Here is a 72089-nt window from a genome sequence, read left to right as displayed (position 1 = left end):
GCCAGGTGTACGCTGTTTCCTCTGACACATTGGTGCTTCCGTGTTAAGTGGGCATTGTGTCAAAAAGCAGTGTGGCACCCTCCCGGGTGGCGCAGTGGTCTAGGGCACTGCATCGCAGCGCTAGCTGTGCCACCAGAGACCCAGTTTGTTTTTAATAATACATCAAAAAGAAATACAAAAAAATTGCATGGGTATTATGACACCTCCAACGTGGGGCTCTATGATTGTTTCACTTCTGATTTATCTGAAGTTATACACAAGAGAGCTGCTGCTTAGGCCTTGGTAGTCTTTTAGGCAACTCATAGTAATCACTATTACTATGAGTAACAGTGATTAGAAAGGCCAAATCTGATTACTATGTAAACACCCTGACTGTAAGCTAAGTTCTGGAAAACGGTCAAATCTCTGAAAGGTGGCACTTCCCTTTCTCTGCCCCAACAAATGTGACCCGTTACAGAAAGCTGTGATGGACTGTCACTACTTCACAGGAGAGGCCAAATGTCTTTTTTTTCTGAAATGCCTTCTTGAACTTTCATGTTCCTTGATAAAAAAAACTTGTTTGCAATCTATAGATATCAATAATATGTGAAAATACAGAATCTTGCCTAGCCAGATATTTGAAAGATCCATTGGATTTACTAATGTTTTGCTAGCTTTGTTAGCTATACAGCTAGCTAGCTAGACAGTTGCATACAGGTACCGTTATAAGCAAAGATTTTTATAACTTAACCAAGAAGACCACAGCCCGTCGTTTATAAAGGGGAACAAATAAGTCATAGTGGGCAGAACAAGCAAGGAGGTGGGCAGAGACAAGATCCTATTGGTGTGTTCTAGTACACGTGCATATTTCCATTAGGGAATGTCTACTCTGTGAATTGAGCATGTGCAATAACTCAATTCGCCTTTGCACTCCTTCTAAAACAACACACTTTTTTAAAACTTTGGCAAAGGGTAAAGTCTACAAAACTTATACCACTATGTTTGTAACATAAAGTGCATTTGGAAAGTATTCAGACCCCTGTACTTTTTCCACATTTTGCTACGTTACAGCCTTGTTCTAAAATGTATTACATCATTTTTTTCCTCATCAATCTACACACTATACACAATGATCACAAATCAAAAACAGGTTTTTAGAAATTAAATATTACATTTACATACAGTGCCTTGCAAAAGTATTCGGCCCCCTTGAACTTTGCGACATTTCAGGCTTCAAACATAAAGATATAAAACTGTATTTATTTGTGATGAATCAACAACAAGTGGGACACAATCATGAAGTGGAACGACATTTATTGGATATTTCAAACTTTTTTAACAAATCAAAAACTGAAAAATTGGGCGTGGAAAATTATTCAGACCCTTTACTTTCAGTGCAGCAAACTCTCCAGAAGTTCAGTGAGGATCTCTGAATGATCCAATGTTGACCTAAATGACTAATGATGATAAATACAATCCACCTGTGTGTAATCAAGTCTCCGTATAAATGCACCTGCACTGTGATAGTCTCAGAGGTCCGTTAAAAGCGCAGAGAGCATCATGAAGAACAAGGAACACACCAGGCAGGTCCGAGATACTGTTGTGAAGAAGTTTAAAGCCGGATTTGGATACAAAAAGATTTCCCAAGCTTTAAACATCCCAAGGAGCACTGTGCAAGTGATAATATTGAAATGGAAGGAGTATCAGACCACTGCAAATCTACCAAGACCTGGCCGTCCCTCTAAACTTTCAGCTCATACAAGGAGAAGACTGATCAGAGATGCAGCCAAGAGGCCCATGATCACTCTGGATGAACTGCAGAGATCTACAGCTGAGGTGGGACACTCTGTCCATAGGACAACAATCAGTCGTATATTGCACAAATCTGGCCTTTATGGAAGAGTGGCAAGAAGAAAGCCATTTCTTAAAGATATCCATAAAAAGTGTCATTTAAAGTTTGCCACAAGCCACCTGGGAGACACACCAAACATGTGGAAGAAGGTGCTCTGGTCAGATGAAACCAAAATTAAACTTTTTGGCAACAATGCAAAACGTTATGTTTGGCGTAAAAGCAACACAGCTCATCACCCTGAACACACCATCCCCACTGTCAAACATGGTGGTGGCAGCATCATGGTTTGTGCCTGCTTTTCTTCAGCAGGGACAGGGAAGATGGTTAAAATTGATGGGAAGATGGATGGAGCCAAATACAGGACCATTCTGGAAGAAAACCTGATGGAGTCTGCAAAAGACCTGAGACTGGGACGGAGATTTGTCTTCCAACAAGACAATGATCCAAAACATAAAGCAAAATCTACAATGGAATGGTTCAAAAATAAACATATCCAGGTGTTAGAATGGCCAAGTCAAAGTCCAGACCTGAATCCTGAAAACTGCTGTTCACAAATGCTCTCCATCCAACCTCACTGAGCTCGAGCTGTTTTGCAAGGAGGAATGGGAAAAAATTTCAGTCTCTCGATGTGCAAAACTGATACACACATACCCCAAGCGACTTACAGCTGTAATCGCAGCAAAAGGTGGCGCTACAAAGTATTAACTTAAGGGGGCTGAATAATTTTGCACGCCCAATTTTTCCGTTTTTGAATTTGTTAAAAAGTTTGAAATATCCAATAAATGTCGTTCCACTTCATGATTGTGTCCCACTTGTTGTTGATTCTTCACAAAAAAATACAGTTTTATATCTTTATGTTTGAAGCCTGAAATGTGGCAAAAGGTCGCAAAGTTCAAGGGGGCCAAATACTTTCGCAAGGCACTGTAAGTATTCATACCGTTTACTCAGTAGTCTTTTGAAGCACCTTTGGCAGCGATTACAGCCTCGAGTCTGACGCTACAAGCTTGGCACACCTGTATTTGGAGAGTTCCTCCCATTCTTCTCTGCAGATTCTCTCAAGCTCTGTCAGGTTGGATGGGGAGCGTTGCTGCACAGCTTTTTTCACGTTCCTCCCAGAGAGATGTTCGATCGGGTTCAAGTCCATGCTCTGATTGGGCAACTCGAGGACATTCAGGGACTTGTCCTCATGCTACTCCGGCCTTGTCTTGGCTGTGTGCTTAGGGTCATTGTCCTGTTGGAAGTTGACCCTTCACCCCAGTCTGAGGTCCTGAGCACCCTGGAGCAGGTTTTAATCAAGTATCTCTCTGTACTTTTCTCCGTTCATCTTTCCCTCGATCCTGACTAGTCTCCCAGTCTCTGCCGCTGCAAAACATCCCCAGAGCATGATGTTGCCACCACCGTGCTTCACCATAGGGATGGTGCCAGGTTTCCTCCAGACGTGACGCTTGACATTCAGGCCAAAGAGTTTCATCAGAGCAGAGAATCTTGTTTCTCATGGTCTGAGACTCTAAGTGGGCTGTCATGTGCTTCCGCCTGGCCACTCTACCATAAAGGCCTAATTGGTGGAATGCTGCAGAGATGGTTGTCCTTCTGGATGGTTCTCTTATCTCTAAAGAGGAACTGGAACTGGCCTTCTCCCCCAATTTCCCAGTTTGGCCGGGGGCCAGCTCTAGGAAGAGTCTTGGTGGTTCCACACTTAGTTCGTTTAAAAATGATGTTCTTTGGGACCTTCAATGCTGCAGATCTGTGCCTCGACACAATCCTGTCTTGGACCTCTACGTACAATTCCTTCGTCCAAATGGTTTGGTTTTTGCTCTGATATGCAAAGACTTGTAGATGGCCTGGAGCCAGTGGGTTTGGTGACGAGTATTTTTATTTTACCTTTATTTAATTTGGCAAGTCAGTTAATAACAAATTCTTATTTTCAATGACTGCCTAGGAACAGTGGGTTAACTGCCTTGTTCAGGGGCAGAACGGTCGCAGTGGTGGGTAGTATATGGGGCTTTGGTGACAAAACGGATGGCACTGTGATAGACTGCATCCAGTTTGTTGAGTAGAGTTAGAGGCTATTTTGTAAATGACATCGCCGAAATCGAGGATCGGTAGGATGGTCAGTTTTACGAGGGTATGTTTGGCAGCATGAATGATGGATGCTTTTTTTGCGAAATAGGAAGCTGATTCAAGATTTAATTTTGGATTGGAGATGCTTAATGTGAGTCTGGATGAGAGTTTACAGTCTTGCCAGACACCTAGGTATTTGTAGTTTTCCACGTATTCTAAGTCAGAACCGTCCAGAGTCATGATGCTGGACGGGCGGCAGGTGCGGGCAGCAATCGGTTGAAGAGCATGCATTTAGTTTTACTTGCATTTAAGAGCAGTTGGAGGCCACGGAAGGAGAGTTGTATGGCATTGAAGCTCGTCTGGAGGTTAGTTAACACAACTTTTAGATCGCAAAAACATCTATCATACATGTACGATTTCAACAGTGGTGTAAAGTACCTAAGTAAAAAATACTTGAAAGTACTACTTAAGGAGTCACTTGAGTCATTTTCTATTATGTTATCTTTATTTTTACTCAAGTATGACAATTGAGTGCTTTTTCCACCATTGGATTTCATTACTGGCCAATGTCATAACTCAGGAGAATGTCTTCTCGCGAATCACAACTTCTCAATAGGATTAAGGTCTGTGGAGTTTCATGGCCATAGTCCCAAAATATCGAGGTTTTGTTCATGGCAAGGTGCTCCATCATGCTGGAAAAGGCAGTTGTTTGTCACCAAACTGTTCCTGGATGGTTGGGAGAAGTTGCTCTTGGAGGATGTGTTGGTACCATTCTTTATTCATAGGCAAAATTGTGAGTGAGCTCACTCCCTTGGCTGAGAAGCAACCCCACACATGAATGGTCTCAGGATGCTTTACTGTTGGCATGACACAGGACTGATGGTAGCGCTCACCTTGTCTTCTCCGGACAAGCTTTTTTCCGGATGCCCCAAACAATCGGAAAGGGGATTCATCAGAGAAAATGACTTTACTCCAGTCCTCAGCAGTCCAATCCCTGTACCTTTTGCAGAATATCAGTCTGTCTCTGATGTTTTTCCTGGAGAGAAGTGGCTTCTTTGCTGCCCTTATTGATACCAGGCCATCCTCCAAAAGTCTTTGCCTCACTGTGCGTGCAGATGCACTCACACCTGCCTGCTGCCATTCCTGAGCAAGCTCTGTACTGGTGGTACCCCGATCCCACAGCTCAATCAACTTTAGGAGATGGTCCTGGCGCTTGCTGGACTTTCTTGGGCACCCCAAAGCCTTCTTCACAACAATTGAACCGCTCTCCTTGAAGTTCTTGATGATCAGAGAAATGGTTGATTTAGGTGCAATCTTAATGGCAGCAATATTCTTGCCTGTGAAGCCCTTTTTGTGCAAGGCAATGATGAGGGCACGTGTTTCCTTGCAGGTAACCATGGCTGACAGAGGAATAACAATGATTCCAAGCACCACCCTCCTTTTGAAGCTTCCAGTCTGTTATTCAAACTCAATCAGCATGACAGAGTGATCTCCAGCCTTCTCCTCGTCAACACTCACACCTGTGTTAACGAGAGAATCACTGACATGATGTCAGCTGGTCCTTTTGTGGCAGGGCTGAAATGCAGTGGAAATGTTTTTTGGGGATTCAGTTCATTTGCATGGCAAAGAGGGACTTTGCAATTAATTGCAATTCATCTGATCACTCTTCATAACATTCTGGAGTATATGCAAATTGCCATCATACAAATTCAGGCAGCAGACTTTGTGAAAGTTAATATTTGTGTCATTCTCAAAAATGTTGACGGTGACAGTGTCGTGATTTACTTAGAATTCAAGGCACACTTAACCAGCATGGCTACGACAGCATTTTGCAGCGATACACCATCCCATCTGTTTTGCACTTAGTGGGACTATCATTTGTTTTTCAACAGGACAATGTCCCAAAACACACCTCCAGGCTGTGTAAGGGCTATTTGACCAAGGAGAGTGATGGAGTGCTGCATCAGATGACCTGGCCTCCACAATCACCCGACTTCAATCCAATTGAGATGGTTGATGATGAGTTGGACCAAAGAGTGAAGGAAAAGCAACCAACAAGTGCTCAGCATATGTGGGAACTCCTTCAAGACTGTTGGAAAGGCATTCCTCATGAAGCTTGTTGAGAGAATGCCAAGAGTGTGCAAAGCTTTCATCAAGTCAAAGTGAGGCTACTTTGAGGAATCTAAAATCTAAAATATATTTTTGGGTTACTACATGATTCCATATGTGTTATTTCATAGTTTTGATGTCTTCACTATTATTCTACAATGTAGAAAATAGTCAAAATAAAGAAAATCCCTGGAATGAGTTGGTGTGTCCAAACTTTTGACTGGTCCTGTACATATATTTAAAAACAGGCTAGTAATTTCAAGGTCACTGGAAAATAGCATGTATTTTGTTTTGTTTGCATTAACTATTAATTTAAGATCCAAGAGTGACTGATAGATGAAAACACACACACACGATCAAAACAATAAAATACAGTACAAGAGCACAAGATTGGATAGTGCTAGAGGTATTCCAAGGGTGGCTTCTGATTTAGGGAGAGACGCTTTTAGTTTTTATGCTCCAAAGACGTGGAATATGTTGCAAAGGAGGCTCAGGCTTGAAGGCCTGGTACCCTTTAGGGAATTTGGAGCATTAGTGGTGGAAGATTGTGAAGATTGTGCTAGTTTTTTATGATCAAGTCTTGTTATTTAGTATTGTTATTGTGTTTTGTATTGAGCTGTGTGTTTTTATTGTGCAGGGCTCATTTGAAAAATAGACTTTGGGATCAATTTTCAGCTGGCATTAAGGCGGCGTTTGTGTCAAACACATGTTACTTTGCAATTTCGTCACACTCGGCCGACATCACGTGGCCCGAGTCTGGGCCCCCTTCCGCAGTATTACTTATGTCTAGGATGCGGGTATTGAGCCCGGGACGATTCTGGTATGAGTTTTTTGGCCCAAATGTATTACTTGGGGCTCGGGCCGATTGGGGCTACTCTCTGGCAGATAATTACAGGGGCTGCTTTATATAATTTACATTTCATTATTTATTTATTTTTTCCTCATTGTTTCTGTGATCAAATAATACAATTAACATTTAAATTAAATTCTTTAAGAGTCCTGTGTATTATTTTAGTATTTTGATACTTTGTGCAGGGCAATTGATAAGCATTAAAAACTTTGTGGACGGAACCTCCCGAGTGGCGCAGTGGTCTAAGACACTACAGATGCTGGTTCAAGACCCGTGCCGGCCGCGACCGGGAGACCCATGAGGCAACGCACAATTGTCCCAGCGTCATCTAAGTTAGGGCAGGGTTTGGCCGGCTGAGATGTCCTTGTCCTAACGCGCAGTAGGGACTCCTGTGGCGGGCTAGGCGTATGCACACTGACACAGTCACTAGGTGTATGGTGTTTCCTCTGACACAAAGTGCTTGCTGAGCAAAGGTAGGTCTACATTTAACATATTTATCAAAGATAGATCTACATTTTGTTATTTTGTTGCTGTAATCCATTTAACAAAGTATGGCGGACTAACACTGGAATTGCAGTTGATTCCAAGGCAAGACATAAAATAAATACACAACTTGAGCAACCAAATATTTCGCCATGGAGCTTAATCTGATTGGCCAGTGAGTACGTTCTGACACACCCCTGAACCTATAGCGCTACCACCTGCACTTAGATTTACCATTACGATAGCTTTGTTAAAATAGAGCCCTTGGTCTCAATATGACACACAGTTATTAAAATAAGGTATTTTGCGATAGACAATGAATGACCTTTGGTTCCTTCTGAAAGGTGTGCCACTGTTTTATAGTACAGTGTATTGATTATGGTCAGTTGCTCCAGGTGGTGTGAAGTCTCATCCACCCATATAAGCTTGATGTGGTTGTTGGCCTTTTCTATCATGGACTGTATTGATTGTGATGAGTAAAATGAAACTACTTGATGGAACATAAACCTCTTGACAGATAAGTTAATCAGACAAATGATTGTGAACCATTATGTCATCAAGTCTAAGATTGGTCCGTATTTGTCAAAGCTGACAACATGAAAGGCTTGAAACTGTACGCTTTTGCGAAGACAAGAAAACAAGAAGAAAGTCTTCTGAGAACAGACACAATATTCAAATGAAATGCTTTAATTTCTTTTGACAGTTTTGCTACACGTCTCTCGTTGTCTAATTCTTAATTCAAGGGTTCGGACACAGTATAATGAAGTAAGATTTGGATGTTCAAATGTGTTAATTAGAGTGGAATGCAAATCCTTGGGGTTTCTGATGATAACAGGCAAAGAACTTCCAAAGTCTTGAGAAGATTTTGAAAGTTCCCCTCCATTTATCTTAAAAGTGTGTCTGAGTGTAGTCGAGTGCTGTTGCTACATCCTAGGCACTGGTCTTTAAAAATACTTTAAAAAGGCATCAGTTCTTCTAATCAAAATACGCAATGTTCCCCAGATTAAACAGGGATCACTGATAGCGTATTCATGGCAATTTTGACATTTGAAGTATTCCTTTCCAAGAGATTAACAAAGGTGTATACACTGCAATATGTGACCGACCGCCTTGATTTGGTTTTATGTAGACATATTTTAAATTGTGTTTTTTACATTGGATTAAAGCCTTTGAGTGTTTTGGTACCTACTGGAGAGCTCTTCTTTGTCTACACTCATTCAGCATCGTTCACACCCTCTTAAGCTTTAGCTGCAACCATCTCTTTAAGGGTTGATCCAAGCTAATGTTGGCTAGCTTGCTAGCTACTTCCAGACACAAATGAGAGAACAGCTCACTGACCATTTTACTCACCCTAGCAGAGCTGGGTAGGCTGTTTTGATCTTATCCAGAGCTTTGGTGACTGAAACTGTGCTGCTGGCAACAATTTACGTTTTTTTGCCAACGTTTACTGACACCGGCCATATTCAACAGGTGTTGAGCATTCGTAAATGTGTCAGTTATTCTGCCCTCTGGCACACTCAGATGAGAGTGCTCTGAAATCGGAGTAGATAACCAGAGCAAATTTACCAGCTACATCTATCAACAGTTGTCCCAGTGACATCATTAACATTCTATTGAAATGGTTACTTGCATAGTGGAGTCTTTTGTTAAGACATGGAGTTAGCTAGCTCAGTAAACAATGAACCATAATCCCAACTCATGATGTTACTACCCTGCATGAATCTGCAGGTAGCTAACCAACCAGGTTCAATGTTAGCTAGCTAACATTAGGCTATAATTAGCAAAGCAAATTGCTCTGAGATAAGAATAATAAGATTATACACATAACGTAAGCTAGCGAGACAACCAGCTAACGTTAGCTAGCTAACTAACAGTACACTTGAACTTGAAATGAAAATGACTTTGTCAAAATTAGAAACGTGTAATATCTGAAAATGTAGCTAGCTAGACAGATGTTTTCTCCATCTCCATCTAATTCCTCTAATTCCTCTGATTTCAAAACTTGTTCCCCGAGAAAGTAGAGAGCAACACTTACGGAGATCTACTACGCAAAATATATTTTTTAAAGACGCTTTAGACAGGATTACCTACACATACTGACCAGCTCAAATAGCCAGAAGCATGCTATCTGGCAGACCAATCCGAACTCATCTCTCGGCATGTTCAGCTCACTCAATATCTCAGCCAATCATGGCTAGTGGGAAGGTTGCTCACTTTTTCTGTGGCTAAACCAACTAGGCTTGTAATTTAACCATTTTATTTGTATTTACAGATGGCATACAATTTTGTTATTAAGGCACATGAAAGTTCACATGTTCCAGAAGGCATTTTGGCCCCAAAACTAATTTTGATTAAAACAATTGTTGACGTTCAAATGTCTCTCCTGTGAAGTAGTGACCCGCGACTTACGCCTAGTTTCCTGAAACAAGTCACATATTTCAGCATTTCTGCCAAAGTGTCCACATATTAAGTAAAGTAAGTAGGCCTTGGCAAGTAAGCCTTGTCCGAGCCAGAACGGCCCATGGGGGCATGAGCCTGTTTCTCTAGCGTGAGGCAGGTTGATGTACAAGTGAAACCCCTGGACAGGACGCTAGTCTGACGCAGGGCTTTAGCCCCAATCCATCTCCTTCAAGTCTTTGGAATTACGAACAAATCATTGACTTGAATGGGGACTCCTTTTTTATTCATTTTATTTCTATGCATTTAATCCTATCCGATAAGCGAAATCCATATAGATTACTGGGCCCAGGAGATAGGAAGGAGTATAGAGGGAAAGAGAGACAGAGAGATATAACGGGGGAGAGAAAATAGATATGGCAAGATGGAGATGGCAGTGTGTGCCATTATCAATAAAGAGATCTCATTGGGGCTAGTTGGCGTCAGGGTTGGTGGTGGGTGGTTTGAGGGAGGGAGGATCTCGGCAGCTGTGGCCTGACCACCCCGCTCCTTCGGCGCTTGTTGACTAGGAGTCAGGATGTATCATTAAGCTGTTATATCAAGCGGCAAGGCAAAATGGCCCTGGCTTTCAGATGCATTTCACAGTCATTACACCCTCCGCATCAGGAGGGCCATCACATTAACATGCAACATACTATTTATATCAAGAGTTCTGCGCTTCTCTGTGGAGGCCCCACATCCATGTTTGGCATCAGATCTTGCGGGTCTCCATGTCAACCACGTTATTAAAGAAGCATCTTAGAGACAAAGACAGTGTGAAACTGTGTCTGATCAAACCGCCACCCTTCTGAAATGTAGTTTATTTTAGTCAGACATTTTGTTTGTGTTTTTACTTGTATTTGTCTGTTTTGGGTCATCCTGGACATGTTTTTTTCTGCTTTTTTTCTGCTTAGACAACCCTGATGAGGATGTTAATTCAGTAAGAAGAAAATGCTAATCCTATGGGAACAAATGGGTTTTGTTAACTCAAACTCCAAGATTGTGATTTTATCTCACAAAGACCTAAGCAATAACAGTATGCTATTGGATCAAGTATCAGACTGGATTGTAATGAATTATAAAATTTGGGAAAATCAATAATTGTTTGTTCACCCAGCACAAAATATACCTCTTGATGGGCCTGTTAGAGAACAGCTTTGTCACAAAGTGTTTGCACCTGTGCCATTTGCACCTGTTATTTCAGCAGGGAATAAAAACCAGAAAAAATGTATTTCTCTACTTACTGAACCTTGATATTGTCTTCTTACGTTGTTAACTTTCTAAAATCTTAACTTTACCTTTTGTTTTACATTTTATGTCTGATTCCCTCTGGTGATAGCACTTATAAAATAAGACCCTTCACATATTGAAAGGATATTCTCCCTATCTTGTTGAAAGTCATCATGACATACTTACATTATTAGGGTGTAGGATTGAAAACACATGCATTTTCCATTCAACTAAGGATACTGTTGTAGTTGTGAAAAATGACTCCACAAGTTACAAGTTAACATTGACAATTGAGGATATATGCTTCACTGAGTAGTGAGGGGGAGTCACTATTATGTATCTCTGCTTAAAAAAATCTACTGACCAAAGCAATCCTTGCTCTTCCTTTATTTTGTAGTTGGCACATGGTGGCAGGGCTTGACTTACATGGCTGCCCGCTGGCCTGGGGAGGTTTTCGAATCCCTCTGGGCCAGGCAATCATCCTCGTCAGTGGCCCACTAGGCTATTTTATTTAACTGCCCACAATTGAGGTCAGGGCTTTGTGATGGCCACTCCAATACCTTGACTCTGTTGTCCTTAAGCCATTTTGCCCCAACTTTGGAAGTATGATTGGGGTCATTGTCCATTTGGAAGACCCATTTGCAACCAAGCTTTAACTTAGTGACTGATGTCTTGAGATGTTGCTTCAATATATCCACAAAGTTTTCCTCCTTATGATGCCATCTATATTGTGAAGTACACCAGTCCGTCCTGCAGCAAAGAACAACGATAAGTTGGATGAATTTTGGCCCATTCCTCCTGACAGAGCTGGTGTAACTGAGTCAGGTTTGTAGGCCTCCTTGCTCGCACACTCATTTTTCAGTTCTGTCCACAAATGTTCTATGGGATTGAGGTCAAGGGCTTTGTGATGGCCACTCCAATACCTTGACTTTGTTGTCCTTAAACCATTTTGACCCAACTTTGGAAGTATGCTTGGGGCATTGTCCATTTGGAAGACCCATTTGCGACCAAGCTTTAACTTAGTGACTGATGTCTTGAGATGTTGCTTCAATATATCCACATACATTTCTTACTCACGATGCCATCTATTTTGTGAAGTGGATCAGTCCCTCCTGCAGCAAAGCACCCCCACAACATGATGCTGCCACCCCCGTGCTTCACGGTTGGGATGGTGTTCTTCGGCTTGCAAGCCTCCCCATTTTCCTCCAAACATAACGATGGTCAACAGTATCTTGTATCAGATCAGAGGACATTTCTCCAAAAAGTATGATCTGTGTCCCCATGTGCAGTTGCAAACCATAGTCTGGCTTTTTTATGGCGGTTTTGGAGCAATGGCTTCTTTCTTGCTGAGCGGCCATTCAGGTTATGTCGATATAGGACTCGTTTTACTGTGGATATAGATACTTTTGTACCTGTTTCATCCAGCATCTTCACATGGTCTTTTGCTGTTGTTCTGGGATTGATTTGCACTTTTCGCACCAAAATATGTTAATCTCTAGAAGACAGAACGCAACTCCTTTCTGAGCGGTATGATGGCTGCGTGGTCCCATGATGTTTGTACTTGAGTACTATTGTTTGTACAGATGAACGTGGTAGCTTCAGGCGTTCGAAAATTGCTTCCAAGGATGACCAGACTTGTGGAGGTCTACAATTTTCTTTCTGAGGTTTTGGCTGATTTCTTTTGATTTTCCCATGATGTCAAGCAAGGAGGCACTGAGTTTGAAAGTAGGCCTTGAAATACATCCACAGGTACACCTCCAATTGACTCAAATGATGTCAATTAGCCTATCAGAAGCTTCTAAAGCCATTACATCGTTTACTGGAATTTTTTCCAAGCTGTTTAAAGGCACAGTCAACTTAGTGTATGTAAACTTCTGACCCACTGGAAATGTGATACAGTGAAATAGTCTGTCTGTAAACAATTGTTGGGAAAATGACTTGTGTCATGCACAAAGTAGATGTCCTTACCAACTTGCCAAAACTATAGTTTGTTAACAAGAAATTTGTGGAGTAGTTGTAAAATTTGTTTAAATGACTCCAACCTATGTGTATGTAAACTTCCGACTTCAACTGTATAGCCTATAAATAATATTTCGGCAGAGAGTGAGCAGCTCTCAAATAGCTGATTGTCGCTTGGAGCAGTTTACTGAAGACCTACAGCGTTAAGAGTAGGAAAGATGTTCCAAATTAAGGATATCTACCAGTAAATGATTGTATATATATTTTTTATTTCACCTTTATTTAACCAGGTATGCCAGTTGAGAACAAGTTCTCATTTACAACTGTGAGCTGGCCAAGATAAAGCAAAGCAGTGTGACACAAACAACACAGAGTTACACATGGGATAAACAAACGTACAGTCAATAACACAAAAGAAAAATCTACATACAGTGTGTGCAAATGTAGTAAGATTAGGGAGTTAAGGCAATAAATAGGCCATAGTGGCGAAATAATTACAATTTAGAAATTAAACACTGAAGTGATAGATGTGCAGAAGATGAATGTGCAAGTAAAGATACTGGGGTGCAAAGAAGAAAAAAAATATGGGGATGAGGTAGTTGGGTGGGCTATTTACATGGGCTGTGTACAGCTGCAATGATCGGTAAGCTGCCCTGACAGCTGATGCTTAAAGCTAGTGAGGGAAATATAAGACTCCAGCTTCAGTGATTTTTGCAATTTGTTCCAGTCAGTGGCAGCACTGGAAAAAAAGGCGGCCAAAGGAGGAGTTGGCTTTGGGGATGAACAGTGAAATTGACTTTAGCAAGGCAGGGTAGGATAGATAAAGCTCTGTAACAGTTTGGGTCTAGAATGTCTCCCACTTTGAAGAGGGGGATGACCGCGGCAGCTTTCCGATCTTTAGGGATCTCAGACAATACGAAAGAGAGGTTGAACAGGCTAGTAATAGGGGTTGCAACAATTGCGACAGATTATTTTAGAAAGAGAGGGTCAAGATTGTCTAGCCCAGCTGATTTGTAGGGGTCCAGATTGTGCAGATCTTTCAAAACATCAGCTATCTGGATTTGGGTGAAGAAGAAATGGGGGAGGCTTGGGCAAGTTGCTGTGGGGGGGTGCAAAGCTGTTAACCGGGGTAGGGGTAGCCAGGTGGAAAACATGGCCAGCTGTAGAAAAATGCTTGTTGAAATTCTCGATTACCATAGATTTATCGGTGGTGACAGTGTTTCCTAGCCTCAGTGCAGTGGGCAGCTGGGAGGAGGTGCTCTTAATCTCCATGGATTTTACAGTGTCCCAGAACTTTTTTGAGTTTGTGCGACAGGATGCAAATTTCTGTTTGGAAAAGCTAGCCTTTGCTTTCCTAACTGCCTGTGTATATTGGTTCATAACTTCCCTGAAAAGTTGCACATTGCGGGGGCTATTCGATGCTAATGCAGTATGCCACAGGATGTTTTTGCGCTGGTCAAGGGCAGTCAAGTCCGGAGTGAACCAAGGGCTATATCTGTTTTTAGTTCTACATTTTTTGAATGGGGCATGCTTAATGAAGATGGTGAGAAAAGCACTTTTAAAGAACAACCAGGCATCCCCTACTGACGGAATAAGGTCAATATCCTTCCAGGATACCCGGGCCAGGTCGATTAGAAAGGCCTGCTCGCTGAAGTGTTTTAGGGAGCGTTTGACAGTGATGAGGGGTGGTTGTTTGACCGTGGACCCATTATGGACGCAGTCACTGAGGCAGTGATCGCTGAGATCCTGGTTGAAGACAGCAGAGGTGTATTTAGAAGCAGGTTGGTCAGGATGATATATATGAGGGTGCCCGTGTTTACGGATTAAGGGTTGTACCTGGTAGATTCCCTGATAATTTGTGTAAGATTGAGGGCATCTAGCTTAGATTGTATGACTGCGGGGGTGTTAAGCATATCCCAGAATAGGTCACCTGACAGAACGAACTCTGACGATAAAAGGGGTCAAATTAATTCACATAGTGTCCAGGGCACAGCTGGGGGCTGAGGGGGTCTATAACAAGCGGCAACAGTGAGAGACTTATTTCTGGAAAGATGGATTTTAAAAGAAGAAGCTCGAACTGTTTGGGCACAGACCTGGATAGCATGACAGAACTCTCTGCAGTAGACTGCAACTCCACCCCCTTTGGCAGTTCTATCTTGGCGGAAAATGTTGTAGGTCGGGATGGAAATTTCAGAATTTTGGTGGCCTTCCTAAGCCAAGATTCAGAGACGGCTAGGAAATCAGGGTTGGCTGAGTCTGCTAAAGCAGTGACTAACACAAACTTAGGGAGGAGGCTTCTGATGTTAACATGCATGAAGCCAAGGCTTTTACGGTTACAGAAGTCAACTAATGATAGCACCTCTACATCACCAGAGGAACAGAGGAGTAGGATAAGGGTATGGCTAAAGGCTATAAGAACTGGTTTTCTAGTGCAGTGGGGACAGAGAATAAAAGGAGTAGATTTCTGGGTGTGGTAGAATAGATTCAGGGCATAATGTACAGACAATGGTATGGTAGGATGTGAGTACAGTGGAGGTAAACCTAAGCGTTGAGTGACGATGAGAGAGGTTTCGTATCTGGAGGCACCAGTTATGCCTCCACCATGTGTGTAGGGTGGGACAAAAGAGCCATCTAAGGCATTTTGAGCGGGACTGAGGGTTCTACAGTGAAATAAACAATAAGAACCAGCCAGGACAGCAGTAGACAAGGCATGTTGACATTAGAGAGAGGCATAAAGCAATCACAGGTGTTGATCAGGACAGCTAAAACAACAACGGGTAAATGGCGATGAATGGGCAGAGGGGGTCAGTTAGGTACATATAGGACCTGAGTTCGAGGCTGGGGGAGATGGGTAACCAAAAATGAGGTACCATGTTATTGAAACAGTCCGGGGGCATCAGCTGTGTAGCCGAGTGATCGTAGGGTCAAAAGAGCAGAAATAGGTGAGTCAGGGTGCCGTTCGGTAGTCACTACTACGCTAGGCGAGCAGGGGACACAGTGTTCAGAAAAGCTAGCGGGCCGGTTCTTCGGCGATATCGTAACAGAATAGCCTGTTGAGATCACGTCGGCAGTCCAGTCGTGATGGATCGGCGGGGCTCCATGTCGACAATAAAGGGTCCAGGCCAATTGGCAATGGAGGTATTGTAGCCCTAGAATGAGCTGGTATATGGGCCTAGCTCGAGGCTAGCTCAAGGCTAGCTGGTGCTTGCTTCGGGACAGAGGCAGGAATCCATTGATGTGGTAAGAGAAGCAGTCCGATATGCTCTGGGTTGATATCGCGCTGTGCAGACTGGCAGGTGTTGTCCGAGTTAAGGCTGGCTGGTGACTGAGAAAAAGGTGAAAACCGCTAGCCATGGCTAACAAAGACTGGTAGCTAGTTAGCTGGCTATCTCCTGATGGAAGTTTCAGTTATAAGGAATAAAAATAGCAGAACCGTACCACAATATTTAGTTCGTAGATAGAAAGTGAGATTAAGATACAAATGAAAAAGACCGGCTATTTACACGGGATACAACACTGGATAAGACAAAGACAAACACACACGTCCTACTGCTACGCTATCTTGGATCATCAAGGCAAGTCAAGGCAAAGGCAAGTATGGGTATGACTTGCCAATGTCTGTATGAATCCTGCATAGGTTACTTGCTCAGCCTGCAAAATGAGATATTATCACCTGCTATTTAAACTATGAATGTGTAATTCGCTTTCCAGTTAGATCTTGACCTGGGCCAGTATTGTTTTCATTCGGGACAGTAGCTTTCAATTGCCACTGGCCTGGTGTGCCACTTGCAAATTTACCTGATTGTCGAGCACGAAGTAGTCTTCGATATTTCTATTAATTCCAAGGTTGTTCTCTGTATTTGTATCAGAATCAAGAAGCCTCCCACATTCACATGGAAATGCACATGTTGCACATGTCGAATAGGGGGCATCTTATTTCCCAAGCAACGTTGACATTATTCAACAAGAATTAGGGGAAAATAAAAATGTGTTTGGAAATCAGGGAAACGGCAAGAAGGCAATAACAGAAAAGCCTACACAATTGTGTGTGGCAGGTGTCACATTTACCGCCCGTGACACAAATAACTCAAACTGGTACAACCATTGAACATTGTTACTTTCATAGTTCACTGACTGTATTGCAGGAAAGATAGTGAGGACGCCAGTTATAGATAAATGGAATAAAAAGGCCTGCCTTTGTTTGCAGACAGTTTTCTGTTCTTCCATAATAGACTCTGGCCGTATCCAAATACCCATACTAGCATACTATTTACTCATCATCGCGTTCTATTTAGAAAGTTCTGTTTAGTAAAAAGTATGCAGTATGCTCACAACTCTGTAGCAGCTCCATACTGGCTGAGTGTGTGGCGCGGGGAAGAGTGCGGGTTGACTTTTCCAAATTCACCAGACAAACATTGCATTAAACAAGCCTGATAATAGCTCATTTCCAGTTTGATTAATTTCTCTATACTCTGAATAGAATAGGAATGGAGTTATAGGCCTACTCAGGCTGGTTATAGACAGACTATCACATTCGACCTGTATCGTAGTAGGCCATATAGCCCATCTAGCCTGTTAAAAAGGTCTGAAGACAGGAACAGATAATTTGTTGCCCTTACAACATATTTATAAATGAAAGCAAAGTGCTGTAACATATACATTAAATCAAATAGCCTGGTACACACACCGACACTTTTCAAATGTTGAAATTGCATAGAACAACGTAAACAGTCAGGTGCATCGCAAATTCAGAACTGCTGGAAGGCAACACAATAATCAACACAATAATCTAAACCACTGATCAGAATGACTGTTAAGGTTTGATCTATAAATTAAATAACGAAATAGGTAGCCTAGCCTACAAAACTTAAACAATCCATGTACTCAACAAATTGGATGCAGCCTATCACAGTGCCATCCGTTTTGTCACCAAAGCCCCATATACTACCCACCACTGCGACCTGTACGCTCTCGTTGGATGGCCTTCACTTCATACTCGTCGCCAAACACACTGGCTCCAGGTCAACTACAAGTCTCTGCTAGGGTGACACTCTAGACCCAAACTGTTACAGACCTATATCCACCCTGCCCTGCCTTTCTAAAGTCTTCGAAAGCCAAGTTAACAAACAGATAACTGACCATTCCAAATCCCACCGTACCTTCTCTGCTGTGCAATCGGGTTTCCGAGCTGGTCACAGGTGCACCTCAGCCACGCTCAAGGTACTAAACGATATCATAACCGCCATTGATAAAAGACAGTACTGTGCAGCCGTCTTCATCTACCTGGCCAAGGCTTTCGACTCTGTCAATCACCATATTCTTATCGGCAGACTCAACAGCCTTGGTTTCTCAAATGACTGCCTCGACTTGTTCACCAACTACTTCTCAGATAGATTTCAGTGTGTCAAATCGGATGGCCTGTTGTCCGGACCTCTGCCAGTCTCTATGGGGGTACAACAGGGTTCAATTATCGGGCCGACTCTCTTTTCTTTGTATATATCAATGATGTCACTCTTGCTGCGGGTGATTCTTTGACCCACCTCTACGCAGACGACAAAATTCTGTATACATCTGGCCCTCCTTTGGACACTGTGTTATCAAACATCCAAACGAGCTTCTAAACCATACAATACTCATTCCGTGGCCTCCAACTGCTCTTAAATGATAGTAAAAGTAAATGCATGCTCTTCAACCGATCGCTGCCCACACCAGCCCACCTAACTAGCATCACTACTCCGGAAGGTTTTTTGACGTAGAATGTGTGGACAACTACAAATACTGGCTAGACTGTAAACCCTCCTTCCAGATTCATATTAAGCATCTCCAATCTAAAATTAAATCTAGAATCGGCTTCCTATTTCGCAAACAAAGCCCCCTTCACTCATGCTGTAAAACGGACTATCCTACCGATCCTCGACTTCGGCGATGTCATTTACAAAATAGCCTCCAACACTCTACTCAGCCAACTGGATGCAGTCTATCACAGTGCCATCCGTTTTGTCACCAAAGCCCCATATACCACCCACCACTGCGACCTGTACGCTCTCGTCAGCTGGCCCTAGCTACAGTGCCTCGCGAAAGTATTCAGCCCCCTTGAACTTTGCGACCTTTTGCCACATTTCAGGCTTCAAACATAAAGATATAAAACTGTATTTTTTTGTGAAGAATCAACAACAAGTGGGACACAATCATGAAGTGGAACGGCATTTATTGGATATTTCAAACTTTAACAAATCAAAAACTGAAAAATTGGGCGTGCAAAATTATTCAGCCCCTTTACTTTCAGTGCAGCATACATATTCGTCGCCAAACACACTGGCTCCAGGTCATCTATAAGTCTTTGCTAGGTAAAGCTCCGCCTTATCTCAGTTCACTGGTCACCATAGCAACACCCACCTGTAGCACGCGCTCCAACAGGTATATCTCACTGGTCATCCCCAAAGCCAACTCCTCGTTTGGCCTCCTTTCCTTCCAGTTCTCTGCAGCCAATGACTGGAACAAATTGCAAAAATCGCTGAAGTTGGAAACATATCTCCCTCACTAACTTTAAGCATCAGCTATCTGAGCAGCTTACCGATCGCTGCAGCTGTACACAGTCCATCTGTAAATAGCCCATCCAACTACCTACCTCATCCCCATATTGTTTTTATTTACTTTTTTTGCTCTTTTGCACACAAGTATTTCTACTTGCACATCATCATCTGCACATCTATCACTCCATTGTTAATTTGCTATTGTAATTGTAATCACTTCGCTACTATGGCCTATTTATTGCCTTAACTCCTTTCTCCATTTGCACACACTGTATATAGATTTTTCTATTGTGTTATTGACTGTACTTTTGTTTACCCATGTTTAACTCTGTGATGTTGTTTTTTGTTGCACTGCGTTGCTTTATCTTGGCCAGGTCGCAGTTGTAAATGAGAACTTGTTCTCAACTGGCCTACGTGGTTAAATAAAGGTGAAATCAAAAATAAATAAAACTATAAGAGTTGTTCATTTCCATTTAGAAGTGAGTATTGAGATTCATATTTTGTTCTATATAATTAAATTTCCCTTCCCTCTCTTTTTCCCCCTTGAAAGTGAACCTTTTGCACTGTAAAAACAACTTTTAAACCAACTTAAACAGAAACTTGAGTAAAACAGATTAAATATTCAGAGAGCAAAAACTAACTCGGAGAGACGGAGAGCAGAGAGCAGCAGCAGAAGGTTGTGAATCAATAAGTCAGGTCCGATTTATCAGTTCATTGCAATTAACCTTTCCGTGACTGGCACACCGCTGTGCAGTCACTGTGATCTTCTAATGAAGGAGGGCATGTAAGTAAATGGACAATTGGCATTAAACAGTATCTCATTAACTTGTAATTGTGGAGTGGATGTGTGGAGAAATGTAAGGGGGCCACATGTTCGGTATAGATGACAGACACATCTTTGGCAGCGAAGGGTAACAGAGAAAGACAGTGTTTGTGAATTTGCTTTTGACGATGACCCATAGGATGCAATATGTGGGGAATAGGGTGTCATTTGGGACACAGCCCTGGTGTGTATTGCATTGGATTCTAGGGTGGCCCAATCACAAAATGATGAATTCATCCCAACCAACCAATGAAAATGAAATATGCCACAGTCACACTGCTCACAATGCAAATACATGGCATAGAGCGCGGCATTCCCGTGGGACCTGCGGGCACCGTCGCGGTCTGCATTCTCCATGCTGTGGGCGGGAGTGGTCAGTCAGATAGGTTTGTTACAATACAGCGTTTAGTCTAACGGAATTGTATCTAAACGCAGGCGGTAGCACTATAGGTTCAGGGGTGTGTAAGAAATATTTTAACTATTTTCGCTTTACAATTATCGGCGCACTTGTTGGCATTGGTGCGAAAGAGCTAGGTTTTGATGGATAAACAAGTAGTAGGTGTGTCGAGGCTTGGCCCCTCACTGACCAATCAGAACGTGCTCCATGGCGAAATACAGTGTCTTCGGAAAGTATTCAGACCCCTTGACCTTTTTCCCCCATTTCTCAGTTTGGCCGGGCAGCCAGCTCTAGAAAGGGTCTTGGTGGTTCCATACTTCTTCCATTTAAGAACGATGGAGGCCAATGTGTTCTTCAGGACCTTCAATGCTGTAGAAATGTTTTGGTACCCTTCCCCAGATCTGTGCCTCGACACAAACCTGTCTCGGACAATTCATTTGACCTCATGGATTGGTTTTTGCTCTGGCATGCATTGTCAACTGTGGGACCTTATATATACAGGTGTATGCCTTTTCAAATCATGTTCAATCAATTAAATATACCACAGGTAGACTCCAATCGAGATGTTTCTACAACTGAAGGATAATCAATGGAAAAAGGATGCACCTGACCGCAAAGCAAAGGGTGTGATTACTTATGTAAATAAGATATTTCTGTGTTTTATTTGTAATAAAACAATAATTTGCTAACATTTCTAAAAAGCCGTTTTGGCTTTGTCATTTTGGGGTATTGTGTGTAGATTGCTGAAATAATGTGTTTTAATACATTTTTTAATAATGCTGTAACGTAACAAAATGTGGAAAAGTTAAGGGGTCTGAATACTTTCTGAAAGCACTGTTGTGTTTACTTCAAGTTGCGTGTTTACAGTATTTCATGTATTGCCTTCGAATCAACTCCAATTCCAATGTTAGTCCTTTATAGTGTGTTAAATGGCTTACAGAAACAAAATAATATGGTAAATATGTTAACTTGAACCCATTTGCAGTCCACATTGTTCTAAGTAATTGCATGGCTTCAATAGCATTAACACTGATATAGATGCTAAGCCTACTGTAAATTGCATTATGGCAAACATTGTCAATAAACAAGATGAAATTCATTATTGATAAGGTATAAAAAAATATATATATATATATAAAAAAAACGTGTTTTTAAATAGGCTATGTTACACTTACAGGCACCATCATTTCTCCCCGTGGGCATATAATATTAAAACAACGCAGACTATGGAGGGTTGTATGCAAATCCAAACTTTTCACAGTAGCTGGACAAAGATTCAGTATAAATAGAAAGAGAGAATGTCCACTCACCGTTAGGCCTATTTGGGAGCAGTGTATGTTTTATGAAGATAATCAGAACCATCTTACAGATCTGTACACAATGTACACATACATGTTATTCAATCATTGCACCCACACTGCTCACACACGCCAACAAGCATCTGCGTTGCCAGGCACTAAAATAGAAGTTGCTTCTATCTGTAATGCAGAATGCAATGCAAGTCCTGCCTCTTCCACCTCCTCATTGGCTTTTAGAAGCATATACCCACATGCCATCTCCTCATTGGTTATACCTACATGGGTGATTGAAAGATGAACTGAGGTCAGTTTTGGTAATACACCTTATTATGAAAGTTAGTTAGTAGTTAGTTGCCAATCGCCATGTATAAAGTCCAAGGAAGAAAATGCCTAGAAGGAGGAGATGACTAGAAAGGATTCTGTTGACCGTTTAATGTGTGGATTAATTGTTGGAGTAGAGGACCTTGTGCATTTCAGGTAAAATAACAACTCAATGTTTATATCCCAGGACAAATGATCTAGCAACAGCAAGTTAGCTAGCTAAATAGGACAAATTAGCTAGCAACTGCAAGCTAGCTAGCTAAATTGCATAAATGTTTATAATGCTTTTCGACCTATCCCCAAAGTAATACAATTGGTTCAGAGTTCGTTTTGATATTTCAACCTGCGTGTGGTGATCGCGTTTGTTGTGGCGGAACAAAATCTATTTGTGCACGATGGCACACGCGGACGCGCGGTTTGGGCATGGTGTAAGAAGATTGGTTGTAATAAAATTAAACGAAAAACAAGCAATATGTTTGTTTTTTAAACAATTACAAATGTAAAATGTAACGATATCATAAAATCGCCAGTCTAAAAAAGACACGGATTTCTTTTGAACCAGCCTTCGTTATAGTAGGCCTAAGGAAGGGCTTGGGTTTTGAACTTTTGAAACAGAAAAGAAGCCATTTTTACAGATAACTTCTAAATACGAGGTTCACCAGTATTCACGGAGGTTCTCATGTCACATTTCATGATGGGCATGGACACGTAGCCTAAATAACAGCGAGGGTTTTACGCATGTCCATAATGGGACCTGCATGTATAAAATAATGTGGGCGTGCCTACAATGCATAGATAAAAAGGGAACGTCAGCTCACTGTTTTAGTCCTCTCAAATGTTATATTTTAATAAAGCTTTGGTGATTAAGACTTATTTCCAGGCAGTCTCAAGAGCCAAACCCTTTATTGAGAGTATTGACTACTTTGCGATTGCATTGGGCATGACAAAAAAAGCCTTAATTGAGAGGAGGGGAGGCTATGCTTGGTTTTTAACCAAATAAAACAAAATGGAAAAAAACATAACTTTTTTTATGTTTTTAAATACAATTTATACAGGCAAAAAAAGCACCTTAGGCTACTCTGGTTTAATGCGCATATGGGCACTGTGCGTCTCGTCTGGATAGGCTGGGTTTTAGCTGTCAAAATTCATGACATAAACAACTGCGTTTGAAAATAAAAGAGAGCCGCACACTCTAGGAGCTCAGATGCAAAAATGTAATACCAACGTTTCGATAGCCAAGCTGTCTTCATCAGGGTATAAACAACTGCATTACCACTAAAAACAGTTTTTGGTTGGTCTTAATAATCCCTAACAGCGCTGCCTGAAATTAGTGTGCTGATGTTAGACAGGTAAATTGCCAAACCTGGCGTTGGGGCTGCAAAATGCCAGTGCGCCAGTTTTTACATGACGAAATTGCAAACAAACATACTTTTGAAACTAGTGCTGCCTTTAACGCCAGCCGAAAATAGAGCCCTTAATCTTAATGACCCACAGATTATTTCGAAAACAGACTCATTGCAGGGACCACACAACTAATTGCTTCAGTAGAATAAACAAATGTACATATGAGTTGTATAAACAGTAACACACATTATTTGCATACTAACCACAAGTTTGGAGAAATGGACTTGGGAGGAGATCCTAGATGGGAAAGGACCCTGGGCAGAGCCAGGGGAATATTGCCGCCCCAAAGCCGAGCTGGAGGCAGCGAAAGCAGAGAGGCGGCATTATGAGGAGCTAGCATGGCAGAACGGCTGGAAGCCCGAGAGGCAGCCCCAAAAATGTATTGGGGGGGGGCACAGGGAGAGTGTGGCAGAGTCAGGAGCCAGACCTGAGCCAACTCCCCCTGTTTTACCGTAAGGAGCCATGGATGTTATCGGAGCTATCGGCGAAGCTGAGGGCTGAGTCTGAGAGGGTCGAGGAGTTATTGGACAGAATGGAGGAGAGTGAACGGATGGGAGATGAGGAGACACTCGAGGAGGTGTTAGTAGAATTGGGGGAGTGTGAAGAGAGAGAGCAGTTGATTTGGCATAGTATGCAAGGCATTCGCACTGAGGTGTGTGTCCCCAGTACCCGGTACCACCAGTGCCGGCACCCCGCACCAGGCTGTCTCTCCATCCCATCAACACAGGTGCTCCCGCCTGTCCGGTGCTACCAGAGTTTCCGCCCCTCAGTCCAGAGGCACCAGAGCCCCTCAGTCCAGAGGCGCCAGAGCCCCTCAGTCCAGCGCCGCCTGAGCTGGCCGTCTGCCCAGCGCCGCCTGAGCTGGCCGTCTGCCCAGCGCCGCCAGAGCCTTCCTCCTGTCCGCCGCTGCCGGAGTCTCCCGCCTGTCCGCCGCTGCCGCAGTCTCCCGCCTGTCCGCCGCTGCCAGAGCCCCTCAGCCCAGAGGCGCCAGAGCTTCTGCCCCTCTGTCCCGAGCTACCCCTCAGTCCAGCGGGTTCATTTAGAAGGGTCGCCGTGGTTAACCTCTTGCCTCTACTTGGGACGCTTGCGTCCCAACTAGAGCTCTGGAAATGCAAATGCGCTACGCTAAATGCTAATAGTATTAGTTAAAACTCAAAAGTTCATTAAAATACACATGCAGGGTATCAAATTAAAGCTACACTCGTTGTGAATCCAGGCAACAAGTCAGATTTTTTAAATGCTTTTCGGCGACAGCATGAGAAGCTATTATCTGATAGCATGCACCAATACACTTCAACACAAAAGCACAGCAGGGGACGTAAACAAAATAATTAGCATTTCGGCGTTACACAAACCGCACAATAAAATAGAAAACAGTCATTACCTTTCACCATCTTCTTTGTTGGCACTCCTAGATGTCCCATAAACACTATTGGGTCTTTATTTCGATTAAATCGGGCCATATAAAGCCAAGATATCGTTATATGTAGACTGTGTGATAAACGAAAAAACAGCGATTTCACAACGTAACGTCATTTTTTTAAATTCAAAAAGTAGACGATAAACTTTCACAAAACACTTCGAAATACGTTTGTAATGCTACTTTAGGTATTAGTAAACGTTAATAAGCGATAAAAATCATCCATAGGCGATGTCAAAATCATTAGCTGTCGTCTTGGAAAAAATTTCACGAGAGAGCTCTTCCGGAATGATCTGGGCGGAGACCAGAGGTAAGTGGTGCCCCTGTTTCGGTTCAACCAAGAATCAAAGAGGATTCAATTCACAAGACTCTAGACAACATGGGGATGCTGTGGGAGTTGAATGCTCGGTCTTATCTAATTCGGCTCACTGTTAACAATTGCTGGAAGTGGCGCAAGGATATTTATTTCCATTTTCTGTGATCAGGTTTTCCTGCGCTTTCCGATGTAACGCACGTTATGTAATAGCCACAGTCGTGATTTAACCAGTTTTAAAAACGTCCAAGGGTTTCCTATCCACACATTCTAACCATATGAACGTACTATATTCCTGGCATGAGTAGCAGGGCGCTGAAATGTTGCGCGATTTTTAACAAAATGTTCAAAAAAGTAGAGGGTAGGAGCAACAGGTTAAGAGGCCACGGAAGCGGACAATGGGGCGGACTAAGACTATGGTGAAGTGGGGGCCACGTCCAGCACCAGATCCGCCACTGCGGACAGATGCCCACCCAGACCCTCCCCAATAGGTTCAGGTTTTGCGGCCGGAATCCGCACCTTGGGGGGGGGGGGGCACTGTCGCACCCTGACCATAGTTTGCTTTGTATGTTCTATGTTTTGTTTGGTCAGGGTGTGATCTGAGTGGGCATTCTATGTTGGATATGTCTTGTTTGTCTGTTTCTGTGTTTGGGCCTGATATGGTCCTCAACCAGAGGCAGGTGTTAGTCATTGTCTCTGATTGGGAGCCATATTTAGGTAGCCTGTTTTGTGTTGGGTTTTGTTGGTGACTGTTCCTGTCTTAACACCTGCCACCAAAGTGGGGGGAGCCTCAAGCGGAGCGGTGACTGCGTCCAGCACCGGAGCCCCGACCGAGAGTAGATGCCCACCCGGACCCTCCCCTATAGGTTCAGGTTTGTGGCCGGAGTCCGCACCTTTGGAGGGGGTACTGTCACGCCCTGACGTTAGAGATTCTTTCTATTCTCTATGTTTGGTTAGGTCAGGGTGTGAGTCGGGTGGGAAAGTCTGTTTTCTATCTCTTTGTTTTTGGCCTTGTGTTGTTCCCAATCAGAGGCAGCTGTGATTGGGGATCACATATAAGTTGTCATTTTCCTTTTGGGTTTTGTGGGATCTTGTTTTCTGTTTAGTGTTTTTTGCCTGACAGAACTGTTGGCTTTCGTTTTAACGTTTGTTATTTTGTTTGAGTGTTTTTTGAATATTAAAATCATGAACACTTTCCACGCTGCATCTTGGTCCACTCTTCATTCAACAAACGAGAGCGGTTACACAGAGTGAGCTGATCACTCATTTGTGTCTGGAAATAGCTAGCAAGCTAGCCAACGTTAGCCAGTGAGCTTGGGTGCTTGACTGCTATTGTTAGGTCAGAATGCTTGTATCAACTGTCCAGTGTGCACTCTGAAAGCTCCGAGAGTGAAACACTCTGAATTTACGAACGGACGACCTGACAACGCTCTTCAGTTTACGAACACCCAGAGCGCACTCTGGCACTCCAGATTGAATTTACGAACACACCCGTAGAATAACCCAGCCATTAGTCTTGAAATCTTTGGTTGTTTAGAACATGGCCTCGCATGTGAGTCCCTCAAGAGATGGGTGGGGCTAAGACTTAAGAGGGTGTGAACTATGCTGAATGGGTGTAGACAAAGAAGAACTCTCCAGTAGGTTTACCAAAACATTCAAGGGCCATTTTCTCAAAAGTGAGGTTACAAGTTTATCAATTTTCAAAGCAGAATTACTTTCCCCTTGTTCCTCAACTGTAGTGTATTATATAACATTTTCAAACTCTGGGTCTTTGATTCCAATGTAAAAAAATGTATATTTATTGAGATGCTTGCTCTCAAAGTCCTGCTTGAATGTCTTCGGTCCTGCTTCTATAAAGGTCAAGTACATAATAAAGGAAGTTAATCTGTGGCTTAGACTGAATTCAAAGTTGACACAAATGTAAACTAAGCAATAAGAAGCAACAAACTACTACACATGTGAAAGACTATCACACGGGCCAATACAATAGCCTACACATTGAGAGGAACCTAAAGGCACATACAGTACCAACCAATATTACTAACCTGACAGACAGGGCAGGTATGGTCCAGCGCTGCCTTGGCTGCTGTCTTCTGGTCTGCAGCTGCACAGTCAACAATTCAACTTAAACTTGAGAGTGGAGCATGCGCTCAAGTTATATCCATAGTATAGAATAATAACTAAAAGGGTGGGCAGCTCCAGATCTGTCAGGAGTGTGTGTAAGCGTTTGCTCCAGCCCAGTTCATACCTGATTACAAATCATAGCCCATCGCTGGGATTTGTTATATTGATTATTAAAGTTAGGTGTAATAGCTGGCTGTTTGTTCCAGCCCAGTTCAGTCCTGATTACAAATCATAGCCCATCGCTGGGATTTGTTATATTGATTATTAAAGTTAGGTGTAATAGCTGGGCTGTGACAAAACCTTTCACACACTCCTGCTATTCAGGACTTCCTGCAATGACACACAGACCAAAGCAGGAGAATAGTGTTCCAGGTTGAAACAGCTTAGTGATAAGACTCAGGCACACCCATTGGCCTGAAATAGAGAAGGTGCAAATAAGGTTTGCAATTTGGCATCAATAATATGATAGTAATTCTACCTCAACGACAAACTTGTGTGAATACCAATTAATTTAAAACCCACCATAGCAGATAGGACTAAATAATGTTACATAATGTAACCTTGCCTACTAGCTATACTAATGATCTGCTGTCCAAGGGGTAACAGCAAACAGATCAATATCTTCCTGCAGTAAAGTAAGCACACTATTGACTCAAGAGAGGATGCTAATCAGTCCATCTTTGAAACCGTTCAAAAAGCCAGAAGAAAAATACAGCTAGCTAGTGTAGCTTCAAGTAGTACTTGAAGAAGGCTACCCACACCTCACCCACAGGCACAAACATTATCAAGAATGACTAGCCCTAGCTTCACCATTTAAGTTAGCTAGCTAGTTAAATTCAAAAGCCAAAGAACGCTAAGCTAGTTTTTATGAATTTTTCATGCATTTAAATGGCTAGACAAATAGATGGCTAATGTAGTCATTTAGCCAGACTAATTTTGCCTAACATTATAGATAGTTAATCCAGATATTCTTACCTTTGCCTCAATTTGGCAGTCGTCCAGATCATCATGGCCCTGCTGAGTGATGTGAAGCTTGAGACGGGCATTTGTAGTTATGTATGATAGCCACATCAGCAGCTAATTATCATTTACATTTGTGGGGGTAAATACAGGAGAATATATTGATAAAAGTCACCTTGTCCGAGAGAGTTATCAAAGCATCATGACAGGGTAAGCCTACACAAAACACAGTCCGTATTTTAAGTGTTTCTAAAATCCCCTATGGGAAAAATGAATGGTGGAAAAACAATTGGAACAATTTCTGTGCTTGACAGCTAGGTTTTATGGGTATTATGATTCACAATGTAGTACTCTACACAGCTCACCTCTTTATGCTCTTCGCATAAACCTATACTTGAACCCACTATCTGCGTACCAAATGGCACCCTATATCCCCTACATCGTGCAGTACATTTGACCAGGGCCCATAGTGCTCTGGTCAAAAGTAGTGCACTATGTAGGGAATAGAGTGCCATTTGGGAGGCAGACCCTCTCTTTGAAGCAGAAGCTCCAAAAAGCAAGCCTTAGAGAAAAAAGTTGATGTTTATAACTACGGCACAGAGCGTGCGTCAAAAGGTGGCCGGTTCCAAGAGCTTCTTTGACAATAACAGTATGTACCGCTCCTGTTTTTGTAATCCAGAGCATTGGTGACAGTAACTGTGCTGCTGGCAACAATGTAATTATGCTTTTTTGCCGACATTTACTGACCCTGGCCATATTCAACAGGTGTTAACCGTTCGTAAAGTCGTCAGTTATTCTGACGTGGAAACAATGTTGATTCAACCAGTGTGTGCCCAGTTGGAATTGTGTGGCTGTCTGTTAAAATCTTGCGGTGATCCCATATTAAAAACATATGCATTCGCTGTTTTTGGATAAAAGCATCAGCTAAGTATTACATTACATTCAACACAAAGTGTTGAGTTACCAACACATCAAGTATCCTAATAAATATTGCATCACAGACCGTGTACATGTATCATGCATGCTCCATCAACACGGGGGCCCCTCAGGGTTGCATGCTTAGTCCACTCCTGTACTCCCTGTTCACCCATGACTGTGTGGCATCACATGACTCCAACCGCATCATCACGTTTGCTGACGACACCACTGGGATAGGACTGAACACCAACAACGATGAGGCAGACTATAGGGAGGAGGTCAGAGACCTGGCAGTGTGGTACCAGGACAACAACCTCTACCTCAGTGTCAACAAGACAAAGGAGCTCATCGTGGACTACAGGAAATGAACTGGCGAGCACGCCCCCATTTAAGTACCTCGGTGTCCACATCACTAAGGAATTAACATGGTCTACACACACCCAAACAGTTGTGAAGATGGCACAACAGTGCCTCTTCCCCCTAAGGAGGCTGAAAATATTTGGCATGAGCCGGCACATCCTCAGCTGCACCATTGAGAGTATCTTGACTGGCTGCATCACCACTTCGTACGGCAACTGCAAGGCACCCGACCGCAAGGCGCTACAGAGGGTGTTGAGTACAGCCCAGTACATCACCAGCTGGTGATACCAGGTGGTGTCAAAGGAATCATGCACCAGTCTGGACCCAAAAGGACACTGAACAGCATCTACCCCCAATGCCATAAAACTGCTAAACAAGACTAAATGAACAAGACTGCTAAATAACTACCCGGACTACCTGCATTGACCATTTTTTGCACTAACTCTCTTGCACTGACTCAATGCACACACACTGGACTCTACCCACACACTCACAAATACTTACACTGACACCCCAACACACACTACATAAGCCCACACACACACATAACAATCGCATACATGCATACTGACGCACGTGTACATCAACACACACGCTCACACTCACCACATACACTGCTGCTACTGTCTATTGTCTATCCTGTTGCCTAGTCACTTTACCGCTGACTATATGTAGAGTTGAAGTAGGAAGTTTACATACACCTTAGCCAACTACATTTAAACTAGAGTTTTTTCACAATTCCTGATTCCCTATGTCAGTTAGGATCACCACTTTATTGTAAGAATGTGAAATGTCAGAATAATAGTAGAGAGAATGATTTATTGCAGCTTTTATTTCTTCCATCACATTCCCAGTTGGTCAGAAGTTTACATACACTCAATTAGTATTTGGTAGCATTGCTTTTAAATTGTTTAACTTGGGTCAAACTTGGGTCAAACAGGTATTCTTCCACAAGCTTCCCACAAGAGGTTGGGTGAATTTTGGCCACTCCAACACCTTAACTTTGTTGACCTTAAGCCATTTTGACACAACTTTGGAATTATGCTTGGGGTCATTGTCCATTTGGAAGACCCATTTGCGACCAAGCTTTAACTTCCTGACTGAAGTCTTGAGATGTTGCTTTAAAATATCCACAAACTTTTCCTTTCTCATGTTGCCATCTATTTTGTGAAGTGCACCAGTCTCTGGCAGCAAAGCACCCCTACAACATGATGCTGCCACCCCAGTGCTTCACTGTTGGGATGGTGTTCTTCAGCTTACAAGCCGCCCCTGTCACGCCCTGGCCATAGAGAGGCTTTTATTCTCTATTTTGGTTAGGCCAGGGTGTGACTAGGGTGGGCATTCTATGTTCATTTTCTGTGTTTTGTATTTCTTTGTTGTTTGGCCGGTGTGGTTCTCAATCAGAGGCAGCTGTCTATCGTTGTCTCTGATTGAGAACCATACTTAGGTAGCTTTTTCAGTCTCCTTCCTGAGAGGTATGACAGCTGCGTGGTCCCATGGTGTTTATACTTGCGTATTTCTTTTGATATTCCCATGATGTCAAGCAAAGAGGCACTGAGTTTGAAGGTAGGTCTTGAAATACATCCACAGGTACACCTCCAATTGACTCAAATGATGTCTGTCTGTAAACAATTGTTGGAAGAATTACTTGTGTCACGCACAAAGTAGAAGTCATAACCGACTTGCCAAAAGTATTCACACCGCTTGACTTTCTCCACATTTTGTTACGTTACAGAAACGTAAAGAGAGATCCGTGATGAAACCTGCTCCAGGGCGTCAGACTGGGGCAAAGGTTCACCTTCCAACAGGACAACGACACTAAGCACACAGCCAAGACAATGTAGCAGTGGCTTCGGGACAAGTCTCTGAATGTAGCTGTGCAGTAACGCTCCCCATCCAACCTGACAGAGCTTGAGAGGATCTACAGAGAAGAATGGGAGAAACTCCCCAAATACAGGTGTTCCAAGCTTGTAGTGTCATACCCAAGAAGACTTGGGGCTGTTATCGCTGTCAAAGGTGCTTCAACAAAATGCAGAAAATGTGATATCAGTTTTTTATGTTTTATAAATTTGCCAAAATTATCCAAAAAATATTTTTGCTTTGTCATCATGGGGTATTGTGTGTAGATTGATGAGGGGAAAAAAATATGTAATCCATTTTAAAATAAGGTTGTAACAAAATGTGGAAAAAGGTCGAGGTTACGTTACAGCCTTATTCTAAAATGGGTTAAATCGTTTTTTCCTTCATCAATCTACACACAATACACCATAATGACAAAGCAAAACTTTTTTTTGACGGAAATATCACATTTTTCATTAGTATTCAGACCCTTTACTCAGTACTTTGTTGAAGCACCTTTGGCAGTGATTACAAACTTGAGTCTTGAGTCTTGAGTATTGCGCTACAATCTAAGTACACCTGTATTTGGGGAGTTTCTCCCATTCTTCTCTGGAGTGTTGCTGCACAGCTATTTTCAGGTCCCTCCAGAGATGTTCGATTGGGTTCAAGTCCAGGCTCTGGCTGGCCCTCTCCGGGACATTCAGTGAATTGTCCCCAAGCCACTCCTGCGTTGTCTTGGCTGTGTGATTAGGGTTGTTGTTCTGGAGCAGGTTTTCATCAAGAATCTCTCTGTACATTCCCTGGATCCTGACTAGTCTCCCAGACCCTGCCGCTGAAAAACATCCACAGAGCATGATGCTGCCACCACCATACCTCACCTTAGGGATGGTGCCAGGTTTCCTCCAGACGTGATGCTTCGCATTCAGGCCGAAGACTTCTTGGTTTCACCATACCAGAGAATCTTGTTTCTTCTCATGGTCAGAGTCCTTTAGGTGCCTTTTGGAAAATTCCAGGTGGACTGTCATGTGCATTTTACTGAGGAGTGGCTTCCGTCTGGACATTGTACCATAAAGGCCTGGATTGTATATAAATTGTATATAAATATACCCAGTCACTAAAAAGATACAGGCGTCCTTCCTAACTCAGTTGCCGGAGAGGAAAGAAACTGCTCAGGGATTACACCATGAGGCCAATGGTGACATTAAAACAGTTCTAGAGTTTAATGGCTGTGATAGGAGAAAACTGAGGATGGATCAACTAAATTGTAGTTACTCCACAATACTAACCTAAATTAAAGATTGAAAAGAAGGAAGCCTGAACAGAGTTAAAATATTCCAAAACATGGATCCAACAATTGGCAGATAAATGTTCTTCAATAAAGGTTCAAATAAAAAATGTTTTACTGAATACAAAGTGTTATGTTTGGGTCAAATCCAACACAACACATCACTGAGTACCAGTCTTCATATTTTCAAGCAAGGTGGTGGCTGCATCATGTTGCTTGTCATATGCTTGTCATCGGCAAGGACTATGGAGTTTTTTGGGATAAAAAGGACCTAAAAAGGACCGGAATAGAGCTAAGCACAGGCAAAATCATAGAGGAAAATTGGTTCAATCTGCTTTCCAACAGACACATTTACCTTTCAGCAGAACAATAACCTAAAACACCATTCCAAATATAGATTGGAGTTGCTTACCAAGAAGACATTGAATGTTCCTGAGTTGCCTAGTTACAGTTTTGACTTAAATCGGCTTAAAAATCTATGGCAAGACTTGAAAATGGCTGTCTAGCAATGATCAACAACAAACTAGACAGCACTTGAATTTGTCTTAAAATAATAATGTGCAAATATTGTACAATTCAGGTGTGCAAAGCTCAGAGATTTACCCAGAAAAACTAACAGCTGTAATCGCTGCCAAAGGTAATTCTAACATGTATTGACTCAGGGTGTTGAATACTCATGTAATCAAGATGTATTCGATTATTTACAAAAAAAAGTACATTTACATACTTTTTATCCCACCTTGTAACACAACAAAATATGGAAAAAGCCAAGGGGTGTGAATAATTTCTTAAGGCACTGTAGCTACCTGCATAATCCACTTGGTACTGGTACTCGCAGTATCTAGCCATTTTATTTTTACTCGTTATTGTTATTTACGGTACTGTGTGTTTATTAATTGTCTCACTATTGTATTTTCGATCTTTATTTTTATCTCTGCATTGTTGGAAAAGGACCTGTAAGTAAGCGTTTTACTGTTAGTCTACACCTGTTGATTATGAAGCATGTGCCAAATAGGATTTGATTTGAGATTAATAATATAAATCTCCCTCCTCACGGACAAACAACTGCCATGCTTTACGATGATGGATGTGGCTGGAGGCGGGGTGTCAGTTCTCTTCCAGCGGCAGTGGGCCTGTCACGGGCCTGATGTCTGCTTTGATCAGACCTCCTGTGTACACCAAACACCTCCATCACAGGATAAAGGATAAATCTCACATGGCCTTTCTCTTTATATTCCTTTTATAGTGCACTACTTTTGACCAGAATAGGGTGCCCCTTGGGACGCAGTCAGAGAGAGCTGAGGAGGAACAGTTGGAGCAGCGGAGCAGGGATAGACCGCTTCATGTCCTGCCAACAACCAACATAACACAAACGGGAGCAGAAACACACGAGCACAGACAACGCAAGATGCATACATTATCGCATGTTCAGATGCACACACACGCTCAATGCAGAGATACTGGATAGCTGAGAAAGAAAAAACACTTGCACATATACGAACGCACAGACACACTCTCACACACACACCGACCAGACAAACACACAGAGGTGAGAGCAGGAACTGTACTCTACTATCAGAGCATACCAAAAGCTTCAGACATACTTTGTTTCGCAACCTTTTTTTTTTTACTTCACCTCTCTAGCTAATTTAAATGCTAATGTATCCTAACCTTTTCGCTGCTCTGCAAAGCTAACAATTGCTAACAATCTGCTGGGTCCCCTTTTAAAATTGAGCTTTGAGGCAATTAGCTCAGCTAGCGTCGGGAAGCAGCGTGAGGAATGAATGAACAGAGGGACGATTGAGAGAAATTGAATTTTAGCAGTTCACTGGAAAATGGAATATTTAGCCTTTAAGGACATGGGACTGAATAGGGGAGGGCAGTGGGAGATTAGAGGTGTGTGAGGAGTAGCAGACGAAAGTTGGAGAGGGAAAATGAGGCCAAAATAAGCTAGAGAACAGAAAATAGAGCAATTAAGAAGAAGATGATAGCATGATGACAGACAGAAGGACAGGGATCAGATAGTGTGAATTGATTTAGGTCTGCCTGACAATTGATGGACTGGCTGAGATTTGACTGAGAATGACAGCATCAGAAACACAGAATAACCATGACATAGTGCTAAACGTTTAACCAAATGCTTTTTAAATAACTAATTGACTGACTACGACCTCTTTCTTTTTTTTCTCTCCTGTCCGCTCAACCACCGTTTCTACAGTTTCTCTAGAGAGATTCCTCTATGGAACATGTTGTCCAACTCATCTTAACCAAACTGACATGTACTGTACACTATACACTATATATACAAAAGTATTTGGACACCCTTTCAAATGAGTGGATTTGGCTATTGACAAGTGTATAAAATCGAGCAAACTGCCATGCAATCTCCATAGACAAACACTGGCAGTAGATTGACCTTACTGAAGAGCTTAGTGACTTTCAACGTGGCTCAGTAATAGTATGCCACCTTTCCAACAAGTCAGTTGGAAAGGTCAAATTTCTGCCCTGCTGGCGCTGCCCTGTTCCACTTTAAGTGCTGTTATTTTGAAGCGGACATTTCCTGGAGCAACAACGGCTCAGGTGCGAAGTGGTAGGCCACACAAACTCACATAATGGGGCCGAGTGCTGAATGGGGCCGAGTGCTGAAGCGCAGAGCACGTAAAAATCATCTATCCTCGGTTGCAACACTCACTAACAAGTTCCCAACTGCCTCTGGAAGCAAGGTCAGCACAAGAACTGTTCGTCGGGAGCTTCATGAAATGGGTTTACATGGCCGACAAGCCTAAGATCACCATTTGCAATGCCAAGCGTCGGCTGGAGTGGTGTAAAGCTCACCGCCATTGGACTCTGGAGCAGTGGAAATATGTTCTCTGGAGTGATGAATCACGCTTCACCATCACCAGTCTGACGGACTAATCTGTGTTTGGCGGCTAGAAAGCTACCTGCTCCAATGCATAGTGCCAACTGTAAAGTTTGGTAGAGGAGGAATAATGGTCTGGGGCTGTTTTTCATGGTTCAGGCCCCTTAGTCCCAGTGAAGGGAAATATTAACGCTAACGCAAACAATGACATTCTAAATGATTCTGTGCTTTCAACTTTGGAGACAGTTTGGGGAAGGACCTTTTCTGTTTCTGTTTTAGCATGCCAATTTTTTTAATTGGTGTATTTTTTGGTTTGTTTAACTTTTTATATAACTAGGCAAATCAGTTAAGAACAAATTCTTATTTACAATGACGGCCTACCCCAGCCAAACCTGGATGACGCTGGGCCAATTGTGCTCCGCCCTATGGGACACCAAATCATGGCCAGATGTGATACAGCCTGGATTCAAACCAGGGGCTGTAGTGATGCCTCTTACACTGAGATGCAGTGCCTTAGACCGCTGTGCCACTCGGGAGCCCCCGTGCACAAAGCAAAGTCCATACAGAATTAGCTTGTCCAGATCGGTGTGGAAGAATTTGACTGGCCTGCACAGAGCCCTGACCTCAGCCCCATCGAACACCTTTGGGATGAATTGGAACGCAGACTGCGAGCCAGGCCTAATCGCCCAACATCAGTACCCGACCTCACTAATGCTCTTGTGTTTGAATGGAAGCAAGTCCCCCCAGCAATATTCCAACATCTAGTGTAAAGCCTTTCCAGAAGAGTGGCGGCTGTTATAGCAGAAAAGTGGGGACCAACTACATAGTAATGCCCATGAGAAGTTTGACGAGCAGGTGTCCACATACATTTGGTCATGGACTGTAATTACCTCAATCACCCCAACTACCTCGTATCCCAGTACACTGACTCCGTACCTGCACTCCTTGCATATAGCCTCATTATTGTAATTGTATTGTTATTTTATTGTGTTATTTTATTGTGTTACTGTTTTCTTTTTATCTACAGTATTTGTTAATTTTCTTACTTTTTAATGGCATTGTTGGGAAAGGGCTCGTAAGTAAGCATATGATGGTAAAGTCTACACTTGTTGTATTCGGCGCATTAATAGTTGTTGTAGTTGATGTCATTTAGCAGTCTTACAAGTATGACTTCTCTACTTTGACGAACTACTGAAATTGTGATTTCGTCAGACGGTAGGCAGCTAGGCTAGTCTCTTAGCCTGAACTTAGGATGACTCTTTGGGGAGCACAGAGATATATACTGGATGGAGCAGAGATGAGATGGTTGTGAGGTTCTGTATTTATTTTCTTGGTCAACCTTGTGTTCTGTTTCGTTATGTTCTTGAGCGTAACCCTGTTTCTTTGTGTTCTTGAACATAGCCCTGTCTTTCATTTTTGTTCATTGAATTCACCTGTGTTAGTTACTCACCTGGTCTCATCAGCTCCTTATTTAGTTTGCTCATTCTGTTTGTGCCTTTGAGGTAATGTTTGTCTTTGACTCTACTAAGCCTTCTCCTAGCTCGGTTGTGAGAACCAGTTATAGCCTTCAGTCCTTGTTTTGGTGTCCTTACCTGTGTATGACCACTGCCTGCCTGCGACCACGATTCCTGGTGAAAGGTGAAATAAACACCTGACACTCTCACGTTCTGACCTTAGTTCTTTTATGTCTTTGTTTCAGTATGGTCAAGGCGTAAGTTGGGTGGGCTGTCCTTTTTTTTTCTATAATTTGGGATTTTCTGTGTTCGTCCTGGTATGGTTCTCAATCAGAAGCAGCTGTCAATCGTTGTCCCTGATTGAGAATCATACTTAGGTAGCCTGTTTCACTTCTGAGTTGTGGGTGTTTATTTCCTGTTTAGTGTTTTTTCATTCCCCTTACGGGACTGTTCGCTTGTTGTTTTGTTCAGTGTTCAGTTATTTTATTAAAAACATGAACCCTTACCACGCTGCACTTTGGTCCTCACCTTCTTCCACCACAGACAATCGTTACAGATGCGCTCTGTGTGTGAATCTACACCTTTTTCTCCCTGAGTATCATTACAATGATGACTTGGAATAAAATACGTCATCAAACAACAAAAATATAATATACACAACTGAAATATGTGAATAAAGAATGGCTTATTAATAGAGGATATGTAATGGGCAGTCACTACCATTATGGGGGTTTTATACATGAAACAAAGTCATACTAAAAACAATATGTGAAATACACAACTAAAATATTTTAAGTAGTCATGTAAATAAATGGTTAGAGCCTAATTAGCAACGGCTGTCACTACCATCAACTGTTTTATTCTGTGTTACAGCACTGAACCCACAATGCATTTTTTTTGTAACATAAGAGACAACCTTAAAAGCACTTATTGCTCAGCACTACCATGACGTAACACTCCACCCTAGGTTCACAGGTAATATCATGAATTAGGCCTGAATTACATGGATGGACGTAAAGTTATAAACAAAACGCATCCCAACTACAATCTTTGTTCACTTAAACCACAGCACACACAACATAAATCCGATGTAGATCAGACACCTATACCACTGGTGTCCACTTTGAAAAAAAAAATGAAAAAAGACCTGTACCAGAGACATCCGTTCATGTAACCTGCAGTCTTTCTAACTATCCCTTTACGAGAAAACAGAGAGGAAGGAATCTCACATGGCTTGACCCTAAGGCCCACAACATGCCCCCCCCCAACCCTCATATACATACAAAACAGGTTGAATAAAGAGAATGTGTCTCTCTGCTAATGTGCTCCGCCTCTACCCCCCACTGTGGCACCGCTGCTGTTCAAACCAACAAGAACAGGAGGTATCTTTAGAACATTGGCATCCTGTGCAGTCAGTGCCGCCAGATACTTGCCCTGGCTTTAGTAATCCTGCATTGTTTTCAGGCTCTGTTATCTATTTTTATTGCAGACTCCAATTAAGACTGTCATTCTCCCGTGGACAGTGGAAATTACAGCAGATGGAGCTTCATCTGTCTTTCACTATGTAAAGAGTGTTGCTCAGGAAGCGCTGTCTTAGAAATAGCCAATGAGTTGGAAAGAAAAATGAAGACAGACAGAAAGATTGCCAATAGACAGAGAGACCGATGAAAGATGCACACTTAAAATATATAGAAATGTAGATAGAGTTTCTTGGATAAATGCAAATGCTGATACTGTAGCATACAGCGATACGTGGTTAGATTTAGCTCCAGTCCTCTAAACTTTGGAGGATGCAGCAGTAGGAGCTACACACAATCTCAGACAGGGTTCCCCCACAAGCAGCAGTGGTTTTATGTGCCCCCCCCAAGTTTTCTGAGCAATTACATTTTTTAAAATGTTTTATTGTTGGACATAAAGGACTGTAAAAAATCTGACCGCGGCTGAATCTAGTTGATGATCCCTGCTCTAAGACCTCTGGAGTGCATACAGTTCACTCGCACACCCTCTGGGCAAACCCCTGGAACACACACACTACACAGAGGCAAATCCCTGTTGGCAGCAAGCAGGTCCAGAGAGCGGGGAGCTGCTGCGGTGGGAGCCAAGGTCATCTGTCACCACCTTTTGTTTCCTTGCCGTGCCCGTTGGGCTCGCAGTCATTAAGAGGCTTTATTCATTAATTAATTAATTTAAGTGCTTGGCCGCATTGCCCAGGCGAGACGGGGACCTTGTCTTATGGCGCAGGGGCCCTGCGGGTGCCAGGCAGAAAAATCAAAGATGGCCTCCCAAGCGGGGCTGGGCGTAATGAGAACAAATAGGTTTGGAATGCAAATAGCGCCTCACTCCCCATCTCTCTCGCTCACTCTCTCGCTTTTTCTCACTCTCTCTTTTGCGCTCTCTTTCTCCATCGAGAAATGCTTCCTTTGAAATCAAAGATATCTGCTGTACTTCCTGTGTTGCGCTCGCGTTGCGTCACGTCCAATAACAAGCTAAAGAATTACAGAGCTTAAATTCTCGATGGCCGACCCATGTGTTCATTCTATCTTGTGAATTGAAATATTAAGAAATAAAGTTGATTTTGGTTGCATATAGCCTTGACTATACACCACTGGTTATTGTACTAAGATTTATGAAGTCAAGAACCTACTAGCTAGAAGAAACTCTAGCTAGCTAGCTACATTGACTTTGTTCACAATGTAAACAATATATTCACAATGTCAACAACAACAACTAAAGCAACTTGTGTAATTAGAGGATCATTCAGTACAACCACTAGTAACAGCTCTGTTTTAATAATGGGGAATAAGTAACAACAACAACTGCCTCTGCGTAGTAATGAGCTAAACAACATTCATACGGCAGAAATAAAGCATTGGGAGCCGGAGCCCTGTGACATTCACAAAGCAATTAGTGTCTTTCAGCATTCTAGCAGCACAGCCTGATGTGTGATGTATTACCTGTGCTCCTTTTCTCCCCTCAGCTCACTCGTACAGACACAGAGCGGACAGTGTGCCCGCACACAAACTGAGCTGATTTGAACAGCATCCGTTTTTCTTAGAAGAGGAAAAAATACAACTGGCACAGACAGATGCTTTCACATCACGCACGCACACACACACACACACAGAGGCCTCAACATTGAAAGCGGAGGGGGAGCAGATGACCTTGTATAAACCAACTCAGCCACCCTGGCTACAGCCCCACTACAGATCTGAACCAAACACCTCAGGAGTCAAATGTCCAATACATTTATCACAAACACACCACTGTCCTTGAAACGCTCCTCATCAGCCACTATCTCCCAAACAATGCTTCCAACAACATAAACTATTGTTTATAACACAGGTACTCTACTTGGAGCTAGTCTAGTCTGGTGTGGTGGGTGGATAACAGAGAGAGACATTTTTGCCCCTGTAGAGAAGCAGGCGGGCAGTGCCAAGGGTCTCGAGCTTAATGACGAATTTGGAGGGTACTATGGTGTTAAATGCTGATCTGTAATCGATGAACAGCATTCTTACATAGGTATTCCTCTTGTCCAGATGGGTTAGGGCAGTGTGCAGTGTGGTTGCGATTACGTCGTCTGTGGACCTATTGGGGCGGTTAGCAAATTGGAGTGGGTCTAGTGGTGTCAGGTAGGGTGGAGGTGATATGGTCCTTAACTATTCTCTCAAAACCCTTCATGATGACGGAAGTGAGTGCTACGGGGCCGTAGTCAGCTCAGTTACCTTAGCTTTCTTGGGAACAGGAACAATGGTGGCCCTCTTGAAGCATGTGGGAACAGCAGACTGGGAGAAGGATTGATTGAATATGCCCATAAACACACCAACCAGCTGGTCTGCGCATGCTCTGAGGACGCGGCTGGGGATGCCAAGGCCTGCAGCCTTGCGAGGGTTAACACATTTAAATGTTTTACTCACGTTGGCTGCAGTGAAGGAGATCCTGCAGGTTTTGGTAGTGGGCTGTGTCAGTGGCACTGTATTGTCCTCAAAGCGAGCAAAGAAGTTGTTTAGTTTGCCTGGGAGCAAGACATCGTGGTCCGCGAAGGGGCTGGTTTTTCTTTTGTAGTCCGTGATTGACTGTCGACCCTGCCACATACCTCTCATGTCTGAGCCGTTGAATTGCGACTCTACTTTGTCTCTATACTGACGCTTAGCTTGTTTGAATGCCTTGCGGAGGGAATAGCTACACTGTTTGTATTCAGTCATGTTTCCGGTCACCCTGCCCTGATTAAAAGCAGTGGTTCACGCTTTCAGTTTTGTGCGAATGCTGCCATCAATCCACGGTGTCTGGTTGCGGAATGTTTTAATGGAAGCTGTGGGTAGGACATCACCGATCCACTTGCTAATAACTCGCTCCCCGAATCAGTGTATTCATCAATGTTGTTGTTCGACGCTATGCGGAACATATCCCAGTCCACAAGATCGAAGCAATCTTAAAGTGTTGTTTAAGTTTCTGTCTATAGGCTGGGAGCAACAAAATGGAGTCGTGGTCAGATTTTCCGAAAGGAGGGCGGGGGAGGGCTTTATATGCATCTAGGAAGTTAGAATAACTATGATCAATCGATATGCTGATAAAATTTAGGGAGCCTTGTTTTCAGATTAGCCTTGTTTAAATCCCCAGCTACACTAAATGCAGCCTCAGGATATGTGGTTTCCAGTCTACATAGAGTCAAATGAAGTTCGTTCAGGGCCGTCGATGTGTCTGCTTGGGGGGAAATATACACGACTGTGATTATGATCGAAGAGAATTCTCTTGGTAGATAATGCCGTCGGCATTTGATTGTGAGGAATTCTAAGTCAGGTGAACAAAAGGACTTGAGTTCCTGTATGTTGTTATGATCACACCACGTCTCGTTTATCATAAGGCATACAACCCCGCCCTTCTTCTTACCAGAGAAGCGAAGCGAGGCGGCCATCTCTGTCGGCGCCGGATGTTACTATTCATTGTATTGTGGTTTGTAGGCTAGTCTAGGTAGGGTAATTGTATTACTGCCCCTAAACAAGATCCCTAAACATAATCACTTAACAAGATCAATAGGGGAACTTTTCATGTCTTGACTGTTCTTTCCTGCACAATGACAAACCTAGCCTCTCCTCTTTCTATCAGATATTCGTCTTTGTTATGTGGATTTATATAGAAAATTTGTGCTTTGAATTATTTTATGTGTGGTATGAATGCTAGTTAGCCTATTGCAGATCTTGACAAACAATCCACTTACTACTATTGTCACTATGAATGATGGATAGAGGGCAGGATAGGCACTTAGACTGGTAGTCTATATTGACCTGTGGTATAGTAATAGTTAGTGCATGGAAATGCATAGTGCATAAGGAACGTACCATAACACCTTGATATAGAGGAGGCACATGCAAGCAGATGCGGAAATTTGGCAAGGTGACTATAAAAGGCAAGGGTAAAAATGCAGTACCCTGTAACGCTCAATGAGTGAATGGGTGTGGAGTCAGGCGCAGAGAGCAAAGGATGCGGAAAAAACACGCTTTAATGTCCAAAATCAAAAAGAACAAAATAGTTATACCCACACAGGCGTAACTATTACTACAATAAGTACCCTTAGGTAAAAATACCAGGACAGCGAGAAAACCCAACAAAACACTAACATCTCTCACAAATACAGAAGAACAAGCCCGTACAAACAGAAGCGGGCTAAACAAACTTAAATAACACCACCCTAACAACCAAACAATGAACAGGTGAAAACAATTAGACAAAACCAAACGAACACGGAACAAAGGATCGGTGCCAGCTAGTAGACCGGCGGCGACGACGACCGCCGAGCCCCACCCGAACAAGAAGGGGAGCCACCTTGGGTAATATTCGTGACAGACCCTCCCCTATGCCCAATAAAAAAAACATACACAACCCTCCCCAAAGCAAAAAATAAACAATCATCCACTATATTGGTCCATCCAATTCATTCAGTAAGTGGCATTTTGTTCTGAAGCCCCCTGTCTGTTCAGAGATTCACTTTAGCACGTTAGCTATCTAAGGTCTCTGTTGTCGGGCTAATGTCTGTTTGGGAGTCGCTAAAAGAGTGATTAGTTTAGCAACACACACAGCAAGGGAAATGACAGACAGGGTATCGTAGCAGATAAACTGGGGCAATTATGTGCATGTAAGGCGAGAAATTGGCTGGTAAGAGCAACGCTGGGGGGCTGTGAAGTTAAGGGAGGCAGTTGACAATGTGGCAACAATGTGAAGAGAGGTGGGGGTAAAAATGAATGACTCACATGTTATCTGTTACAACAGATGCCTGAAAGTAGGCTGTATAAACATACAGTATACCAGCGACATGTTTGATACAAATGTTTTTCTCTATACCTAATGGAAGTAGTTGTAAATTGTTCTAAGTGTTCCAAGCAATACTGAATCCTTTGAATGATTTACTTTTAATCTGTAATGTGCAATCAACTGATGGTAGGCTATTCAGATACCAAAGTCAAGTGTTTGTGACTGTGTCTTAATTACACTATTACATTCATACTCAAACTCTTCTGACTATGACACCATGGGTTGTTTTTAGTCTGCACCAAACAAAATAAAATGTACTGAAACGGGGAGGGGCTACCTGGACAATAAGAAACGCTCATTTGCATGTTCCATTGCAAGACGTTTCAAAACGTTTTCCCTTACTTGCCCTAATGAACACAACCTAGCTCCGGTCCTACAAGGCCTCAGCTGTCAGACAACAAACATTATCAGCTTTCAGATGACAAACATTAACACAGTCAGACATTGTTTACCTGCCAGGGGAAGTGAAAAGGAGAGGATGGGATTGGCTTTTGAAAACAAAGTTCATATTCCACGGCTGCGCAAGAGGAGCAGCTGTAGCTTGTGCTTGTTGTACTCAATAGGCAACAACATCTCCTCCCCGCTGATCCTCAACACGGGGGCCCCACAAGGGTGCGTTCTGAGCCCTCTCCTGTACTCCCTGTTCACCCACGACTGCGTGGCCATGCACGCCTCCAACTCAATCATCAAGTTTGCGGACGACACAACAGTGGTAGGCTTGATTACCAACAACGACGAGACGGCCTACAGGGAGGAGGTGAGGGCCCTCGGAGTGTGGTGTCAGGAAAATAACCTCACACTCAACGTCAACAAAACTAAGGAGATGATTGTGGACTTCAGGAAACAGCAGAGGGAACACCCCCTATCCACATCGATGGATCAGTAGTGGAGAGGGTAGCAAGTTTTAAGTTCCTCGGCATACACATCACAGACAAACTGAATTGGTCCACTCACACTGACAGCGTCGTGAAGAAGGCGCAGCAGCGCCTCTTCAACCTCAGGAGGCTGAAGAAATTCGGCTTGTCACCAAAAGCACTCACAAACTTCTACAGATGCACAATCGAGAGCATCCTGGCGGGCTGTATCACCGCCTGGTACGGCAACTGCTCCGCCCTCAACCGTAAGGCTCTCCAGAGGGTAGTGAGGTCTGCACAACGCATCACCGGGGCAAACTACCTGCCCTCCAGGACACCTACACCACCCGATGTTACAGGAAGGCCATAAAGATCATCAAGGACATCAACCACCGAACCTCTGCCTGTTCACCCCGCTATCATCCAGAAGGCGAGGTCAGTACAGGTGCATCAAAGCTGGGACCGAGAGACTGAAAAACAGCTTCTATCTCAAGGCCATCAGACTGTTAAACAGCCACCACTAACATTGAGTGGCTGCTGCCAACACACTGTCATTGACACTGACCCAACTCCAGCCACTTTAATAATGGGAATTGATGGGAAATGATGTAAATATATCACTAGCCACTTTAAACAATGCTACCCTATATAATGTTACTTACCCTACATTATTCATCTCATATGCATATGTATATACTGTACTCTAGATCATCGACTGCATTCTTATGTCACTAGCCACTTTAACTATGCCACTTTGTTTACTTTGTCTACATACTCATCTCATATGTATATACTGTACTCGATACCATCTACTGTATGCTGCTCTGTACCATCACTCATTCATATATCCTTATGTACATATTCCTTATCCCCTTACACTGTGTATAAGACAGTAGTTTTGGAATTGTTAGTTAGATTACTTGTTGGTTATCACTGCATTGTCGGAACTAGAAGCACAAGCATTTCGCTACACTCGCATTAACATCTGCTAACCATGTGTATGTGACAAATAAAATTTGATTTGATTTGATTTTAATTCAACATTCTAAATATTTGATTTAGCACGGTGCTACTTTGTCAGGCTAGCATGTTTGTAATAGAAGAAGTGTTGATTAATCACCTGTCAGATTGATGCAGAGAACGTCATGAATGGGTGTCGAACAAACACTCAAAAGTCTTTCAACTCTGATCAGGGGGGAAATATATGCTCGGTCTGTTACACAAGAAGTTGATTGCTATGCGTGGTGTTCTTTGCCCTAATATCTGATGCGATCCTTCTCTATAGAAGCTGAGTGAATGGGTCTAGCTAGAGTAAATGATCTATTACATTATTTAGTCTTTCAACAGGCTGTTTTGATTTTGGACTATTCTTCCTGATTGTGGGCTGACCATACACAGCTGTTACTTATACACCCAGCCTGGCCTCAGAGCCATGCGAAACATACTTAACGTATTTCTGAGCACCACTAAGACGTATGATACCTACAGTACTAATGGTCTAGTTACTTTAGACAGAAACAAAAGTAGGGAGGATGGGTAAGTGTTATCCACGACCGTCTAGCAATTCAAAAAGGTATGTGTTCGAATCACGTCGGGGTCAACTGTAGCGTTTTAGCTAACCCTTATTCTAAACTTAACCCAGTTCACCTAACTTGCTATGTAAATTTGATGTTAGTTAGTTGTTAGTTCACCTAACCACCAACATAAATTGTCAGCATAATTCTCTTTTGTTGTTATGATGCAACAAGCAACCTGGTCTCAGAGAAGACATATAATACTATACGTCCTCCAAGATGTATGCTAAATTACTTAATTCAAGTCGTATGCTAATGTTCGACCAGGTAAAACGTATGACACCATACGTCCTCTAATTCGTATGATATCGTATGACTATTCCATTCATACGGTAACGAAACATATCATACTAAATGGAGTGCCACAGATTTGTGTACACAATAATACGAATTGCCTTGAGACCACGTTGATCCACTATGCAAATGCATCCCATTTCAAACTGACAGACTCAGTGCCTTGAGGCGGGGTAGTGGGGTTTAGATTAGGTGAGGTGACAGTGGAGGGCTGGGATGCTCTCTCGCTCTCTCTCTCTCAGTGGGCGGTGTGGTGATGACTGATTGGCAGGAGGGTTATGGTGATGATCATGGTGATGAGGCTGATGATGATGATGATATCTGTCAGGGCCATGCTGCATTGGCGTCACTCTGCACTGGGCCGAAGCTCATTCATACCCTATTAGGCTTAGCCGAGGAGAGGTGGCAGCCACTTTGAAGGCTGAGCTGATAAGTAGGAGATGAGAATAGAGGGAGAGAGAGGGTGTGGAGACTGACTGCATGGGCTGTGTGTGTATGCGTTTTTGTGTGCATGCGCATGTGTGTTCATGTGAGTGTGTGATGGCCTACATGCGAATGTGCATGCATGTGTGTGCGCGCATTTGCCTGCATATGTGTGTATGTGCTTGCCGGAGTTTGTCTGTGCTGGGTATTTCTCTAAAGCACAGAGAGGAGCTACATATGGCCAACCCCACCAACACAGGTGGATGGAGTGAAGCCTATCAGAAGCACTCCAACCCTCCCCTTTATTGTCCGGAAATTCGTCCCATTCTCCTTTATTATTCAGTTTTACTTTCAGCCACCAGTGCATAAAACATGGGCATACATATTGAGTTATTGTTTTATTTCACGCTATCACAAAGTCAGGGTATTCTGTACCCCATGCCCAACACTCACACAACGCCTATATCTGCCAAATCACACATGTCAGCACCACACATCTGTTCAACCGGAATCCCCTTGCGAGTCATGCAAAACCAGAAATGGTTGGCTTGGTCAATGTGTCTTCAGAATTAGTCTCCTTGACAGATATGTGACGCACTTCAACAGCATTACAGAGCCATTAGAGGATGGAGACGAATGGCGGAAATCATGATAGTTCATGCTAGAAATGCTACTTTAAAATAAGAGGTGCTGTGTTAACGGATGAGGTAATGGTATTGTACCATTAGAACCCACCTCACATCCAGACGGCCCCTGTTGTTCTCTCTTTCTTCACCCAGATAAAGCTATGTTTATGGCAGGTAGAGTTAGGGTGCTCATTATGGGAGGGTCTGGCAGGGCTATATAACACAACGAGTTCCATCAAATAAATTGTTTGTTGGGAAAGGCAATAATGGCAGCTGTATTGAGCCGGGTCTTGGGAGACCAACCACCAGCCGAACATAAATATTTATAGAATAAAAAAAGAAAACCTTTAAAAGCAGATTAGGAGTTCTTAAGGGGAAACAAATTAGTACTGTTCGAACAGGTCTGATTGGTTTGATTATCATAATGGTGTTTTCATCAGCTTCCACGTCTGTGGCGGTTTAAAATTGCATAGTGTTCAGTATTAGCACAGGATTTTTATTTTATTTAATTAACTAGGCAAGTCAGTTAAGAACAAATTCTTATTTACAATGACGGCCTAGTTGCAAAGCCCCCCGGCCAAACCCTCCACTAACCCAGACCATGCTGGGCCAATTGTGTGCCGCCCTAATTGTGTGCCGCCCTATGGGACTCCCGATCACGGCCAGTTGTAATACAGACCGGGATCAAACCTGGGTCTGTAGTGACGTCTCTAGCACTGCGATGCAGTGCCTTAGACCGCTGTGCCACTCGGGCGGATATGATCTAGCCTTTGATATCCTGTCCTGATGTCGACAGGTAGGTTTTATAGCGTAAGGCTACAAGACAACAGAATACAACAAAGGCCAAGACCCTAAGGCCTTTGGTCTTCCACTGGATCTCCAGCTGGATAGCTTTAAGGAGCTTGTCCAAATCAGCTTTCAAGTCAGATCTCACTTCTGACATCTGTGTGACTACAACAGATGAGGCCATCATTGGCACTAAACGCACAATGACATTCAGGGGTTCCTTCTCCCGTTTTTGTTCTCACACTGACTACGTAGCCTGTCAGATCTTCACGTCCTCAAACTTGTTTAATGTAGCCGTGTGCTCCGTGGAATCCGTGTCAAACTAAAGTCGACAAGATGCTTTGTTCTGGATGTATGATGGCAGCCCCTGCCAGTCAGAAACGCACGCAGCCCAGAGACACACCAGCGGCCAACGTTTTTGCCATGCAAAAGAGAAGGGATTTAGGAGAGACAATTCCCCCAAACATCATTAATCAAAGAGGATCCTTGTTCTGATGGGGAGATAATGAGCCCGACATCTCCATCTACTTTCTTGTCTGCAGGTGCACCTCCAAACCACCATTAGACTCGGGGAAAATACAGTGGAAAGTTTTGACATACTCTTGTGTAGGGAATGAGAGTAATATAGGAACATAGCAGCACCATGATATGGCCACAAACTTTAACCCCCTCAAGTCAAAGTTCCTCAGTCAGTTTTTAGACCTCAAAAGGGGTCTTGAGTTTATTCTATGGGATGAAGTGCGCTTGACAGTATAATATACTGGGCAGCTTGCTCGACGCTTAATTCAAAGCAATGAAAATAAACTGATAACAATAGGTAACAGGAAGGGGGCACATTTGCTCATGTTAGAAAACACTTCACAGCTATTGTGACAATTAACTTTATTTGTGACTCTAGCTGCCACTCTGAGACAGATGCTGCTACTAAATGAGGCATGGGTATGAGTTCTTACTTTCGAGCATTAGCGTATGACTGACAATGGAATTAATGGATTTACTTCATTAGAAATGCACACAAAAACCCAACCTCAAAGTGCTAATTGACCATTTTCAAGCAAAATAAGTTTTACCTGCGTGACTTAAAATGACAGTGCTCCTGCAGCACTTTGATTTTGTATAATTAATAGCCATCAGTCTCGTATGAAAAGTCATGGACAATGAAAAGGAGGTGAAAACAGTCCAATTGAAGCTGTCACTCATCTCAGTAGGATCAAAAGCTCTCTTCTGAGTGGCAGAGGTAGACTTTTCTCAACGTAAATGTACACTTTGAAGTAGTATATCAAGCATGGCAAGACCTGTCTTCATTAGAATGTGAAATAACCGGAAACATTAGCATGTATATAAACCTGCCCGGTTTCATATGCAAACCGTTATTCACATATATTTTTTTAAATGCATAAAATATACAATAGCATTAGGTATCTGTCATTTTTATAAATACTTAAGTGTTGTTATGATACCAGAATTTTGACTTCGATACCGATACCAGGTTAATAGGGAAGTGCATCTCTCTTTTCATAAACAATTCGATACGCATCTAGATACATTGGCTCCGATATGATAGGAACGATACATTTTAGTTTGAAACTAATCTGTGCAATTCAGTTTGATTAGGGGAATGAATTGGTTCAGTCTGATTTGATGCACGTTTTTTTGTTGGCAGGAACACATACATTTGAACATTTTAATTAATATCTCCTGCTGATGGGAGCTCAGGAGCTGGGCCTCTCTGAGCTGGATCTAAGGTGACTTTTATAATCTGAGAGGCCTTATGTTAGTGTGTGTGTGTGTGTGTCAATGGTGTGTGTAGCCACCTGAGCTGAGCTATAGAGCAGACTGTATCTACCACACCACTATCAGATTGTAATTGTAACTATCAGATTGTAATTTTTGCAGATTAAACGTATTTTGAGAAAGTACTATTTAAACAACTTAAATCAGCATGGCATTTAGCAAATTCATTTAGTGTAGCTTGGATTTTACACCCTTCTTAAAACAGATGGTTTAGACCGTTTGGATTTTACCAAGAGCTTTACCAAGAGCTTCTCTTCTTGCTGTACTTTATGAAATGAACCTGTTCATGCTAAAATGACCAAATTACAGTGCATTCGGAAAGTGTTCAGACCCCTTGACTTTTTCCACATTTTGTTACGTTACAGCCTTATTCTAAAATGGATAAAAAAATATTTTCTCATTAATATATCCCATAATGACAAAGCGAAAACTGTTTTTTAGAAATGTTTGAAAATTTGTTGCAAATAAGAAACACAAATATCTTATTTAAATACGTATTTAGACCCTTTGCTATGAGAGCTCAGGTGCATCCTGTTTCCATTTATCATCCTTAAGATGTTTCTACAACAAATTGGAGTCTACCTGTGGTAAATTAAATTGATTGAACATGATTTGGAAATGCACACACCTGTCAATATAAGGTCCCACAGTGCATGTCAGAACAAAAACAAAGCCATGAGGTCAAAGGAATTGTCCGTAGAGCTCCGAGACAGGATTGTGTCAAGGCACAGATCTGGGGAATTTCTGCAGCATTTCTGCAGCAAAAGGTCCCCAAGAACATAGTGGCCTCCATCATTCTTAAATGGAAGAAGTTTGGCTCGACCAAGACTCATCCTAGAGCTGGCCGCCCGCCCAAACTGAGCAATCGGGGGAGAAGGGCCTTGGTCAGGAAGGTGACCAAGAAACTGATGGTCACTCTGACAGAGCTCCAGAGTTCCTCTGTGGAGATGGGAGAACCTTCCAGAAGGACAACCATCTCTATGAACTGTAACTCTATGAACTGTAAAATCTTAAAAAATGTTGCGTTTATATTTTTGTTCAGTGTAAATAACAACATAATGGAAATAATTTCTTTGAATGGTAAATCTCTATTGATAAACTGGGTAAATCAAGTAGCCTAGGCCTATATCACAATACAGGTGAATGCATATTCAATAGCAGCGTGTGCATGATGTGCAGTTATTGAGCTTGTTTTAGATGATTTCATGGGGCTACAGATGAAAAATAATCTGTTTCCCTTCCATTTGGGAATTCCTTTATTGTACTGATCAACAGAATGTGCATTGAAGAAGCAATATCTTATTTTATGATACTGTGCGCTGTCTCTTCACAGCCCCCCCTTGGTGTTTTTCCTATTTTGTTGCATTGCAATCTGTAATTGAAATATATTTCTATGTGGATTTCATGTAATGGACATACACAAAATCCTAATTGGTGAAGTAAAATGAGAAAAAAAAATGTTAAAAAAAATTCTAAACGGAAAAGTGGTGCATGCATATGTATTCATCCCCTTTACTATGAAGCCCCTAAATAAAGATCTGGTGCAACCAATTACCTTCAGAAGTCACATAATTAGTGATATAAAGTCCACCTGTGTGCAATATAAGTGTCACATGATCTCAGTATATCTACACCTGTTCTGAAAGGCCCCAGAGTCTGCAACACCACTAAGCAAAGGGCACCACCAAGAAAGCAGCACCATGAAGACCAAGGAGCTCTCTAAACAGGTCAGGGACAAAGTTGTGGAGAAGTACAGATCAGGGTTGGGTTATAAAAAAATATCAGAAACTTTCAACATCCCACAGAGCACCATTAATAAATTCATTATTAAAAAATGTAAAGAATATGGCACCACAACAAACCTGCCAAGAGAGGACCACCCATCAAAACTCACGGACTAGGCAAGGAGGGCATTAATCAGAGCGGCAACAAAGAGACCAAAGAGCTGCAAAGCTCCAAGGCGGAGATTGGAGTATCTGTCCATAGGATCACCTTATGCCGTATACTCCACAGAGCTTAAAGAAAAAAATTGGTGTTCACCAAAAGGAATGAGGGACACTTCCCAAACATATGGAAGAAGGTACTCTGGTCAGATGAAACTCAAATTGAACTTTTTGTCCATCAAGGAAAAAGCTATGACTGGTGCAAACCCAACACCTCTCATCACCCCGAAAACACAATCCCCACATTGAAGAATGGTGGTGGCAGCATCATGCTGTGGGGATGTTTTTCATCGGCTGGGAATGGGAAACTGGTCAGAATTGAAGGAATGATGGATAGAGCTAAATACAGGGACATTTTTGAGGGAAACCTGTTTCAGTCTTTCAGAGATTTGAGACTGGGACGGAAGGTTCACCTTCCAGCAGGACGATGACCCTAAGCATACTGCTAAAGCAACACTCGAGTGGTTAAAGGGGAAACATTTAAATGTCTTGGAATGGCCTAGTCAAAGCCCTGAACTCAATCCAATTGAGAATCTGTGGTAAGACTTAAAGATTGCTGTACACCAGCGGAACCCATCCAACTGAAAGAGCTGGAACAGTTTTGCCTTGAAGAATGGGCAAAAATCCCAGTCGCTAGATGTGCTAAGCTTATAGAGACATACCCCAAAAGACTTGCAGCTGTAATTGCTGCAAAAGGTGGCTCTACAAACTACCAAGGGGGATGAATAGTTATGCACGCTCAAGTTTAGTTTTTTTGTCTTACTTCTTGTTTGTTTCATAATAAAACATATTTTGCATCTTCAAAGTGGTAGGCATGTTGTGTAAATCAAATTATACAAAACCCCCAAAAATCTATTTTAATTACAGGTTGTAAGGCAACAAAATAGGAAAAATGTCAAGGGGGTGAAACATTTCGCAAGACACTGTAAGAGCTAATGTGACGTATTTTATACAAACACACACACACAGTGAAAGAGACATGAGAGACATGAAGTGAGGGAGACGAAGTTAATTAATATTGTTTTTGGTTTTTGGTGACAATCAGCTTTGAAATCAGCATATTTTGCATTATGGTTTGCGTATTATCACAAACCAAGCACGAGAGTAGTGAATTCATGTTAGCTTAAGCTATAAACTAGCAAGCAAAGTTAGCCGACAAAGCTGGAAGCTACCGGTATCTTCTTGAATTGTAAAGTTTTCTAGCCTGTAATGGACATTGTTTTGCAAACAGTAACAGTTGCGACATTTATACAAGCCGTGTTGCATTATCCAAGTGTGTTAACATCTGTGCAGCATGAGTGGGTAGGTTGACATGATGCAGCCCAGACTCCCAGTAAGTGCAGTGGTTACTCAGGACAGGCGACTAGCAATGAGTAAGGGACTGTACCTTATTTATGAGGGACTGTACCTTATTTATGAGGGACACCTGGAGAAAATTGGACCTGGATGGCCCTCCCTTTAGTAAAATATATTTTTTACTTAACCCCCCCCCCCCCTGAATGCTTAGGGGGGAAAAAACTCCCCTATATTTCATAATAATAATTCAAACATAGTGGATAGCAGAGAACATGCCTATCGTTTAACCTCACTCCTAGGTCAGACCACAGAGCCTTAGATATGCAGTTTTAGAAGCATTCGTTTTGTAAGCATTACATGGCAAAGCAGCCAGAAGGTTGTGGATTCACAAACCACCCTGACAAGGGTAGGGAGGAAAGGATATTCATTATAATAATAGCTATCATCAGATGTTCCTTTTATAAACGCATTTCATGCAATTCTACATGACTGGAGACAAGCAGAATTCTTTTAAATACCTCAACAGAGCATGGCAACGACTAAGTGCATGCTGCAGCACCGGAAACATTTTGATTTCTATACAGGCTATTGTTTAAAAAAAAGGATAGTCTAAGTTTGTAACAGTGCTAAAGTTGTCTATGAACTGTAAAAATTGAGAGCAACATAATCACTTTCAACTGAAGTATCTGATCATCAATGAATTCGAGAAAAAGCATTAGTTGTTTACCACAGCAGCTGCATATCATCAGGTAGGCCTATATGGACTTTTTTTAATTTGGGAAACTATCATTTTCTAATTTATTCTATTTTATTCCATGATATTGTCAGAAAATAGATTTCTGTTGACTGTGAATAGGGCATGGAAATATAAGAGCATCTATCATGTTATATTAAGAAACTAGGCATGCATATCTCACTGCATGATCCTCAAACCAAAGAGTGGCCAAACTCGTATTTCTAATTCAAAGGCTGTGTAATAGAGACAAACCAAAGATATCCCATATGCATCGGAGTCACGTCTTTCCCAGGAATTTTACAGCTTGTTTCTAGTATTGCAGACTAAAGCATCCTTATAGGTCGCTTAATATAACCAGGTCTATCATAACAAGGGGTAGGCCTATGCTTTTAGTCATTTTCTTTAACAAAATCCACAATACCCTCACAAACGCCCTCAATTCGAGTCCTGGTTTTAACTTAACACACCAAGCTCTTCACTGACACTGAGATAATGTATTTAAGGAGTGCATGGTGATTGAAGGAATTGGCTGACAAAATCTATATATACCAGACTATAATTCAGTCTGTCAAACAAGTAGGCCTACCTCTTATTTCTTGAATAGGAAGAAATAGGCTCCAACACAAATCCCTCTTGTTGTTAGTAGCCTAATGGTTTTTATTTTATACTGAGTATACAGTATAATGTACAATTATAATTAATATGCTTTGTTTGACTGATTGCACAAACTTTTTTTTTTGTACTTATATTTGTGGTGGGCTTTTGGGCTTCCAACCTCACCTGAATACCATTTTTACCTGTTATTTTTATCTGTACTGTTGTGTCTTTCACTTCTTTTCTTTGGTGCGCATAAATACAACCTGAAACCTAAAGTCAAATTAAAATGGACTGTTTAAATGAATTAGGCCTTCTGGATTTTAGCCTAGTTTCAGCACCCATACGCTGTTCATCTCTGAGGCTGCACCCCTGACGCTTAATTGTAATGTAAGCTATGTAAATTACTCGAATATGGGTTATTATGAGGTCCAGAACACAATTTATTTCTAGAATGCTGCTGTAGATTATTGAAATGTTGACGATAAAGCACATTTTTCACGCATTTCAAACAAACAGTCACACTCTAGCTCAAAAGCAAAGTTGACTTACTTTTAAAGAGCACCACGTCACATTCATCTCAATAGGAATAACACTAATTTTGTTTTCCATTTGTTTTCCATTGTCTCACTCATTATCAAAAAAGTATTAACACTCAACACGCAAAAAAAACCTAGAGTATTTCAATTGTAGTAAATTTGACTAAATTACTCACTCATATTATTTAAAAAAGAATAAAAAATGTGACCAGAGGACAATATTCATGGTGGTGTGCTCGATTTTATACATCTGTCAGCAACGGGTGTGACTGAAATAGCCGAATCCACTAATTTGAAGGAATGTCAAAGTACTTTTGTATATATAGTGTAGTTATTGGGAATTGTCATCTTCAGCCCCCAAAGTGACTCAAAAGTCTGCAAAAAAAATGTATTGTCTTCTCAGGATTTCAGCCTTCTCTGTGTTGCTCTTGACAACCCCCCATTCAGTTGCCTGATATCTGATTGGAGGTTAACTCAACAGTATTCTATTGGTCAACAACTCAGATTGTTTTACCTAAACAAATGGTTATGAAAGGTCTTAGATTCATTCTTCTTTGTTCCTGACATTCTGTGGTGAGATACGCTCTCTCTTTCTTTGTCTCTCCACCCCAGGGCCTCTCTGACCATGCCTGGAATAATGCCTTGCAATGCTTGTTAATGCGTTGCAACTTAAGTTATACACCTTATATGTGAATCCATTTATTTTACAATGTTAATTAAATACACTTGCAATTACATTTGTATTTATTTTTATAATAATTATATTCAGAAAGTGTTTCAAAACAATTCAGGGAATTGGATGTGGTGGCGGACAGGTTGGTATTAAACACCACATCTGAAAGAATGAAAAAAAACCTGTCCAAAACAGTCCAAAACCCTGTCACTGTCACTTTAGGGGCCCAGGCTGTATTGTACAAGGGTGAATGGTGGGACTTGGGGCAGAGTCACTCCATGGAAATGTAGGCTCTCTGGTGTGCTCTCCCTCTTCCACTCCCTCCTCCTCTCCCTCTTCCTCCTCCTCTCCATGTACCTAGCAACCATGACCTAAGATAAACACAAAGTACTCTAATCTCCATTTCGGTGGCTATTTAACTGGGTGTCAGTATAGCCAGCTAGTGATAGTGACAGCTGAGGTTGAGACTTTGCAAGCACAGCCCAAATGTACAGCCACACACAACTTTCCTTGTATGACAGACTAGCTAGTTAGCTAGCTATAGCAAGCAGCTTGGGCCGTTTCCATGTGAATTACATGGGTTAAAACATAACAAAACAACCAACGAGTTAGCTGACTATATACAGCTAAAACATTGCAACTATTTCCATGAGACAGAGAGCAATCATTCGAGCTCCTGCTTCACCGCTGATGTGCTCGCCTGTACCAACCAAGTGATCATGACAGGATTTACTAATCTCAGAGGTATTCCCCAAGTTTCACAGCATCAAACATCAAAAACACCAAACATATCTGCTGTTCACTCAGATTGACATCATTGCTTTCAAAGTGCGGGTCCGAACCCGTATCACCAACCAACATACACTGAACAAAAATATAAACGCAACATGTAAAGTATTGGTCCCATGTTTCATGAGCCGAAATAAAAGATCACCGAAATGTTCTTTCCGCAAAAAAAAAAGCTTATTTCTCTCAAATGTTTTGAACAAATTTGTTTACACCCCTGTTAGTGAGCATTTCTCCTTATCCAAGACAATCCATCCATCTGACAGGTGTGGCATATCAAGAAGCTGATTAAACCTGGGGACAATAAAAGGCCACTCTAAAATGCGAAGTTTTGTCACACAACACAATGCCACAGATGTCTCAAGTTTTGAGGGAGCGTACAGACTGCAGCAATGTCCAACAGAGCTGTTGCTAGAGAATTTAAAGTTAATTAAATGTCAGAGAATTTGGCAGTACGTCCAACCGGCCTAACAACCGCAGACCACGTGTATGGTGTCGGGCCGAGCGGTTTGCTGATGTCAATGTTGTGAACAGAGTGCTCCATGGTGGCGGTGGGGTTATGGTATTGGGAGGAATAAGATACGGACAATGAAAACAGTAGCATTTTATCGATGGCAATTTGTTCAAGTTCAACGAGAACACTGACATTTTGCCAAGGCAGAGATGAGTGCCCGACACACCGAGATGTGCTCGGACAGCAGTGGACACATAAATTCTGACCTAATGACCATTGCCAAATGTCATTAGGCCTGCAGTTTGTGGTGTTTTGTGTAAAATATGTCTCTTTCCATTCACCACTGTTTGGAGGCTGGAAATATGTTGCAAGTGGATGAACGTGTGCGGGCATCCTAGTAAAAGAGACCTTTGAAGCAAAACCTCGGGAAGGAAGTACATTTTCTTCAAAATATAACTTTTCCCTGTGCTTCTCCGAGCATGGTCTTTATATAGCCTAGGGCAAAATCCTATAGTATAGGCTATGGATAATTTTATTGAGACCATAATACAAGTTTCGGTATTCCGTGATAAAAAGGGGGAAGGGGAGGGGGTATGGTCTGTGGAGAATAAAACATTAAGACATTGTACATTTTTCCCCTTTTTGTCCCCCCCTCAACCTCCCTCACCCCATATCACCCCCCCAGCCAGAATGCCTTCAAATACATCTTAAAAGAAAATAAAAGTCATTGAGTTACAAAAATTTAATGTTACAAATTAAATACACATCAGCCTGACATTTTCAGGTTATTATGTTATCCTATAGGCCTACTGTATACAACAGTGAAAATAGCTATAAAAAAAAACTTGAACGGTGTAGATTGCATTTGATAGCGGGGTCGTCAAAATTGGAAAAGTTACCATCACAATAGAGGTCATTACACTTGGTGAGGCAATTCCTCTGCCACAGCCTGAAAGTTGAATCCAGTATAGCTGGAAGGAAGAGGTGATTATTACATATAGGAACATGAAATCTGGGCAATACATTTATCTTGATACATTTCACTGCAACAGCTAAAGTGAGGTGGAGAATAATCCATCTCTGAAAGTCCAGTTTAAATGAGTTAATAAGGGGAATTAAGTTGTCATCATGGAGGGAAGACAGGGTACGGGTGATATTGATCCATAAATATTTAAAGCCAGACTTGGACATACGAAATGGAATGGTATCCTGCGGAATGTGTAATGCTAATTCATTAATAGTAAAACATTCACTTTGAGAATGTATTTTTATAACACGAACAAACACACCAAACCTTCACAGTAGATCCACTATATCCGGGACGCACTCATCAGGATCTGATATATAAAAGCAAGTCATCTGCATACAAGGAAACTTTGTGTTCCAGTCCCCATTTGTAAATACTGTGTATTGAGGGTGTGACCTTTAGCATAACAGAAAGGGGTTCTATTGCCAGGGAAAATAACAGAGGGTACATTGGTATCCTTGGCGTGTGGCCCTTGACAATGGGAAACACTTTGAACACAGTTTGTTTATACTGACGCCTTGAGTAATGAGTAAAACAATCAGATCCAGGAAATGAAGTTCACTCCAAAGCCACATTTTCCCAGTACAGAGAAAAAATAGTCCCATTCTACCCTGTCAAATGCCTTCTCAGCATGTAAAGAGATAATTACTTCAGGATTGTCTGAAGATGCAGGACTGTATGACATTGAGCAGGTGCCGATTGTTAGAAAAGGAGTGACGACCCTAAATAAACCCTGTCTGATCCATTGATACGAGGTCTGTCATAGTTGACTTTAATCAAGAGGCGAGCCGCTAACATTTTAACATCTGCATTCAAAAGCGAGAAAGGTCTGTATGAGCCACATTCATATGCATCTTTGCTGGGTACTCTGGTCCAGGCCATGTTTGAAAATTTCATGAAGTAGTGGTGCCAGAATTTGATTGGGTAGCCATCTGGGCCAGGGGATTTCCCACTTTGCAATTATTAATTTCAATGGGATTAACTGTTAGAATACGTGTGGTACTGTACATTTTGGGAATCAGATGTGAGGCAGATTTGTACTTGAGCTGTTGAGCTAGAAGTCGACCAGCCTTTTCTCCATGCTTGTAAACAAAGCCACTTGCACGGAGTAGATGCTGCTTAGTTTTATCTGTGGATAGTACAATTTACTGAGTTTGAAGAGCTGATTAATGCTATTCTGGAATTAGACCAACAATACATTAAAAGCCTTTCTTTGTAACATTCTGGTGATGGAAAGGAGTATTTTTGGTCTAGTTCCAGAGAGGCATTAATCAGCTGTAGTTGTCGTTTAATTTCCTGTTGTTTTTTGAGAAAAGAGGTATAGGAAATAAGAACAACTGTGTTAAGCGCTGTGTCATTATTGGATAAAAAGACGTGCCCGTTTTAAGCGCAATATTTTGTCACGAAAAGATGCTCGACTATGCATGGAATTGACAGCCTTGGAAAGACAAAACTCTGACGTCTCCAAAACTGCAAAGATATTATCTGTGAGTGCCCCAGAACTAATGCAACAGGCGAAACCAAGATGAAGTTTCATACAGGAAATGCCCCAGATTCTGAAGGCGCTGTGTTCCAATGTCTCCTTATATGGCTGTGAATGCGCCAGGAATGAGCCCGCGCTTTCTGTCTATTCCCCGAGGTGTCTGCAGCATTGTGATGTGTTTGTAGGCATATCCTTGGAAGATTGACCATAAGAGACTACATTTACCTGGTGTCCCGCCCGGTGTCCTGTGTGCGTAATCTGTAGGTCCATGCGCGTTCCATTTCTTCAGAAGAGAAAGTAAACTGCCACGATGGATTTTATCGTCGATAGATATGTGAAAAACACCTTGAGGATTGATTCTAAACATCGGTTTGCCATGTTTCTGTCGATATTATGGAGTTAATTTGGAAAAAAGTTTGTGTTTTAATGACTTATTTATTTTTCTTTTCCTTACCCAAACGTGATGAACAAAACGGAGCGATTAGTCGACACAAATAATATTTTTTGTAAAAACGGAACATTTGCTATCTAACAGAGTCTCCTCATTGAAAACATCTGAAGTTCTTCAAAGGTAAATGATTTTATTTGAATGCTTTTCTGGTTTTTGTGGAAAATGTTGCATGCTGAAATAGAGGCATAATCCAATGCTAGGCTATCAATACTGTTACACAAATGCTTGTTTAGCTATGGTTCAAAAGCATATTTTGAAAATCTGAGATGACAGTGTTGTTAACAAAAGGCTAAGCTTGAGAGCAAATAGATTAATTTCATTTCATTTGCGATTTTCATGAATAGTTAACGTTGTGTTATGCTAATGAGCTTGCGGATAGATTTACACAATCCTGGATACAGGTTTTTTTTCGTAGCTAAACGTGATGCAGAAAACGGAGTGATTTGTCCTAAACAAATAATCTTTCAGGAAAAACTGAACATTTGCTATCTGAGTCTCCTCATTGAAAACATCTGAAGTTCTTCAAAGGTAAATGATTTTATTTGAATGCTTTTTCTGTTTTTTGTGAAAATGTTGCCTGCTGAATGCTAACGCTAAATGCTACGCTAAATGCTACGTTAGCTATCAATACTGTTACACAAATGCTTGTTTTGCAATGGTTGAGAAGCATATTTTGAGAATCGGAGATGACAGTGTTGTTAACAAAAGGCTAAGCTTGAGAGCAAATAGATTAATTTCATTTCATTTGCGATTTTCATGAATAGTTAACGTTGCTTTATGGTAATGAGCTTGAGGCTGTAGTCACGATACCGGATCCGGGATGGCTCGACGCAAGAAGTTAAGATAAGCTCTAGCTCATTTAACCGGGCCATTCATTGCTTTGACTTTCCAGCTTGTAAACCTAATAGCTGACCGCAACTCCCACCCCAATATCTGACATGTCAGTCATTTGAAATGTAGATTACTAAATTGAGTCTGGAGTAGAGATGAAAACCCTGCATTAGACCACCAATCATATCCTGTGATTTAAAAAAAGCACGTACCAAAAAGTTGGGCAAGATACTGTTGAAGTAGAAGTAGAAAAAACGCCCCCCCCCATCCACCTTACACAAAACCCTCATAATAATACATCAAAAATAAAAACAGCGCAAAATAAAACTGTCCTATGCTCGCCTTTTAAGGAGGACTGCAAGGCTTACCCAAATAAGATCAAACTCCCGGTTAACCATCTGTCACATAACCTACAAAAGAGGGCTCCCAATTATTAACAGATACGTATTCACAACACCAATTTTAAATAGTTTGAGCTCAATCATAAACAGTGTTACTGTCAAAAATCGGTCACCTGTATCCTCTATTAGCTCTATCTAACAAACAGCAATAGTAAAATAAAAGGTTTCTGTTGGTCAAGACTTTGAGCCCATGGGTTGTGTTAGGGGCGTGATCCATGCCTTGTCCCCGAACATCTACGTTCATAACTACAGGGAGTAAAACCTGATACTCAGGTGCAGTGCGACCAAAGCTCGACTGCAATAAAGATAGCATGGGAACGATCCTGCAAACACGACCAAAAAAATAAAATATATAAAAATATCAACAAAAATATGCCAACAACAGTGTCCAACCAAGAACTTAAATTTAAAAAATATATATATATATATATATATTTAAACACAGACTGAAACAATTAAAGGCATTACACTTGCGAGAAAGCATATGAAAACATTGAATTAACCGGAGTCAAACCGGGAGATTGTAGCATTAATACATAGACTTGAGAAAGGTGAATGACTAGCTAGCTAGCTAATGCTAACTTAGCTCAAAGAAAATCATAATAAACCCATGTTAGGTACAACATACATATGGCACCACACATAGCTTGCAAATAGCTTATCATTAGCTCATTATAATCAGTACAACCTTCAAAACATTATTTTACACACATCATAGGTGTCCATTACCATCAATGCAATAATTATTTGTCACCAGTACTTGAAAACGTGAATAAAACTGTAAATATATTATGCTCCATACATAAAAACATACATACATACCTACTGTATGCTACAGTAGAAATGACAACACGATATACAGAAAATAAGGCACTTAATTTGATAGGAATGCACACATGTCCTAAGTTATTATTTGTAAGGAAAACAACAATGCAACAATGCAAGCGCCAGCCAGAAAATGTGCCAGTTCGTGCAAGACTGTGCAATTGTCTGCAAATCACGCCTCGCCAATCTGGAGCAGGGCGATGATTAGTTATGCCTCTTAGCGCCCATTTGTGTTCACGGCTTTATGACATGGAACAAGATTTTTTTTTTTAACTCCAGCCAAAGCCTGCACCTGCTTCAGTGTCAACAACAACGCTTTGGTCACCTTTATCACCGGTCCTGGCAGAACTCACAAAGACACTCACTTCAAGTGTTTCTTTTTCTACCCAGTGACAGGGCAGGGTCAAGACTTACTGTAGTGTAGTAGTATATCTCAGGGCACACGAGCTCCCAAGCCTGACCTTTTCACAAGGGACTAAATAATATGGCAGGCATTAGTACACTCCGACAAATTGACATTAGCCTAACCAATTAGGGGCATTTAATCTTCCCGCGAAGAAACAAAGCGGGTCATTGGCGGTAGAGGAAGTGTCTGGGGGAAGTGTGTGTGTGAATGCTGGGGAAAGGTTAATGGTCTCTCTGGAGGGAGAGAATGCACAAGGGGTCTTTGTTACCCTTCCAGGCGCATTACTCCGACAAAGCCCCAGGTCTTGAAGGAGCTCAGCCAGTTCATTACTGCCAGCTTTCATTCTGCCGGGCTAACATTGACTTTAATGCAATTTAATACTTTCACTTTCCCCTCCTATTTGTCTGCCGCTGTCTTTCTTTAATCCTCAGAAAGGGGGTTTAGACTGTTTTTTTTTTCAAATCCCCTTTTGTTAGCCAAAGAACTGACGCATAGACAAGGTTGACTGGTTGTCTTATTGAGATCCCTTATTTGAAGACGGTGGTTATATAGTATGTCAGTTATAGGGCCTAATAACATGTTCAAGGGAGATTGACATGGTCCAGAAAGTCCATGAGTAAAAACACCACCCTGATCAGCGTGAACTGAGTGTGCACTTTTAACTTCATACTGAACCATACCTAAGCCACAGCATGGATGGACACCGTTCTCCTTCACAACGTGCAAATCACTGGTTGCTAAAAAGCTCCACCTGGCGAAGATAAAGGAGCAACCGCATGAGACGAGCTTCCAGAATAGACCATTTATTTCTGACACGGCACTGTCAAGTCCTCAGAAGCCAATAAATTAAGCGATGAAGTCTCTCAAGGCCTGACAAGAGGTAACAGGAAAGGTTAGAAAAGGGCATCTTTGAATGTGCCCCCCACGATGACACAATGTCCTCTCGTGGACGTGACTGAGGCCAGGAGGTGGACCCGTCCCTGGGAACCATCTGGGATCAAAGGCGATGAGCGCTGTGACACCCATTTCGACAACATAATGGTCAATTCGGTCCTCCGAGCTGGATTGCTATTGTCACTTTTTCGACTTCTGGAGAGGCTTGCTTCATTCAAATAAACAGTGCATTCGGAAAGTATTCAGACCCCTTCCCTTTTTTCCCCAAAAAATTAATTACAATTGTTGTCTTTATTGAGACAAATAAATCACATTCGATCTCTCCAACTATGGTTTGGGAAAATCATTTCCTATTACTCTCTTCTCAAAAAACAACAGAAATTTAAAAAACAACAACAGATGACTAATGCCATTCTGGAACTAGACTAACAATACTTCTTTCCATCACCAGAACGTTACAAAGAAAGGCCTTTAGTGTATTGTTGGTCAAATTCCAGAATACCATTAATCAGCTATTTTGTTTAATTTTCTTCAAACTCAGTACAATTTACTATCCACAGATAAAACTAAGCAGCATTTACTCCACGCAAGTGGCTTTGTTTACAAGCATGGAGAAAAGGCTAATCGACTTCTAGCTCAACAGCTCAAGTGCAAATCTGCCACACAGCTGATTCCCAAAATGTACACTACCTCACATATTCAAATAGTTAATCGCATTGAAATTAATAATTGCAAGGGAAATCCCGTGGCCAAGATGGCTAGGCAAACGAATTTTACAATAAGTTTTCTGCCAAACTGGCACCACTCCTTCTTGAAATTTTCAAACATGGCCTGGACCAGAGTACCCCAATCTCTGATAGAGAACCTGGCGAAGATGCATATGAGTGTGGCTCATACAGACCTTTCTCGCTTTTGAATGCAGATGTTAAAATGTTAGCGGCTCGCCTCTCGATTAAAGTCAACTATGACAGACCTCCTATCAATGGATCAGACAGGGTTTATTTAGGGTCGCCACTCCTTTTCTATCAATCGGCATCTGCTCAATGTCATACACTCCTGCATCTTCAGACATTCCTGAAGTAATTATCTCTTTACATGCTGAGAAGTCATTTGACATGGGAGAATGGGACTATTTATTCTCTGTACTGGGAAAATGTGGCTTTGGAGTGAACTTAATTTCCTTGATCTGATTGTTTTACTCATTACTCAAGGCGTCAGTATAACCAAACTGCGTTCAAAGTGTTTCCCATTGTCAAGGGCCACACGCCAAGGATGCCCAATGTACCCTGTGTTATTTGCCCTGGCAATAGAACCCCTTTCTATTATGCTAAAGGTCACACCCTCAATACACAGTATTTACAAATGGGGACTGGAACACAAAGTTTCCTTGTATGCAGATGACTTGCTTTTATATATCAGATCCTGATGAGTGTGTCCCGGATATAGTGGATCTACTGTGAAGGTTTGGTGTGTTTGTTCGTGTCATAAAAATACATTCTCAAAGTGAATGTTTTACTATTAATGAATTATCATTACACATTCCGCAGGATACCATTCCATTTCGTTTGACCATGTCTAGCTTTAAATATTTATGGATCAATATCACCTGTACCTTGTCTTCCCTCCATGATGACAACTAGATTCCCCTTATTAACATGTCTGGACTTTCAGAGATGGAATATTCTCCACCTTACTTTAGCTGGTAAAGTGAATTGTATCAAGATAAATTTATTGCCCCAATTTCTGTATTTGTTACAATGTCTCCCTCTTTTTCTAACCATGTCTTTTCTCATTTCAGTGGTTAAACTTATATCTTCCTTTTGATGGGGTGGTGGGAATCCAAGAACAAGTCAAGTATTCCTCCAGAGATATAGAACACACGGAGGACAAGCCCTTCCTAACTTAATACATTATATTATTACTGAGCAGCAAATATACAACACATTATTTACTGGCTTCACACTCCAGAAACTGACTAGTGTCAACAGAAGCCAACTCCTGTTTCTCTTTGCCAGCTTTAGTCACCTCCAGTATTCCTCTCTCAGCTTCAACCTACACATCCAATCCAATTGTTAGCAGTACTCTTAAACTTTGAACTCAACTCCATCAACATTTTTATTTCTGTGATTTCTTTATTCAATGTCCTATATGTCATAATCACCTCTTCCTTCCAGCTAAACTGGATTCAACTTTCATGCTGTGGCAGAGGAATGGCCTTATCAAGTGTAATGACCTCTAAATTGATTGCACCTTTGCCAATTTTGACGACCTCGCTATCAAATGCAGTCTACACCATTCAAGTTTTTTGGGGGTATTTCAAATTCCGCTGCTGTAAACAGCATATGAAATGTATTTATTAGACTGCTTTTCTAGTTTAAATCGCTGGCACAGAGGCCAATCAAACTAGATTAGGTCACACACTGCAAATTAAAACACCATCAAAAGAAACTGAAATTATAGCCCAGCAATATGTTAACACACATAATAATAGGCCATTGTCTATATACTGTACAGTGCATTCGTAAAGTATTCAGACCCCTTGACTTTTTCCACATTTTGTTACGTTACAGCCTTATTCTAAAATGGATTCAATGGTTTTTTCCCCTCATCAATCTACACACAATACCCCATAATGACAAAGCAAAAACAGTTTTTTATCCATTTTAGCACAGTTTTTTACAAATAAAAAACAGAAACATCACATTTACATAAGTAATCAGACTCTTTACTCAGTACTTTGTTGAAGCACTTTTGGCAGCGATCACAGCCTCAAGTCTTCTTGGGTATAATAGGTTCAGGTCCAGGCTCTGGCTGGGCCACTCAAGGACATTCAGAGACTTTTCCCAATGCCAGCCCTGTGTTGTCTTGGCTATGTGCTTAGGGTCATTGCCCTGATGGAAGTTGAACCATCGCCCCAGTCTGAGGTCTTGAGAGCCTTGGAGCAGATTTTCATCAAAGGATCTCTCTGTACTTTGCCGCGTTCATCTTTCCCTCGATCCTGACTAGTCTCCCAGTCCCTGGCGCTGAAAAACATCCCAACAGCATGATGCTGCCACCACCATGCCTCACCGTAGTGATGGTGCCAGGTTTCCTCCAGACGTGATGCTCTGATTCAGGCCAAAGAGTGCAATCTTTGTTTCATCAGATCAGAGAATCTTGTTTCTCATGGTCTGAGTCCTTTAGGTCCTTTTGGTAAACTCCAAGCAGGCTGTCATGTGCCTTTTACTGAGGAGTGGCTTCTGTCTGACCACTCTACCATAAAGGCCTGATTGGTGGAGTGCTGCAGAGATGGTTGTTCTTCTGGATGGTTCTCCCATCTCCACAGAGAAATTCTGGACCTCTTTGGGTTCTTGGTCACCTCCCTGACCAAGGCCCTTCTCCACCGAGTGTTCAGATTGGCCGGGCGGCAAGCTATAGGGAGAGTCTTGGTGGTTCCATACTTCTTCCATTTAAGAATGATGGAGGCCACTGTGTTCTTGGGGACCTTCAATGCTGCAGAATTTTTTTACTACCCTTCCCCAGATCTATGCCAGATCTACACAATCGTGTCTCGGAGCTCTACGGACAATTCCTTCGACCTCATAGCTTGGTTTTTGCTCTAACATGCACTGTCAACTGTGGGACCTTATATAGACAGTTGTGTTCCTTTCCAAATCATGTCCAATCAATTGAATTTACCATCGGTGGACTACAATCAAGTTGTAGAAACATTTCAAGGATTATCAACAAACAGGATGCACCTGACCCCAATTTCGAGTCTTATAGCAAAGGGTCTGAATACTTGTGTAAATAAGGTACTTCTGTTTTTTATTTTTAATACATTTAATAAACATTTCTAAAAACCTGTTTTCGCATTGTCATTATAGAGTATTGTTTGTAGATTGATGAAGAACGTTTCTTATTTAATCCGTTTTAGAATAATTCCATAATGGAAAAAAATATGGAAAAAGTTAAGGGGTGTGAATGCTTTCCGAATGCACTGTAGACTAATACAGTGGTCACCAACTTTTTGGTGCACTGTACCTGTAAAATCTAATATGAGGAGCACTTTTCCATGGCTACCCTCTAAATCTGAAATAAATATTTGACGGAGAGGCAGAGACGGCTGGCAGTGCAGCAGCTTTTTGTTTGAGGCTTCCAATCTGAGCAGCAATTTGCCGGTAATTATTTCCGTTGATGACAGAAGTAATTATCTATTAATCAAGTCTGAATTTACGTTAACCCTCTCTTCCTCTCTGTCCAATTAACGGTAATATTTTTGATGGATCCTGACAATTACGATGGGGGAAGGGAATGTGCATGTACTTCTCCATCCATCTCACACTTTGAGGAGGAGAGATGGAGAAATGACGGTGCATGTCATTATCGATGAAGATATCTGGCTAGTTGGTGTGGATTTTTTGGTGTGAGGGTGGGTGAGAGAAAGCGAAGGAGAAAGAGAAAAATGAGGAGAAAGAGAGACAATGAAGAAAGAAAGATAAGAGTCAAAGCTGACGGGAGAGCAGAGTGGAGATGGGAGGCAGATGCTGGATTACTGTACTGTGAGTCCTGGGAGAATTGAAGGCTCACTTCGCAAACATCACGTCGAAAGACGCCTGTTTGAGAGCTGGAGGATTGTTGAGCAAACCGTAAGCAGAGCTTCCACAGCCTCGGGGGGACCTTCCTTATTCTGGCACAGTCTCTTGAGTCTACACAGAGGAGCGTTCTCTTTCTGTCTATCCATCCCTTTCATTCTACATTCTCTCTCATACACTCTCTTCCTCCTATCTAACCTGAACCTTCCCCTCTTACTCTTCCCTCTCCCTATCTTGCCTCCACACTCTCCTGCTCTCTCCCCCTCCCTCTCTATCTCCCTTTAGCTCACCACTCTGATTTCAGTAGTAGAGTTTCTGCTACTGTGTAATGAAGAGCTGCTTCCCAAATAGCACACTATTTCCTATATAGTTGCACTAATTTTGAGAGCCAATAGACACTCTGGTTAAAAGTAGTACACTATGTAAGGAATAGGGTGCCATTTGGAAAACACCCAAGGTGAGGGGAGATTGGCCTCCTGTGTATGGTCTTAAAATCCTCAGCTTTAGTTTCCCTCTCTGAATAGAATTCCAGCAAGACACAGTATAGTGTAAGATGATAGCATGAGATGGATGTCGCTGATTAACTGCTAGCTACAACACTAGAGTTCTCTCTTTAGGGATGATTTGGTATTTCTGTGTAGTCTTGATAACATCCAAACACAAGTCCAACAGGTTCTTTAACGTGAGAACTATACTAATCGCCATCAATTGATAAGAAAATGTACACATACTGTATGGCATAGGAATAGAACACATGAAAATAGAGGAAAACAATGTTTGTGTTTTTTTCTTAGATAATAGTCCTATTGTGTGTCACTTCCTCGCCAGTCAAAATTTGATAATTTCTTTGTCCCTTTCTCACACCACAAACAATGGCGAGATAGGTGTTTGCTCAAATGACGGTTTATGTCTTGACCTGCTCTGTCAATTCCCAGGTGACAGTACAACGGATCAATTTCCCCCCGTACGTTCATGAATCTCTCAATAATTGGGCAATACCTGTAAATCCAGCACTGCACAATGAGAAAAACACAATTAAATTGTATCACCTTTTAAACCCTCGGAATCCCCTGCTATCAGGAAACCCCTGCACCGACTCTCTCTTTTTCGCCATTTCTCTCTCCCTCTCTCATAGCAATCTCCCTCTATCTTCCCCTCTCCCTCATCCTCCCTCCCTCACTCTCTCTCTCTCATCCACTTTCTACTGAGTCATTATGTGCTTCGTGCCTTGAAATATCAGGTTAAACTTTGAGCAACTACAGAATGTATCACAAAAAGTCTCAGAGTACTGATCTAGGATCAGCCCCCCCCCCCCCCCCCCCAATATTAATTATGATTTAAAGGACAAAACTGATCCTAGATAGTTCAGCACTCCTACTCTAAAACACTTTATAAATACGGGCCCTGGTTTTCACCTCAAAGAATATGAGCCTTGGTCAGCAATAAAACCAGGCATTCCTCCTGTGCTTCACAACAAGGTTTCCAGGCATGATATCTAGCTTTTAAGTATGTCATTGAAAAAAAGAGAGAGAGAGAGAAACATTCTTCCAGCGGCTTGCACTTTAGCATCCTATGGCACAGGCCTGCCCCTGGATTAAGCTGTCATTTAGTCAGGCAAATAGAATAAGTGCTGTGGATTAGGGTGACACAGTCATGCAGATAAGCAGACCACTGGCAAATACAGCTCCATTCACTCACACAGCAAATGCAGCTCTCTTCTCTGGAAAAAAAGAGAGAATGTGACCGGGTGGGTGAGCATACTAAACAGACAGTACCGGTGAGTGACAGACAGCTTGTCAAAAAGTGCTCCTGCCACTCTGCTGACCCGCTGTAGCCACGGCAACACAAGGGGCCAGACGATAACTGTGAGTTGAAAGAAACAATTAGGCTTCTGACAGGTTCTCATGGATTGATTGGGAAAAATCATGTTCCAGATATATTTTTCTCATTTTTTACTGTTTTCAACCTTTTTTTCTAAAAGGGCCAAAGGATAGGCATGCGTGTGAAATTCATTAACTCTCTGACAGCCTCCCAACCCGATTTGTGCTCTCAGGTGTTTCATTTCTCGACCACTTGAAGTACATTTCCCCCCTCTCTGAAGTTCTGGAGGTGTAGTCGTTTCCCCTATCAGTACCTTGAGTGACTGCCAGTTACATTTGCTGGGGCAATCACAGTTGAATTGCTTGACACAATTTCTTGTTTGGATGAAATCCAGTTTCTTTAACCATCTTCTATTACAATATTCAGACCTCTTTGAAATTGTTATTCAATCACAATACCTAATTAAAAGTTAAAGTGTATGTTTGCCTACCTGTGGAATAAAGCACAATTATGGAAGTATAGCGACAGAGAAATTAAAAATAACTATACTGAACAAAGAAATAAACGCAACATGTAAAGTGTTGGTCAGATGTTTCATGGGCTGAAATAAAAGATCCCAGAAATGTTCCATAAACACAAAAAGCTTATTTCTCTCAACTTGGGTGCACAAATGTGTTTACATCCTTGTTAGTGAGCATTTCTCCTTTGCCAAGATAATCCAGCCACCTGACAGGTGTGGCATATCAAAAAGCTGATTAAACAGCATGGTCGTTACACAGGTGCACCTTGTGCTGGGGACAGTAAACGGCCACAACTCAATGCTACAGATGTCTCAAGTTTTGAGGAAGTGTACAATTGGCATGCTGACTGCAGGAATGTCCACCAGAGCTGTTGCCAGAGAATTTAATGTTAATTTCTCTACCATACTGTCACAACTTCTGCCGAGGTCGGGTCCTGTCCTTGTTCGGGCGGCGCTCGGCGGTCGCCGTCGCCGGACTTCTAGTCATCATCGATCCACTTTTCATTTTCCATGTGTTTTGTCTTGTTTTTCCTCACACCTGGTTTCAACTCCATCAATCATTTGTTGTGTATTTAACCCTCTGTTCCCCCCATGTCTTTGTGTAGCATTGTTTATTGTAAGTGCTTGTGCACGTGTTGTTTGGTGTGCGACGGGGTTTTGTTACCCAATTATTCTTGTTATTTTTATGCCGTGGGTTTTGCTATTGAACTGCTCCGGCTATTACCAAGTTCTGCTATCCTGCGTCTGATTTCCCTGCCACCGATTACGCACCCCTTACACATACGTTGTTTTAGAGAATTTGGCCGTATGTCTAACTGGCCTCACAGCCACAGACTCCGTTTAAGCACGCCAGCCCAGGACCTCCACATACAGGTTTTTCATCTACGGGGTCATCTGAGACCAGCCACCCGGACAGCTGATGAAACTGTGAGTTTGCACAAACAAAGAATTTCTGCACAAACTGTCAGAAACCGTCTCATCTGAATGCTCGTCATCCACACCAGGGTCTTGACCTGACTGCAGTCGTAATTGGCTTCAGTGGACAAATGCTTACGTTCGATTGCCACTGACACGCTGGAGAAGTGTACTCTTCACGGATGAATCCCGGTTTCAACTGTACCAGGCAGTTTTCTGATGCCAATGTTTTGAGCAGAGTGCCCAATGGTGGCAGTCTGGGTATGGGAAGGCATAAGCTACGGACAATGAACACAATTGCATTTTACGATGGCAATTTAAATGCATAGATATACCGTGACAAGATCCTGAGGCCCATTGTCGTGCCATTCATCCACCGCCATCATCTCATGTTTAAGCATGATAATGCGCGGCCCCATGTCGCAAGGATCTGGACACAATTCATGGATGCTGAAAAAGCTCCTGTTCTTCAATGGCCTGTATATTAACCAGACATGTCACCCATTGAGCATGTCTGGGATGCTCTGAATCAACGTGTACACAGCGTGTTCCAGTTCCCGCCAATATCCAGCAATTTCGCACAACCATTGAAGACAAATGGGACAACATTCCACAGGCCACAATCAACAGCCTGATCAACTCTATGCAAAGGAGATGTGTCATGCTGCATGATGCAAATGGTGGTCACACCAGATACTGACTGGTTTTCTGATCCACACCCCTACTTTTTTTTAAAGGTACGGTATCTGTGTTCCCAGTCATGTGAAATCCATAGATTAGGGCCTAATTCATTTATTTCAATTGACTGATTTCCTCATATGAACTGTAACTCAGTAACGTCTTTGAAATGGTTGCGTACATATTTGTGTTCAATGTAAATAAAATCCCAAGTCAAACCAATCCTAAATAACACCCCTTACTTTTTGGCTTCAGCCATTGTGGAATATCAACAAAACCTAACAGGAAATGTTTATAAATACACTGGAGCAAACTGA

Source organism: Oncorhynchus nerka, linkage group LG2 (genome assembly GCF_034236695.1).
Source record: "Oncorhynchus nerka isolate Pitt River linkage group LG2, Oner_Uvic_2.0, whole genome shotgun sequence".
Taxonomy (NCBI): domain Eukaryota; kingdom Metazoa; phylum Chordata; class Actinopteri; order Salmoniformes; family Salmonidae; genus Oncorhynchus; species Oncorhynchus nerka.
This window is presented reverse-complemented; position numbering follows the sequence as displayed.